The 72,089-nt window shown below is 41.0% G+C and overlaps 1 protein-coding gene across 1 annotated transcript; it reads right to left on the bottom strand.

Annotated features, from left to right (window-relative positions):
• Positions 1–21,609: 21,609 nt before the first annotated feature.
• Positions 21,610–57,719, bottom strand: LOC149384750 (uncharacterized). Its single transcript, XM_089626151.1, has 7 exons — positions 57,423–57,719; positions 55,941–56,783; positions 55,573–55,817; positions 54,455–55,360; positions 43,512–44,137; positions 21,825–22,122; positions 21,610–21,709 (listed from the first exon to the last, which is right to left on the bottom strand). The coding sequence occupies exons 1-7, from the start codon at positions 57,717–57,719 to the stop codon at positions 21,610–21,612; spliced, it is 3,315 nt and encodes a 1,104-aa protein (XP_089482277.1).
• Between the last annotated feature and the right edge of the window lie 14,370 nt (positions 57,720–72,089).

Here is a 72,089-nt window from a genome sequence, read left to right as displayed (position 1 = left end):
AGTTACGTACTAGTCATTAAATAAGATGAATTAATTACGTACTAGTCACAAACAAAACCATGATTTTTTTATAAAAAAATTAAATTTCGTTTTTCAGATGTCAAGCTTTATAACAAGATTTTATAAATGTATTTTTCAGATAAAACATATGTACAACAGTAGAAAAGAAGGAAATAGTAAAAAAAAAATACTATAAAAAGAAAGAAAAGATTAAAGTATATAAGAAAAAAAAAGTAAATAAGAATAGATAAAAAAAATGGAGAAAGAGAGAAATAAAAGGGATGAAGAAGAGAATTTACATGGGAAAGAGACATGATGAGAGAGAAAGGTGTTAGGAAAAAGAGAGAAAAAAAGTGGTTGGGTTGAAGAGAGAGAAAAAGATTTTTTTTATGGTTTGTTTTGATTGGTTGAGAATATTTTAAGTATTTAATATTAAGTGGTATGAAGTAATAAATAGATAAAAAAAAAAAACAATGGTACATTAGGTGAGTTTTATTCATCTTTCTTTTGACTATGTTTCTCTATCATTTGAACACTCATAAATGTGCAATTTTTCAAAAAAGAAAGTATATGGTCCAAACCCACTGATTTAGTCCTACTGAAGTCAATCCCCCGTGTGTAATTCCTTTATTAAAAGCCACCATATGATGGTCGTGTTGAGGAAAGGTTGGGCCGAAAGCCCAGCAAGCGACAATTTGTCACAAGGCCTCGTCGCCATGAAGGAAACATTGACCGGGCTCGGCCCTGGTGATCAATGGGCGGTTCAGCCCGCCTCCCTGCAGGTTGGGTCTGCGATGTATCGTGGCCTGGGCCCATATTATTTTGAGCCCAGGTCCAAAAAATAAATTTAATTAGGAATTAATTATGTCTTTCCTATTGATCCAATCGGTTGGGCCTCGCTTTTTGAAGACAGGTAAGAGTAAATGAGTGGTTTATTTGACATTCCTATTTTTTTTTAAATGACAGATTTAGGAGTGTTTAGTGATAAACATGTAACTAATAGTGACAAGTTTATCAATATTAGCTAGAGGTAAAAAAAAAGGCTTATTCCACATTCCTACTAGATTGTCACTATAAGTTACCGGTTTGTCACTAAAAAAAAGTAGAAATATGGAATAAGCCACTTATTTACTCATAGATGTGGATAACTATATATTTTTTTAATGGGCCAATTAGATTGGGCGTTACTCCTTTAATAATAATGTAATAATACTTTTGGGCTATAAAATTATAAAGGTATTTAGATGAGCCTTATATGCTATAAAATTGTTTATTTTGTTTAACCGCAGCCAGACAATATTATGTTCATTTAAATATCATGTAACCATTAATGCCTTATCCATGACTTATTTGTATGATTTATTTATAAAAAAAAAAACCAAATAAGCCACCGAAAGTCTAAGAATTGTTAGATTTTGTAAATAGTCACCTCAACTTATTTACGGCACTAAAAAAGACAAAAATATTCAAAAATATTCCCGCCTGTTTTGGGGGTTTTTTTTTTTTTTTTTTTTTTTTTGTCTTTTTGAGTTACCTAAATAAGTTGAGGTGACTATATACAGAAAATTAACAAAATGTTGGCTATTATACAAAACGCTATAAGTCAATTGGCTATATAGCTAAAAGACCCTTTATTTATTTACTCGTTAAGCATTATGTAAACTTAGAAATTGTTACGTGGGTTATTGCTTTATCGAGGATATTCTATTGAAATCATCTAATAATTGATTAAGATAGATTTTAATGAATGAGTAAAACTGATCAGTAGGCTTTGTCAATGAGTCGATATGAGGCTAAGCAGTCAGGTACCTAAGAGGGCCAAGCGCCCCTCCTGCACTACTGGAAGTCTATTGTGCCTTGGATACTAGTAGGTTTCATAAACACTAGTTGTCACAATGATAACCTAATATAAAACTTAAAAAAGATAGAGTTTTAAGGGTAGCTTAGAATCATTTAAGGATATGTAATCGCATTAGCATTGCCCACAAGTGAACCACCTAATTTAAAAATGTTAAGAACCAGAGAAAATTAAAATACTAAAAGTAAGTGTGGTTTTCGTCTCCAACGTTGTTTTGACATTGTGAGGATGAAAGGGTCATCTCGAGTCAAGAACTCTGCTAACGCATCTACGTACTTCCTCCTTCGGAAAGACTTGTTTTGATTCCAATATTTCGCCGCCATTACTCTAATGATAAGGCAGGACAAGGTCTGTGGGTCGTGACTATCAACAGTAGCAATGCTTACCGCCTTGTCTTATTTCAAAATGTTGAATCAACTCAAAAAGTGAGGAATAAGTTTGTTCATTTGACCAAAGAGCTTCGATAGCTAATAACATAACGACAAAAGTGTTGTCTGTAATAATTGCGTATTAATCTAGAATGGTTCCAGCTTTTAAACTAAGCACATGAGCGATCGTCTTGTAGGCGACCTTATGTGTGAGTAGTTGAAATATCAAAGAAGATAAGCTCAACAATGGTTCTAGCTTTGCACGAGTTATCTTCTTTGTAGGCTCAGCAATCTTCACAATTTCTCAACATGTGTAACCTCTGTTGGGATCAACTGTACCAAAGCCTAGCGATAGCCTCTACTGGTGCATGCTCTAACTAAGCACAATCACCGACATTAGGCTTAGGCACATGGACTGGCTCAGACACACACTCAGGAGAACCATCTTCAACAAAGGGTTTATCCACATTGACTGGCTCTGACTCAGCAACAACATCTTCTCTAGGGCCATCTATTTTACAAAAGGAACCCGAACAACTCTAGCATCTTGTTCAACGACCTTCTTGATAGGAGTCCCCTTCTTCTTCTTCTTCTTCTTCTTCTTCTTTTGATAAATCTTCAGAGGAGGGTCAAATGCTTCAATATGGTTAGAGTTCCGAGTAAGATCCATCATCCCTGAGTTGCATGTGCTTGATCATAAACACCCTCATCAATATTTGGACCCATTACATATTCAGAGATAACATAACTACCATCATTAGGAAAAACACGAGGATTTAGGCTAACCTGGTCGACACTCCCAGCGACATCCTCTACGATGGACGGTGGATTCGGAAGAGTCTTCTTTGCATTCTCCATGGTGGCGGCATCAGCGATAATGCTCAGAGGAGAAGCAAGGGTCGTTGAGGAGGGAATAGAATCGATAGGAACACGACCATGAACAAGAACAAACTTCGACGCTCGAGTGGTGTTGTCAGTCGTTTTCCAAAAGTTGAAAATAATAAACTCGTCGTGACTTGCAATGAATTCCGCATAGAAATCCCTACTGGCCGATCCACAGAAAAATCTAACATAGGTCCAAAAGGAATCAAATGCCCATCCAAAGCAGGCCAAAGTTGAGCCCACGCTCGCACGCGCTGCGGCCGTGCAAAGTCTTACGCGCGCGCCTTAACAAAAAATGTCGCGCGCCTCTTATTGCGAGGTGCGTGTGAGCGTAACACCAAGGGCGCGCCTACACCCAGAAAAGGCGGGCGCACAAAGCCTATTGCGTGCGCCCTGCGATGCTTGCCGCACGCACCATGCACTTGATCAAGAGTGTTTTTTAGCCTTCGCCTCTCTATAAATAGATGCTTCACCCTAAGGAAAAAGGTACAAAATTAATTCTAAACACTATCACTCAATTGCAGAGTCGTGAAACGCTACCGAGGACCCTCTGCTCTTGCTTTCACTCTGAGTGAGCTCAATTCTCTCAAATATTCTCAAAGAAGAACGATGCCCCCACCTAAATCATAATAATCACACTAATGTTAAGCGTCAGAGCTCACAATAGAGGGACCGCCTATGTGGCCTTCTTCTTCTATATCCGGGACAAACGAAGAACGTTTTTGAGCTAGAAAAGACTACTCGTGACTTTCGAGTTCTACAAACCCGGCTTTGGTGCAGCCACTTGGTCCGACTTTGGATCGACCAGTCCGAAGGCTTAAACGTTGTTCAATTTTTAGCGACAACAAGTGGCAACAATTTTTCTGCAAGAATCGGATGATAGCAAAGAGAAATCGCGGAGAATCGCAGAAAGCAAACAAGAGTTTTTAAGAGGTCTTTATTAAATAAGATAGATAAAGTATCAAACAAGGCAAAGAGAAATGAGTAATATTCTCTAGAAATGGGAATGGTTTAATGCCACTTTCCCACTATAGTCATGTGTCATAAAGCTGAGTTGTAATCAAATGAAAGAATAACCCACTTTCTCAGCCAAAAATCATCAATTTGTCTTTAATTATCTTCAAAATAAGCAATTTGACACTCTCCCTTAATTCCACGTCATCCACATAAAAATAAATCTTGCTTTAGAACCTGGTTGACAAAAAAGTAATAAGGAAATTAATTCTCAATAACATAAAGACCCAAATAGGACCCGAGTGTCTAAAATTGCTCACTTTCAAGGGGTTTTGTGAAGATGTCAACTAATTGCTTTTCTGTGGACACATGCTTCAGCTTAATGAACTTCCTATCCACCAATTCTCTGATGAAATGATGCCTAATATCAATATGCTTAGTCCTGGAATGTTGCATATGATTCTTCAATATACTTATTTCACTCATCTTGTCGCAGTAGAGAGACATAACATCTTGTACAACACCATACTTTAACAACACCTATTTCATCCACATCATATGAGCACAACTACTAATAGCTGCTATATATTCTGCCTCTGATATAGATAGAGAAATATTGTTATGCTTCTTACTGAACCAAGAAACAAGATTGTTTCCCAAAAAAAAAACAGCCTCCTGAAGTGCTCTTTCGATGCTCAGCAGTGCCTACCCAATCTGCATCACAAAATCCCACAGACTTGAGCTAGTGTCTTTAGTGTACTAGATACCTTAATTCAATGTGCCATAGACATACGTTCATCTTCACATTAGCCATGTGGCTCTCTCTATAATTAGCCTGATAACGAGCACACAATTCCACTGAATAAGAGATATCAAGCCTGCTTGCAGTCAAGTATAATATTTCAATCATGCTTCTATAGAGTGTCTGAAAATTGGAACACCATTCTAATCCTTGGTGACCTTGATGTGTGTTACTGCAGGAGTTTTCTTGTAACTAGCTTTCTCTAACTCAAACTTCTTCACCAAATTTCTATTTGTTATGTGAGATGAAGATGCCATCGCATTTTGGTTCACTTAAAGGCCAACAAAATAGGACAATTCCCCTACCATGCTCATCTTGAATTCATGTTGCATTTGTTCAATCCACTTCTGGGAATATGAACCAAACACAATATCATCAACATATATCTAAACAATGATAAAGTCTGACCAAATGTGTTTCACAAACAAGGTTTTTTCTATTCCTCCTTGGTCATAGTCATGATCGACTAGAAACATAGTGAGCCTCTTATACCAGGCCTTAGGCGCATGTTTCAAGCCATAAAGAACCTTCTTTAGCTTGTAAACATATTCAGGATGGTGAGGATATTCAAACCCCTTAGGATGGGCAACATAGACTTCGTCAGTAAGAAATCCATTTAAGATAGAACTCTTGACATCCATTTGATGAATGTCAAGTCAAGCAACAATCGGATGGCTTCCCATCGAGAAATTGGGGCAAAGGTTTCTTCAAAATCAACACCTTTCATCTGTGAGGAGTAGCCTTTAGCTACTAAGTGTGCCTTGAACCTAGTGATGTTCCCTTTCTCACCAGATTTTTTTTCTTGAAGATCCCCATATGATGCTTATGACATTGACATAAGTGGGACAAGGAACAAGATCCCACACATCGTTTCTTTCAAATTCACTAAGTTCTTTATGCACAGCCACTACCTAATATTCATAAAAAATGGCTTATCTGATGTTCTTGGACTCAATACTAGAGATAAAATAAGAGTTATTAACCATATCACGATAGTTAGTAGGCTTATCTCCAGTTCTTTTTCCCTCATGTGGATCACCAATAATAAAGGTGATGGGATGATTCTTCTGTATATCCTGGATGAAGGTTGAAAGGTGGGAGTACTATGAACCTCCTAAGGATAGTGTATCTCATTCAAGTCCTAAGAAGATTCATCATCAGATGAGCCATGAAATTTATATTGAATATCTGTAGAATTCTCCCCTTGACCAACTTCTTGAACAACTCGAGTGGAATTAGTTGCTTCAAGAATGGAAGAATCTTCATCTTCCATGTGATCTTCAATGTTTTATATGGGGACATTGATGGACTGCATTAAAGATTGAGTGTACTTGTTGTAGACTCGATAGGCATGGCTGGTGGTGGAGTAGCCAAGAAATGTACATTCATCACTCTTTGGATCTAACTTGTGTATGTATTCTCTATCGTTTAGAATATAGCATACACTTCCAAACAAATATAAGTATTTGATTCAGGCCTTCTTCCCTTTTCACAGTTCATAGCAAGTCTTCTCAAATCCAATGCAAACATATACTCTGTTGATGGTATAGCAAGCTTTGTTGATAGCCTCAACAAAAAATTTCAAAGGAATTTTCTTTACATGAATCATTACTCTGGCCATCTCCTAAATAGTTTGATTCTTGTGTTCAACTACTCAATTTTTCTATGGAGTGATAGGAGGTGAAGATTAATGAACAATCCCTGGCCTTCACACATATTAGTTAAGGGTGTATTCTCGAACTCTCTTCCATGGTCACTACGGATAGATAAGATGCTGATCTCATTATCTCTCTGAGGCTTGAGGCACAATATGATATACACCTTGACAACATCTGATTTCTCCCTGAGGCAATCTACCCAAGACTAGCGTGTGTAATCATCAACAAATGCAAATACATACCTATTTCCACCGATACTTTCCACCTACATAGGACTCATCAAGTCCATGTGGAGAAGCTTAAGAGGTCTTCTAGTGTTGATCTGATAAATGCTTTGGTGAAGGGCCTTTGTCTCCTTCCTAATTTGGCATTCTCCACTCACGATATTGAGTTCTCCCTTAAGTTCATGGACCAGAAGTAACTTTCTTCATGGTCTTAAAATTCAGATGCTCCATTCTTTTGTGCCAAAGATTCATCTCATCAAACTTGCTGATCAAGGATGTTGTGCGAGAAGCTGTCCAACCAACTCCCAATAAGTAAAAGTTATTTGACTTTCTCCCTTCCATGACACACCGATTACTTCCGTTAAATACTTGACAACCTATATGAGTAAATTTCACATTATGATCACATGATGATCTCTGTCACACGGCTGACTGATGCTTATAAAGTTAGCTTTCAAATCATCAACGCAAAGAATCTTCTTAATTTGTGGTAGGCCATTCACATGAAGAGTTCCTTTGACGAAAACCCTCCCTTTTTCACCATCTCCAAAAGTTACAGTATAAGTCTTGCAAGCTTTAAGATTTACGAGGCAGCTCTTATCACCAGTCATATGCCTTGAACATCCATGGTCAAAGTACTAGGTACCATCCTGTATACTTTTCGAAGATGATATTTATACGAGGAAATAAAAACATGTAGTCATATGAAGCAATCAAAACATATAGTTAGCATGATCAATACGTACATATATCATTTAAGTTTAAGATTGGTAATGTTAGGAATTCTTGCCCACGAGAAGATTTATTTGTAATTTTCGCTGAAATAATTAATAAAATAAAGTTTTGACATTTATAATCTATTTGAATTAAAAGTGTTATCTACTATTGCAAATAGTTACAACAAACGTTCATCAATCCTTAGTCTCCGTATTAAACTGAGTCACGTGCTGGGCACTTGAGTTCGGGCGGTGAACTAAAACAAGGTCGGTGACTGATACAAGCCTGGGTAGCTGTATCCGAAGTCACATATGTGGAACACAAGTGAAGGTTGATCACTTAGTGGGAGCATTCTACACTTGTGGTAAGTGTACGATCCGGACAGACTTTGGTTATGGATGTGTCGTGTTAGGACCGTTACGACGCACCAACCAAGGTCACTATGATGGTCACAGTGAGACTTAATCTAAATCCTGAAGTGTTCATGGACTTCTAGATCTTGTTACTTAGTTCTTTGATTCATCACGTTAAAGGCCAATTGAGGCTGCATAAACAGATGTTTTGGGAACTTGGGACTTGATCGGAGAAGGGAAGTGTTTCACAGATACGGAATCCAGCCTTCGTGAAAGAAGGTAAACGTTCTTTCACCTAAGGGTTGATTCCAGAACTATTAGATTGCGCGCACTCTCGAAGTAAGTAACTTTCGAGAGAATGTTTCGCTGGGGAAGCAATAATGCTTAGGGCTCATATGTATTAGAAATGTATAACGGAATAATTGACCTCTTCTCGATACGGGTTGAACCTGGAGGATCTTGATCATTTACTGACTATATCAGTGGACACTCGTCACGATGAGTAATTATAATTCCAGTATTAAAGGAGAGTTCAGTCTTACCTTGCACTGTGGAGTATTGACTAAGATTAGACAAATCGATCGAAAAAGGGAAATGACTATTTCGTCTTTTTGATCGGATTCGTTAAGCTTCAACTACTGGGTCCATAGTCCCCGATTCGGCTTCGATAAAGACGAATAGGAACTTTCTAATAATAATGTTTTTATTATAATCTCACATGTTGTAATATGATTAGCAGCATACATTCAGATATTTGTTTATTTGTCGAATTAACTATTTATAGTGGAATTAATTATTTGTTGTTGGATCAAGTAAATAATTAATTGAATTTTGAATTGGGCCTTATGGGCATTGCAAAATTCGAAATTCCTTCGCCCATGGAGAAGCAATTAATTTGTCCATACCCACAGTGGGTATATTGGGAAAACGTCCAAAAGCGAAATCCTTTGCTCATGGGCACATGAAATTCGAAATACCCATAGTGGGTATATTGGGAAAATGCCCAACTTTTCTCTTTCATGCTTTAAATAACGAGAGAATAATATTTAAAAGGAAATAAGATATTTGTCTTTATTCTCTCTATATTTAAATTCCTAATATATAGGAGAGAATGTTAGATTTGATATTATCTCACTATTTAAAAGGGAATAAGGTATTGCCTTTTTAAATAGATTCCTTATTTAAAGGAAGATATTATGGAATAATATATCCTAGATTATGATCTAAGGGTTAAGAGAGAAAGTATGAATTTAAATAAAGATCTAACGGTTCCTAAAACCTCTCAATTCCACTACTATAAATAGGGGTTCAAGGGAAGAGAAAATAATGTACCTAATTGCTCTAGAATTTTCGTCCATTCCCTCTTAGTGGTGGACAAAAATTTCTCTCTCTCCCTTGCCCTCGGAACTCCGTGATTCCAATCCCATAAACACGGTGCGACCTGAATTCATTGTTCGAGGTCATAGTGAGATAAAGATTGTGCCCACTCATATTTCTTATTCGTCTCGGAGATTACGTTTCGGAAAACTGCGGTGTCGTCAACGACGACTTGAAGCTGATCCTGAAGTTTTAGAAACAACACGAAGGAGTAGTCTTATAAAGACTGAAGACGGATTTGTCAAAGTTTAAAGATTCAGTTCGTGAGCCCAACGAGTAAGTGTCACTAGAACTTAATCAAATTTTTTATCGGTTGCTTGCTCGCTCTCATACTTTTATAGTACACAAAAGTAAATCTAGATTCTTGTTTAATAACCACCTTAATAAGCTTTCGAGTAGCGTAATTATTTTTCGGCACGATTATTAAGGTGAACTAATCACCAACAAGTGGAATCAGAGCTAGTTGGTTTACTTGTTTGTTTGATCCGTTCATGCTTTTATATAATGGTTTGAATGAAATTATATTTGATTATGTTTTTCATTCAATTCGATAATTGTATATGTGAATTGTTTTCGGGTTTGATATGAGAATATTTGATTATCGCTTTCTAGATTTTATGTACACCCAAAATTTTGGTGGGTATAGGTTTTATGTAATTTATTTTTACCTGTATATTATTCTTGTTGTAATCCCGACGTGATCACGACGATCGACGAGACGCCGCGACTACAACCGACCGAAGAAGCCGCTGCACCCATGCAGCGCGTCTCCATGCGGCTGAGCCGCAGCCAAGCAGTCCAGCGGGGGAGCTGCCTTGCAGCCCCGCTCCAGCGCCGGAACCACCCAGTCACGGCCATCCTGGCCGTGGTCTTCAGTCCCGCGGCCTGCCTCTAGGGCAGGCCTTGCCGTGCAAGGCTCGACCCAGCTTGGCAGGCTGGGCCGAGTGGATTATGTCCGGTCCCGAGACCCGGATGCCCAGTGGGCCCACGTGGCCCACTGAATTAAAAAAAAATAAAAAAATTTCAAGCTAAAAGGAACATAAATAATTTGAATAATTGATTTATTTTTCCTTGGGACATAGATATGGGCCCAAATAAGAAACCATGGGCCAATAGTATTGGGCTCATCTTGTTTTTACTTTATAGGGTCAAATAGAAAATGATCAAAACCGAAACAAACTATGCTTGCTTGATTATGCTTGTTTATTTAATTGCTTTGCCTATGTATGCTTGCTTGCTTGGATATTGTATTGTGGTTTGCTTGCTTGTGGGTTTTTCCATTCATATGTAAAACATCTAATCGAATAAGGATAGTTTTAATGAATGAGTTGAACGGATCGGAGAGGTTTGTCACCAAGCCGATAAGAGGTTAAGCGGGGAGGTTATTAAAAGACAATGTCTTCCCTCCCTACTGGAAGCTCATCCGTTAAGGGTTGCTATTAGGTTAAACGAGACTAGTTGTCACGAAAACCTAATCACTAATCTATATCGGAACTTAATTGTTTTTGAAGGGTACTTTAGTAACACTCTTGAGTTTTTAATATGACTTAGTAAACTCGAGTGGGTCACCTAGATTATAGAATGTTAGGATAATTAAAATACTAAAAGTATATTGAGTCTTAGGTCTCCAACATTGGCACAACACCGTGAGGATGATGGATCCCTACTTGATCGGCGGTCTTATTGAGATAAAGATTGTGCCCACTCATATTTCTTATTCGTCTCGGAGATTACGTTTCGGAAGACTGCGGTGTCGTAAACGACGACTTGAAGCTGATCCCGAAGTTTCAGAAACAACACGAAGGAGTAGTCTTATAAAGACTGAAGACGGATTTGTCAAAGCTTGAAGATTCAGTTCGTGAGCCCAACGAGTAAGTGTCACTAGAACTTAATCTAATTTTTTATCGGTCGCTTACTCGCTCTGATACTATTATAGTACACACAAGTAAATCTAAATTATTGTTTAATAATCACCTTAATTAGCTTTCGAATAGCTTAATTATTTTTTCGCACGATTATTATGGTGAACTAATCACCAACAGGCAAGTCCATGCATGATGCACGATCATCCTTGGTATATAAATTAGATATGATGGTAACTATTCTTATATATTTACATCATTTATCTACTTGGTCAACAATGTGGATAAAGTCTCATACCAAATTGTGTAAGCAGACTCTTATGTAAATTCTTGAATCAAAGAAAACCATATACCAATTCTATTTAGTATGATAACTTTTTTTTGAAGATATTATTATAGCAATAATCTCTTTAGTCATGCAATTATTCCTCAAGGATATTGTTCTTGGACCTTTTCATTCATGTAAATTTATAATACCCGGAGTACACGACAAGCTAGAACACCTGAATTCAACCATGGCCTCAATTAGTTGTCATACAGTTTTTTTAGCAATAAAATGTCATTTGGTCATGTGTTATAGAGATTCGTAAAGTCAATTAATACTCCTGTGGCCTTGGGATAGTGCACACTAAGGCGTCAATTGATATCCAATTTGGAGAAGATACTTTTATCTTCGACTTGTACTTCATTTGTTATTGCTTTATTGACTTGAAAGTTAGCCCTTGTGATCTACTCCTGCAATTTTGTCGTGACACGTGGAAAATACATCTTTTTTATTTTAGAAACTCCACCAATTCGACAATCAATTGATTAGTCAAGAGGTTACCCATAAGAATTGTTGTAGAAACGTTGTCTTTGGGTCAACATTTAGAATCGTCCGTGGTTTGATATAGGCCCAGACTCTATGACCGTACATAGATTAGGATATGGTGAAGTATTCTCTCTTTTGTCGTCGTTATCTTGTATATATATATATATATATATATATATATATGCTTCGTGAAATTCATGTTTGTCATTTTCGTTGTGTTCTTTGTATTCTTAGTGTTCTTCGCGTTCAGTTAGACCTTCAAGTATTAGAACCTTTGGGTGCTCACATTCTTTGGGTTTTCACGCTCTTCGTCGAATCCTTGAGTCTTCGCTGCCCCGAATCTTCAACCTTTCTTTGTTGATTCCTTGAACCTTCGCGTCTCCAAGTCTTCAATCCTTTAAACTTTTCTCCGAGCCTTCATATTCTTCGTCTTTAACCCTTTGAATCTCTCTCCGAGCTGTGCCGATTGTATTGATCGGGTCATGTAGGAGCAAAGTTCAAGTCTACCGGTCTTGTAGGATGCATCGAATGCATACATCACTGCACACTATGTATGAGCAGGTTTTAATGTTTGATCGAAAACAGGTATCAATGGGAGATGCTCATTAAATGTAGGTGATGAATAATGATGTTTAATGGCCTTCACGTTCCTCGCTTTCAACCCGTTGAATTTCCCTTTGAGCTCTTTGGGTCTTCCTTGGGTCTTCGAGTCCTTCGTGTTACGAATTCTTGCCAATGAGAAGATGCTTTTGTAAATTCTCGTTGAAATATTAATATAATAAATTTTTGACATTTATAAGTTATTCGAATCGAAAGAGTTATTTCTTATATATTAAGATTTATCAAACATTCATCAACCCATAGTCTTCGTAACGAACTGAGTCACATGCACGACATCTGAGCTCGGGCGGTGAACTAAAACTATCGATGATTGGTTCATTCTTGGGTAGCTGAATCTGAAATCATATATGTGGAACACAAATGAAGGTTGATCACTTAGGGGAAGCATTCTACACTTATGGTAAGTGTACGACCCAACCAGATCTTGCTTGTAGATGTGCCGTTTAAGGACCGTTATGACACACTAACCGAGATCACAAATGATGGTCACAGTGAGACTTGATCTAAATCCTGAAGTGAACATGGACACTGGATTATGTTATCGCACTCTTTGACTCATTTACTAAAAGTCCACTATCGTGCTAATTACAGCTTATGTCTAGGGAGCATTGCGGAACATGGTTCGAGTGGGAAATGATTTACAGATATGGAATCCAGCCTTCCTGAAAGAAGGTAAATGTTCTCTTACCTAAGGGTTGATTCCAGAACAGATAGATTGCGTGCACTCCCGAATTTTGTACGTTCGGAAGAATCTTTCGCTAAGGAAGCAACAACGCTTAGGGCTTATAGGTGTCAAGAAAAGTATAACAGAATAATTGACTTTTCTCGACAGGGGTTGAACTTGGAGGATCTTGATCACGAACTGACTACATCAGTGGACACTCGTCACGATGAGTAAATATAATTCTAGTACCAAGGAGGATTCACTCTTGGTTTGCAAGGTGGAGTCTGACCAAGATTAGACAAATCGATGTAGAAAAGAGAAATGACTTTTTTGTCTTTTCATCGGATGGCTCTGATAAAGGCGGATAAGAACTTTCAAATAATAATGTTTTCATTATTATGATCTCACTAGCTGTAATTGTGATTGACAGCATCGATTCTGGAATATGGGAATTTGCATAATTAAATAATTATTTATGGTAGTATTAATTATTTATGGTTTGATCAAGTAAATAATTAATCAATTACTTATTTGTTTATTGTTGGGCCAAGTAAATAAATAATTAATTGGGTTTTAAGCAATTGAGCCTTGCACAAAATGAGGTGCACGAATTTTAGGAGATTTTGGCACATGATCGATTTGCGCAAATCCTCCTTGGCCGAGAGGTAGAAATTCGTTCATGCCATTATTGGTACTTACCAATATTTTCTCTTTAGTTGTTTAAATAAATGAGAGAAAAATATTTAAAAGAAAATAAGATATTGTCATTTATTCTCTCTCATGAATATTATGAGACAATAATATTTAAAAGAAAATAAGATATTGTCATTTAGTCTCTCTCATGAATATTAGTAGAAAATAATATTTAAAATGAAATAAGATATTATCATTTATTCTCTCTCATGAATATTAGGAGAGAATAATATTTAAAAGGAAATAAGATATTGTCATTTATTCTCTCACATGAATATTAATGAGAGAATAATATTTAAAAGGAAATAAGATATTTCCTTTATTCTCTCATTAATAAATATTCTCTATTTAAAACGGAAATAAAATCTCATAGATATTGATCGGATGACTAAGAGAGAAAGTAGGATTCATGACATAAGATCCAATGGCCAACCTTAGATTCAATACTGTGAACATAATAAAGGGAAACAATATATTTTGGAAACTACCATGAATATATCATTTCCACTACTATTAATAGGGGTTCATGAGAAGGCAACAAACACACTTCTGTGATTCAGAAAATTCGACCAAGAGTCTCTCTCTCTCTCTCTCTCTCTCTCTCTCTCTCTTGGCCGACTTCTCCTTCCCCCTCTTGGAATTCCGTGATTCCAATCTCATAAACATGGTGCGATCTAAACACCTCGTTGTAGATCATAGTGAGATAAAGATTGTGCTCACTCATCTTTTTTATTCGTCTCGGAGATTACGTTTCGGAAGATTACGGTGTCATCACTGACGAATTCAGAGTATCGAGGAGCTAAAGCTTGAAGAAGGAGCTAAAAGCTTGAAGATAGTCTTTTAAGACTGAAGAGAAGGAGTCAAAGGTTGAAGATTCAATAGCTGATCCAAAATATGTAAGTATTACTAAATCTCTGAACCTAGCTCTTATTGGTTGCTTGACATTGCTTTCATGAATAATTAATAAGTAAATCTAGATCTTGTTAGATAACTATAATAGTAATTAGCTCTTGTTAGTGTAGTTAATCTTTTTCGCACTTAATATGGTTATCAAGGTGCATTAATCACCAACACTTCGTGCTCCTCCTCAAGTCTTCTCGTGTCTTGCCTTCACCCTTAAATATTCTCTTTGAATCTTCATGTTCCTCGCCTTCAATCCCTTGAATTCCTCTTTGAGCCTTTGTGTTCTCATGCTCTTCAAGTTTGAGTCTCCGTACCTCTCGTGTTCTTCAAGTCTTTAAGCCTTGGAATCATCCTTGAATTTTTTAGTCATTCATGTTCCTTGCCGAGCCTTCGAATCCTCGCACATTCACCTAGAACATGAAAAACGTGAATCTAGAGGGATAAGAAGGGTTTTCCTGTTGTCGCACGAAAATGAACAACTATTAAATACCTCGGGCGGTTCGATCCAAGGCCGGACCAAGTGATCGCACCCGGCCTGACCATTGGCCCCTTGAGCGGCGCGTCTTCTCGGTGTTCCGGGTTTTCCGAAAATGACCGACAACATTTCCCTTGGTCCGCGCTCCGATGCTCAACATTAGTCGGGTTCTATTGTGTTTTTGTGAGTGAATTTGTGTTAGTCTCTTTTTTTTTTCTAGAGAGAGAAAGTTGTGATGAGAATCGAGTAGAGTTTTCTGAAGTCAAGAAGAACCTACTTTGTAATGAGAGTGAGATGGGTATTTAAAGTGTTTAATTCAGTGCACATGAGGGCTTTGTTTATGTCTTGGAGACACATGGACCTAGACATGACCGAGATTTGAGGTTAAAGGTACCTAAGTAGAGTTGACGTAAGCCACAGAGGATTGTGGCTTTATGTGATGGAAGTAGGCAGAGTTGGTGGCCAAGGAGAGGGTTGGAGGCATCCATGGGTTGAAAAAAGAGGTAGTTTACGGAAAAGGTGGATTGGAGGAAAGAAGAAAAAAGGAGTTGGCGGTAAGGGTGAACTAACTGGAGGCTATTTTGGAGTTGGCGGCATGCACTTCTATGGGAGTTGGCGATACCTGGCTATGGATGACGTTTTGGGTTGGCGGTAATGCCAACTATGGCGGGAAAGTAAGGTCAAAACAGAGCTTTGACGGCCCTTTGGAGGGTTAGAGGCAAGAAAGTCTTTCACGCCTTTGAGGAGCTTCAAGGGTCCTCATTTTTTAGCTTGTTTTGAGTATTTTGTTTGTGACTTTGTCATGATAATTTTTCCAAGACTTGAGCTCAAGAACTTCATTCGAGATTCTCTTTTGAGAGCTTGTTCAAGAGATCATTTCATGAGTCTTTATTTTGAAGCTTGACACAAGAGTTCATTTCATGAGCCTTGATTTCAAAGCTTAACTCGAGAGTTTGTGAACTTCCAAGCTTGACTTCTGGTATTGAGATGTGTCTTTTTAGATGTGGTCTTAAGTGGTTGTGTTGACTCGAGAACCGTCTTGTGGACTAGAGGATCATCTCGTTGATGTTGTCTTGAGATGTGACTCACGGACTTAGCCTCGAATATGACTCGTGTTCTTGAGTGATCGTTTTGCGCCTTTTTCTTTAGTTGCCTTGTGAGCTTTTTTGGTGACTCCTAAGACTCGGTCTCGAGTCGTTTCGCGAATCTTGTTTTGAGAGTTTGACTCGAGGTTGACTCAAGCACTTAACTTGTGGGCTTAAGCCCCGTGGATGGGCTTGACATGTCTTTTTCTTCCCTCGAGGTGTCATTTTTGCCTTGCAAAAATGGCGGCGTAACAATAAGTGTGAATGAATCAAACTTATCAACAAGAAACAATCTCTTCATCAAATTTTAACAATATTGTATACTTCTATACTGTGTATAGATATATAGAAAATTTGTGAGTCACTCTTAGATATTTTGTCAAATCGGGATGAGGGGTGCCATTATTTTCCTTTCTATCACGTTATATGAACTGCTCTATGAATATGTCAGTTAGGTTTAAATAGAATACAGATATGGAATTTGACTTATGTTGGTGAAAAAACCATGTTGAAGCCATTCCCTTTTGTAAGAGAATAGATTGTATATCATGGTGTGTTGTCTCTATCTAAGATTACAGATATATAGATAAGAACAATAGCGGATCTATCTTTCTCTCATAGGAACAAATAACGGTGTCTACAATCTTTTCGACTTTGTCAAAATGGATTTAGAAAACGAGGATAATGATAAGACTCTTGCTTTGGCGATGGTCCGATTTAAAGGTCTTATGTTCTATTTTTTTAATTGATGCAAGATATGTTATCAACCGCCCTGCTCCCTCTTCTTCGTGCCTTCTTTCTTAGGGTGAAGCGGTGATTCTATATGGCGCTCTTCATGCTTCATGACAATAGCAATTAATGACTATGGATTCGATCAGAAAAAAAGACGAGCCATGAAACGACGAGGTAGAGAACCTCGATGAACATGATTCGCCTTGTATTGAAATGACGATTCAAATTTAGTTAGACGGAGCAGATCCAAAGAAATGCCATGGGACTTATGCTGAACTCAACGGGAGCCTTCAGCGAGAATTGATATGTCTCTTAAAAAGGAACAAATCTACTTTTTCCTGGACTACAAAAGACTTGTCAGTGATTCGTATCGACGTTCCATCACATCAACTTAAAGTTGGTCCTAGTCTCAAACCCGTAAAAAAAGCACAAGCTCGATCTCGAGCAAGCCAAAGTAATCAACGATGAAGTCACAAGAATTCTTGGTGCTGGTTCCATATACACGAGGTGAAATACCTCGATTGGTTGGCCAACACCGACCATAATAAATCTTTCCCAAAGGATAGCTTCCCCTTGCCTCACATCGACTAGCTCATCGAGGAAACATCGGGAGATAAGATCCTATCGTTCATGGATACCATTTTACGATATAACCAAATCTTGATGCATCCAGACGATCAAGAAAAGACCACGTTTATAACAGACCGATGGATGTGCTACTATAAAATGATGCCCTTCGGACTGAAGAATCCTTGAGCAACCTGCCAACGATTGATGAACGAGATGTTGTCGAAAAAGATAGAAAAACAATGGAGGTTTATATTGATGATATTTTGGTAAAATCTGTACGTGAGAATGTTTTGGAAGAATGTTTTGAGATACTTAACAAGTATCGAATGAAGCTGAATCTAGCGAAGTTCTCGTTTGGGGTGTCCTCTGAGAAATTTCTCGGGTACTTGGTAACCCATAAAGGAATTGAAGCGTACCTAAATCAATTACACACCTTACATGAAATTCCATCCCCAAGAAATAGATAGGAAGTACAACGATTAACTTGCAAAATATCGCTTAATTGATTTCTCCCGCTCGACGAACAAATGCATTATGTTCTACCAACTTCTTAAGGTAAATAAGAAGTCCGAATGGAATGAATATGTGAAAAAGCATTCCAGGAACTAAAAAAATTACCTAGTAACACCGCTAATACTTATGGAACAAGTTGGGGGAAAGACAATTTTCCTCTACGTAGCCGTATTTCACGCGGCAGTAAGTGGGATGCTAGTCAGAGAAGAACACGAGACCACTGACTTGTATTCTACGTAAGCCGATAGCTCATGAATGCGGAAACACGCTATCCCCCTATGGAAAAGTTGGCATTGGCAATGGTGAAGGCAGCTCGCAAGCTGCGACCTTACTTCCAATCCCATACCATAGTCGAGATGACAACACAACCACTCAGAATATTTCTGCACAGTCTGAATAACTTGGGAAGGTTGACGAAATGGGATTTCAAACTTGGTGAGTACGATATCGAACATCGGACGAAAACCTGAGCCAAATCCCAAATTTTGGCCGATTTCCTTATTGAACTCCCTAAGGAAGATCCCGAAGTCACAACAGCCGACGAGACTCGGATTATGAAAGTAGATGGAGCATCATCAAAACAAGGTCCCGGGGTGGGAATAAATCTGACTTACCCCGATGGCAAAGTAATCAAAGAATCCTTCAAACTCGACTTCGTTGCCTCGAACAATAAAAACGAGTATGAAGCACTTATTGCTGGGCTACAGTTGTCGAAGGCCGTCGGTGCGAGGCGAGTGCACACTTTCTGTAGCGAGTACAAAGCAAGAGATGACCGAATGGAAGCCTACCTAAAGCTCCTCAAAAGTATAACATAGTAATTTGACCAGTTCGAACTCACACACATTCTCATAGGTGAAAATACTTTTGTGGATGTCCTTGCCGCACTAACATCCACTTCGGATACCGAACTCAAAAGAATCATACCAGCGAGACAATCAAGCAATCTTCTACAACCCTTGCTATTAACGTAATAATGACTATAGAAAGGGGGAGTTGTAGAGAGAAAATCTTCAACTACATCACTACCGGTACAACTTCAGCTGACAAACAAAAAAGAAGCAAACTTAAGCTCAAAAACGTAAGATTTTGTACAATTTTTGAAGTCCTGTTCAAAAGAAGCTTCTCATGTCCATACCTCAGATGCATTGAAGTAGCAAAATGTCAGCAACTACTCGTCGACGTGCACGAGAGGGAGTACAGAAGTCATGCAAGAGGATGATTCCTTGCAATCAAGATCAAAAGGCAAGGTTATTTCTGGCCCACGATGCTCGCTGACTGCGAAAAGCATTTAAAGAATTGTGATCAGTACCAGTGACATGCCTCGAACATCTGACAGCCCGCCGAAGAGCTGTCCTTGATCACAGCCCCACACCCTTTTATGAAGTGGTCAATGGACATCGTCAGACCTATGTCGTCACGAAGCATCAGGAGAAATCGTAGCAGAGAACGGGGCACAGTTAATATGCAAATTTAAGTAATTATGCTTTGAGCATGGGATCAAATTAAGGATGTCAACAGACACGCCAAAACATCAAACAAGACCATAGTTAGTTCAATTAAAAAGAGGCTTATGGCCTAGAATGGACGATAGGCGGAAGAACTAACCTGAAAAACCCTTTTTTCATTGGTACATGGCGTCGAGTCCATAATTCTGATTGAACACACAATGTGGACTCTAAGGACAATGCGGGCTCACGAAAATGAAAGTGAGAATTGTCAGTCACATTGCGACTCAATTGACTTCATAGAAGAAAAGTGAGAACATGCGATGATTAGGCTGTCATAATACTGACAGTCCCTCGCAAAATTCTATAATAAAAAAGGTAAAACTCGCGGAAGTTCTACGTCCGGTACTGTTATGAAAAGTCTTTCATAACACTATTGAAACAAATGCAGGAAAGCTCATCACGAATTAGAAAGCCCATACTAGGTGACTAGGTCGTCCATCCCGGAGTCTAAGAGCTCGAGATACTTGATGGCACACTTGTTTTAAGATCGTGGAACATAATCAACTTAAAAAAGTAATACTGCAAATTCTAGTAGAAAATCAAACTACGACTAGCTTGATCCTTGCATAAGGGTAAGTACGCAGCTAAGACCTTAGGCTTATCCCCCACTCAAATTAAAATACATATATGGTGTCGGCGCCGAATTTTGGACCATTTTGAGCTACGAAGCTCGCATTCTGTCAATCACCCAAAAAAACAAATATCGAACTGATACAATCTGCAAATATCTAACGGTGATATAGGGAAAATCAAACTCCTTATACACCTATAACTCGATCGACTTTCCTTTCCATGAAGCATAAGGGTGAATCGATCTACACTCCAGATCATGTCAGAGTCTGAAATCGAAATCACCTTGATAAAGATCCTTACTTCGGTAATTTAGGGACGACCTAAAAATGCTAACTTTACAATTCAAAAATTTCTTACATATTTGCGAAGTCTTAAGTAAGCAGCTCGAAAAAAGACTTTGTCTCTCCCAAATCATATGGAAGAACAAAGTTAAGGCAAATACATCCATTCACGCATTCATAGAGCATAAATGATTTATGGATGTTGAGAAAGATAGTGAAAATCAAGCATGCATAAATAATGAACCACCACGGCTCACAAAAAAAAAAAATAAAGGCTTCCAAGCCTTGAGTAGTTCCAAAAGCGTAAGTAAAATGCCCAAAACAAGCGGCCCCAAATATATTATGCTAAAAATTTAATAAGCGTCTTAAAATTATAATGAAAAGACTTAAAAACTAATACTTCAAACAAAACAAAAAAAACTTGAGCAATCCATGATCCTTCGGCTGGCTGGCGTCTCATGCGACCTTGATATCTTGCGGTGGTGTCAGAGCTTTAACTGCATTTTCCTCTTCCCTCACAGAAATGCCCTCAAGCACTTTAGCTGTATGGCCAAGCATCGATCCATGCTCGTCGATCAGCATAACATATTTGTTCTCGGGGATGACGATCGTGTTAAGCTTGTCTGGTACATGTCCTCCTACATTTCGGCAAGCTCGAAAGCCCAGTCGGAAATTCGGTTCTTGAGGATCTCTCCTATGAACTACTAGTTGCCCTGATAGTGTTCCAGCTTGCGAAGGATCATGGTGGCCTCATCCGTCTTCTCCTCACGAGCCCAGTACTATGAAATGATTTCTCGGTACTTCAAGGAAGATGCATTTTTTGTCGCCCGCACTGCATTCTCATTTTCTGGCTTCGCCATCCTCTTGAGACGCGCGATCTCGGCCTTCGAGTCGTCGACCTCTTTTCGCTTCGCCAACATCGACGAGGAGAGTTTGGCATTCTCCACGGCCGGCTCTTCCTTCATCTTTGTCTCGGCGTAATACACCTTCGACCAGCTAGTGATCTTCGGTTTGGAGACGGCCATTATCATGCTTGACATCTTTCATCTACTTTATGATCTTCTTGGCGTACTCATCCTTCTTCGACTTTTTTGCCTCAAGGACCATCAGCTTCTCCTTCATCTGCTAGAGCTCGGCCTTGAGGGAGTCCGTACCAGCTTGCACTTTGGTGACCTTCTCGATCTTCTCTTCAGACTTGTTAACATGAGCCTCATACAATGTACGTCTGGGTTAAGCTCGCTGGTCATCTAAATATAACAAAAGGAAAAAAAAATCTTAAGTATGAAAATTAACTCACGAAAAACAAAAGTTCAATCCGAAATACTAATCCCGTGATGTACCCTACCATGAGCGTGTACCAGGCGGGTTCCTTGAGAACTGGGACTTTGGGTAGTGACAGCTCAGGATCGACAATCTGTCTGAGTATGCCAGTCGAGGAGAAAAGATCGTCTATTAGCATGTAATCTTGATTGTAGTGAAAGGTAACCCGATTTGCCATGTGTGCCTTTGAGGTGACTGAGATAGAGCCAGATTGACTGTCACCTCGAACGTACGAAGTGGTGCCGCCCTTTTTTTTCCTGGTGAGCTTGTCATTCTTGTCCTCTACTTCTTCTTCCTTATAATCTTCTTCCTTCTCTTCTTCAATATAGAATGATTTTGTGATAAATAAATATAATTATATATAATATATTAAAATGTTATAAGTTTTGGGGTCGTTTTTTATTTAGTTAAATTATTTTGATATTATTAAAATCCCACTCTGAAATGGAGTGAAATGGATAGTGAAATTCTATATTTGAAATTTCATTATTTCTCCACTGGGAAATGAAGATGCATTGAAGCAAGCACAATTTTATTTTGTAACTCATCGCTTTATTTTGGAGTGAATTGAAGATGTTATTAGAGTTCTTATTTTTTTAACAAATGCTCTTAAAGATCACTAGAAGCTTCAGTTGGTAGCACAGCAAGTATATTTATTTCTGCTTTTGGGCAATTATATTGTTCTCCGTCATATCACTTATATAATGCTCCGTTACTTTTGTATTGTATTTTCTCTTTTTCCATTTTCGGGTTTCCTACGAGGATAAATTGAAGGCACGTAATTGATGTTTTCTTTATCGAGGGGCGATAAAATTCTTGCAGACAATGTAAAGGAAATATGTATGGATTCTGCTCTCAATAATGTGTACAAAAGAGGAAGAGAATTGATGCTCTGATAGACGAAGATTGAGAATATGTGTGTAAAGTTCACTAATTGAAAAGCAAAACCTTAAAGCTAACTTCTCTACGTGATTGCATCAATGCCCTCAATGTTTAAATTATTCGCCGGAGAACATTTCTCTGATTGGACGGAATTATAAAGGTGTAGAAACTACACATATATCATTACCCACTCTTTTTTTATATAGAGTAATCACTTTTTTTTGCTACAGTAATATAAAAGTATTTTGCTTTCACATCACCACGTTAGTTGTCGGGTTAGAATTATTTCATTATTATTTTTTTTTTTGGCTTGAGAGATTAGATTTATGTTGGTGTTTATTCGAAGTTGATGTCAATCACATGACACATCTAAACGGTTTACGTTAAAATTTTAGCCGATATTTTTTAAAATTAAGAAAATAGTTCTAACTTAACACAAGGAGACGCATATGTCTTATTATGAAGACATAGACATAAATTGTAATGTTTTTTTTTTTAATATTTACATAATTAAACTATAATTTAATGAAAATAGTTGTTTCACTGATTCATATAGTATTAAGTTATATAGCCACACGGTTATAGTGAATTGGGATATAACTCACCTTTGGTTAATTTCTTGTAAATAGTCAAGTTAACTTATTAACAGATTAATAAAAGATTTATTTAACTCAGCCAAACATGTAAAAAAAAAGGTAGTTAAGAGGCTGCCACGTATGCAAGTTGGCTATTTATAAAGTATTTACCAAAGGTTGGCTAATTTACAATTCCTATCATTTAGCTGGCTTACGTAGCCAATTTTTTATTTTTTTATTCAATGTATATATAAGTTTTTAGGCTCTCTCTCGGTAATATCTTAAATACACAATTTTTTTTTCTTGGTGTGTAGCACTGCGATTTTTCTAAAAAAACTATGGATAAAAGTTATATCAACTTCTTAAAAAGTTGAAATTCTTAAATTACAAAAAATAAATGCAAACACAAACTGCTTCAAAAAGAAAATAAAAATAAGTGACAAACACAACTACTATAAAAGTTATTATATAAACTTTTTGGAGGATCTCAACTTTTCGAAATGAGTAGAAATATGAAGTTAAAAACCTTGAAATCACAAAAAAAAAAAAATGAAAGTAAAATCTTCAAAGTTATAAAAATGAAGACAAAAACTTTGAAAATAGATTATTCTGACATTAGTGATTTCGAAGTTTTTTGTCTTGATCTTTTTAATCGTTTCGAAGGTTCTGACTTCATATTTTTATTGATTTCAAAGATTTTACTTTCTTTTTTCTAGTGATTTTGAAGTTTTTTAAAAAATATTTTAGATGTTTTAACTACCTAAAAACTTAGTTTTTTTAAAGTGTTTAACATAAAACTTGATTTTCAAATATAAGGTAACATTAAACTTGATTTCTCAAGTTTCCTTTTAAGAAAACGTTCATTGTTGAACCGTATTATATATTTAAAAGAGCCTAAAATAAATAGCGGCAACGAGGATACACATATCTCGTTTTTTTTTTTTTTTTTTTTTTTTTTTTTTTTTATAGCAAAAACATTCGATCCTTTGATGACTAATAAATTTAAGTTTTGATGCTTATCACAATCGTAACATTACGATCTTGGAGACAACTTATAGTTTTGATATTATAAATATATAGTTCCTAGAAATGATAAATAAATATTCTATATACGCGTTGTCGTGGAACCTTATTTTACGTGTATGTGTTTTTATGCTAGTGGAAAGACAAGTTCAATTTATCCCATTTTGTTCCTAATCCCCATCATTCATGTCAAGCTAAACAGTTCATACACTGTAGGAATATATAGTAAACTCGTCATTATATATATTATACAAAGAGAGTAGCCCTAAATTACCTTTATTCATGTAAAATCCAAACTACTTTAGAATCTAATGAAACTAATTTGTGCGGCCTACAACGAGCGCGGACATTAAAATATTAAGTTTCTTTAAAATTATTTGCGAAACATTTATTATGCATATATTCATTGATTATGACCCCTGAAACATATATTAACAGTAACACTGGGGATTTATTTATACTTCCCTAGATAATTAGTAGTCTGTTTAAAAAACAAGTAGTAACCAGAAGAGCATGGTCTAACTGTAGTTGGTTTATTAGTGTGGTATCTGCCAAAAGATTAGGCAGAGATTGAAGGACAAATATATGGTAGACCGTATACATCAATAATCATCAAAAGTATTGTAATGTTTGTAACGGCTCAAGGAAAAAAGAATTTATGATATAATTAAGTACTTATAATATGAAAGTTATTAAGTACACCGTGAATAATCCAGTTTATCTAGGATGAAGGGAACATTATAATGTTTTAGATCCGATTTTTTATCAATGTGAAAAAATATAATCTTGACTAGAAAAATACAATAAAAGCTCAGAAGCAGCGGGCCAAATCTACGAACACTAGTACAAGAAGTGGAAAGTCGCCATGAAGTACATAAAATAAAATAAAAAGGACTCGTTCAACAACGGGACTCATTCCCGCCTTCAACGTTACTTTCTACGATGGAACTCAAACTCCGTCGTGAAAAGTAAAGAAAAAACATAACTATGGAAATAATTTCCTTCATGGAAAGGGACATGTCAGGACATTCCACAACGGGAAAAAAATTTCGTCGTGGAAAGTCCGCGCGTAAGTGACTTTTTATAGTAGTCGAAATCATTGCCCATGCCCAAAGCAAAAACCACAAACCGGGCCCACAAACTTCACAAACTGCCGTGGACACACCTTACGCTGAGCACACCTCATACCTTGAAGCCCCTGCCGCAAACTATAGTGGACCTCCTTCCACGCAGACCTCTCCCACTCCAAGACGCTCGAGTGCATTACCTACCACGGAAGTCCTCGGGCCAAGCCAGGAACTTCCTTTGCGCCACACAACTGATCAGGTGTTGGGGACCTCCTCGGGGCACTCAAGGCACAGAGAATTCTCCTATCGTGGATTCTAAGTGGGAGAGGACCCTAATTTCCTATTTGGCTCAAGCTGCTTCCAAGGTCTTACAAGCCTCTAAGCTCTTAGAATAAATACCTCATTTTTTACTTGCTTGAGATAAGTTATTTCAACTTAAAGAAACTCTGCATCACTCCCACCTTATTTTCTCTATAAAGGTTTTAGACTTCTCTCTTTATTCAGGTGACGAAGAGTCGAAAACCACTTTTGACAGAAAAAAGGCAACATGTTAGAGAATTTCACCATCACTCGATTCACATGCGGTCATAGGGTCTAACATTAGACCGAACTATGTGGTTTCCATTTTCAGCATTAACAACGAAATCTCATTGCAATTTTAGAGTTAATTGGTAATATTTCCTACGAATTCCGTTATAATTTATAAATGTGTGTGTTTATTGGAAACGCTTTCAAAGTTGGTGTTTTTTTTTTCTCCTAATAGATATAGAGGAAGGCTTTCATTCAGATCACATGTAAAATAGAAATACAGATACTGTTGTCTCTCGTTTTCGGACAACTATTTAGGAGCCCAAAGTGGTTAGACCCAAGGCCAGACCAAGTGGTCTCACTTCGGCTCGAGGGTTCCAGACTTGGTATCCCAAGTCGTCCCTTAGCTGTCGGTGATGTCTATCTCGTCCAAGCACCTGAAAAGATAAGAGAAGAGGTGTGAACTACAAAGGGGAAACAGAGGGGTTGCCTCTGTTGACCTCTCCGACGCTCAACATTAGTAGGATTGACGTGGATATAGAGGGTTTGAGTGTTTAGAGGCCGAGACTTAAGAGAAACGAGTGAGTTAAGAGTTCGACAACGTTTCAGTACTCACATTCGGATTACCTTTGGGAGATGGTGGACCTCTCTATTTATAGGCGACCAAGGGGTCATTGAGGCACCCCTTGGCCGAGAAGGATTTTGGGTTGGCCATTGGCCGAGGCAAGCTAGGGTCGGCCATTGGCCGAGGCAAGCCTAGGGTCGACCATTGGCCGAGGCAAGCCTTGGGTAGGCCAATGGCCGAGGCAAGCCTTGAGCCGACCATTGGCCGGGGCAAACCTTGGCCGGCCGGGAGACTGCCAGCCGGGAGTCGACCGGGCGGGCCTTGGCCGGCCGGCAGCAGGCCGGACGGGACTTGTCCGACCGGGAGTCGACCGGACGGGACTTGGCAGGCCGGGAGTTGGCCGGACGGGCCTTGGTAGGCCGAGGCAAGCCTTGGGCCGGCCAATGGCCGAGGCAAGCCGTTGGGCCGGCCATTGGCCGATGCAAGCCTTTGAGTCGGCCATTGGCCGAGGCAAGACTTGGGCCGGGAAATGGCCGAGGCAAGCCCTGAGCCGGCCATTGGCCGAGGCAAACCTTGGTCGGCCGGGAGGCTGCCGGCCGGGAGTCGACCGGGTAGGCCTTGGCCGACCGGGAGCTGGCCGGACGGGACTTGACCGGCCGGGAGTCGACCAGACGGGACTTGGCCGGACGGGAGTCGGCCGGACAGGCCTTGGTTGGCCGAGGCAAGCCTTGGGCTGGCCAGTGGCCGAGGCAAGCCTTTGGGCCGGCCATTCGCCAAGGCAAGCCTTAGGCCGGCCAATGGCCGAGGCAAGCCTTTGAGCTGGCCATTGACCGAGGCAACCCTTGGGCCGGCCAATGGCCGAGGCAAGCCTTGAGCCAGCCATTGGCCGAGGTAAACCTTGGCCGGCCGGGAGGCTGCCGGCCAGGAGTCGATCGGGCAGGCCTTGGCCGGCGGGGAGCTGGCTGGACTGGACTTGACCGGCCGGGAGTCGACCGGACGGGACTTGGCCGGCCGGGATGTTGGAATTGATCTAGGGTTTAAGAAAACGTTTAACGCTTCGTTAAGCGGCGGAATTTTAAAAAATTTCTTTTACAAGTAAAACAGTTTTTACTAACCTAGACAAAGAGCAAGCACATGTAAATAAAAACTAATATGAGCATAGAAGTTTACTAACCTTTTTAGACGCTTGAACATTGAGAAGCTTTTGGAAAAAGGTTGCAACGTTCGTCTCCCCTCGCAGCACGTCTCTCTTCCTTCCTCGGCAACTCGAGCAACCACGAAAGTTTCTATCACTAAATCACTCGAGAGAAAATGAATTAGTGTTTGGGCACTTTTAAACACTACGACTTAAGAACGAGTCTTGAAATCGCAGAGCTAAACACTAGGTCAAATGAGGACCTAGGTTCCAAAACAATAAAACGAAATTGACTAGAGAGAGAGAGAGAGGAGTTCGGCCAAGTTCTAGAGAGAGAGTCTCTCAAATCTCTTAAACTTGGATGAATGAAATGTGAGGAATGAGGCTCCTATTTATAGGAGAGGTCTCACCTTCAATAAGGTAGTTTCCTCTTCTATAGAATATCACATATTCATGAGCCAATTTCCCATTTTTCCTTCATAGAGTCACACAGCCAAGAAGGCATTCTAGAAGCCTTGATTTGTTTCCTATTTTGTTCCATGCCTTGCCTTTGACTCTCTCTTGGCCGAATATCCTCATGCATGCATGGGAAATTTGTTTCCTCTTTTTCTTTTGGCAAATATCTTGATACATTTATGCACAAAATATTATCTCTTTCTCTTGGGTATTTGGGCGCCCATTTCAGCTCTAGAAGGAGCTTCTAGAAGCTTCTTCATTTGTTCATGACAACATGAAAAAGGCCCATTAAGAATTTTCAATAAAATTCTTATGAAATGAAATTAATCCACAAGGACCAATGATCAAGTCATGGCCGAGTGTTATTGAGTCATCAAATGACATTGTCAAAAAAATTTATTGACATTCATTTCACCATATGTCTCAAAAGACAAAAATACCCTTTTGACTATTTTCGTTCTTGTTTTGACTTAGCTTCCAGTTTAACTCTTCCTAATCGATGTGATTCGTGACAGTGACCTCATGGATCCAAATGAACAAAGCTTGAGCTAAAATACTTGGATTCAAAAGTTCACAAACCTTTTCCAAGTTTAGCTTAATGTCAACTGACTCCACTAAAGAGTTGACACTGAAAATCTCTCGGTTCAAATGAATTTATTTTCTACTCAAGAATTCAACCTAATTGTAATGAGTGGATCCACAGAATATTATCAGTGTTTACCCTTCATGAATATCATTAGCTAGTCGGGATTTACAAAATTACCATTTTACCCTTCTAGTTATTTCCTCAACTCCTTTGTAGCTTGTGAATAAGTTAGAAACAATGTATTGACGAGGAGCTAACAAGTCACATTGTTTCATCCAAAAGAATCAAGACTCAATTTGGACACTGGCCAGTTCATTTATTCACACTCCAAGGAACAAAGCATGAGGTGATATACATTGCATTTCAGCAATCTTGTACATGAATTCCATATCTATGAGAACTTCACAAAGTTACTCATGACATTCTCACAACTTAGTACTTCACCAATAGGCCTTAATCGAAATCACACAGTGAGTCCGAACTCTGACTTTCTCAAATGAGAATACGTAATGTGTGAAATGGCATGTCTCATTTCACGATTAAGGTAAGCACGATGCAATTCATACGTAGTGACTTCGAGACATAAGATGTTAAATGGTTTGTTCTTATCTTGTCTCTAGAAGTGCACTGGTCAATTCAGTACCTTCGGAAGATACCTAGAAGAACTATAGAGTCTCCAACTCTCAATGCCTCATAACCAGACATCATAGATTCTTCTAACAATCATACTGAGGTCAATAGTCCTTTGACCCTTAGATTTCGAATGTATCGTTTTAAGAAAACTACGAAGAGTTTGTTCATGCGAATCTACATTTGTCTCTTCGTAAGTTGTTTAGTTTGTTTATGGACTAAAAGACTAAGGTTTTATCATAAAAGTTCACGATCTCTCGAATCAAATGGTATTTCCTCTCAATATGCTTAGAGCGCTTATGGCTTCAAGGTTCCTTTGAGTTAGCGACAGCCCCACTATTATCACAATAAAGGGTCATGGGCTCGTCGACGTTTGGAACAACTTCCAAATACTTAAGGAATTTTCTAAGCCATACAGCCTCTTTGGATGCTTCACAAGCAGCCACATATTCTGCTTCCATTGTGGAGTCAGCAATGCAAGATTGCTTAATACTCAGCTCCACCATTAAGGATGAACACAGATTCCGAAGTGGATTTCCTGGAATCCTTATCCGCTTGAAAATCGGAGTCGGTATATCCCGTCATAGTCAGGTCAGTACCTGAGTATTTAAGCATCAAGTTCCTAGTTCTTCGAAGATACTTAAGAACATGCTTAACAGCAATCCAGTGTTCGGGTCCAGGGTTGGATTGGAAACGGCTAACTACGCCCACGGCGAAACAGATGTCAGGTCTAGTGCAAAGCATAGCATACATGAGGCTTCCTTCGGCAGAGGCGTAAGGAATTTTCCTCATGTCTTCAATCTCTTGTGCAGTCTTGGGAGACTGGTCCTTAGAGAGTGAAACTCCATGCCTAAAGGGTGTTTGGCCCTTCTTGGAGTTTTGCATCGAGAAGCGATCCATCACCTTATCAATATAAGATGCTTGAGAGAGCGACAGGGTCCAGTTTTTCCTATCTCGAAAGATTTGGATTCCCAGAATGTACGCGGCTTCTCGTAGATCCTTCATATCGAATTGCTTTGCCAGCCAGACCTTAACCTCAGATAACTTACCCACGTCATTACCAATGAGTAGTATATCATCGACATATAGTACTAGAAACACAACTTTGCCTTCGTGTATTAACTTGTAAACACAAGGCTCATCTATTGACTGTTCAAAGCCGAAGCCTTTTACAGTTTCATCGAATCTAATATTCCATGACCTAGATGCTTGCTTTAGTCCATAAATGGACTTAAGTAACTCACAAACTTTGGTCTCTTGACCTTTATCCACGAAACCGTCTGGTTGAGCCATGTAAATGCGCTCGTCAAAATTACGATTCATGAAGGCTGTCTTGATATCCATTTGCCAGATCTCATAGTCGAGAGCTGCAGCTATGGATAGGAGTATGCGGATGGATTTAAGCATCGCTACTGGCGAGAAGGTTTCTTCATAGTCAATCCCTTCTTGTTGGGTATAACCATTCGCCACAAGTCGTGCTTTGAACGTCTCGACGTTCCCATCAGGACCCATTTTCTTCGTGTATATCCCCTTACACCCTACGGGTTTAATCCCTTCAGGAAGGTCTAAAAGTTTCCAGACTTTGTTGACATACATCGAGTGCATTTCAACATTCATGGCGTCAAGCCAATGGTTTGATTCAGAACAAGCCATCGCTTGGCTATAGGAAACAGGATCATCCATGTCAGAGACGGCTACGAGAGAGTCTCCATAAGACATGTACCTGCCAGGCTTTTGAGTAGCCCTCTCACTACGTCGAAGTACTACTTGACGAGATTCTGATGAGTTAGGTTGTGTTTCAGTTGGGGTAAGAACAGTTCTTACAGATGAGGTAGAAGCTTCCTCACCCAACTTTTCTTCAAGCACAATTTTGCTTCCAGGTTTTGCATCCTTCATAAAGTCCTCCTCAAGGAAACGAGCATTCGTGCTAACGAAAGTCTTATCGTCCTCGGGACTATAGAAAATGAAACCTTTGGTTTCCTTTGGATATCCCACAAACAGGCACAATTCTGACCTACTAGCCAACTTGCTAGTCTTTTGCCTTAGCACATGTGCAGGGCAACCCCAAATTCGGATGTGGCCCAAACTTACTTTACGGCCAGTCCATCTTTCATAAGGAGTACTAGGAATCGTTTTAGACGGAACTTGGTTCAGAATGTAAGCGGCTGTTTCGAGGGCATATCCCCAAAAGGAAAGAGGGAGTGATGAGTAACTCATCATTGATCCAACCATCTCCATAAGAGTTCGGTTTCTTCTCTCTGACACTCCGTTTTGTTGAGGTGTGCTAGGTGTGGTAAGCTGATAAGTGATACCTTCTTCTTTAAGAAAGTCATCAAACTCTCCAGACATATACTCACCACCTCGATCAGATCGAAGGGTTTTGATCACTTTGCCAGTTTGCTTTTCCACTAAAGCCCTAAAGACCTTAAATACGTTAAAGGTCTCGGATTTGTGTTTTAGCAAATAGACAAAACTATATCGAAAGTAATCATCAGTGAATGTAACGAAGTATTCGTATCCACCACGTGCCTGTTGACTGAGCGGACCACATACATCAGAATGTACTAGTTCCAGCAGCTCAGTGGCTCTTCGACCCTTATCAGAGAAAGGTCTCTTGGTCATTTTTCCTTCTATGAAGGATTCACAAGTAGGTAGTGAACCTATTGCAGAGGCTTGGAGTGGACCATCCCTCACAAGTCTCTTAATCCTATCTAGACTGATATGACCAAGTCTTAAGTGCCAGAGGTATGTTGATTTTGCTAGATCGGAGGATTCAAAAAGTTTGATCCTCTTTGGCTCCCTAACTAGATCGTTATCTATTTCGGTGTCTAAAAGAGAAGGTTGAGTGGGATAGATGTAGAAAAAAGCATTCTTCATACACGCATCAGTGACAAAAGAATTATCAGGAAACGAAATACGAATTCCATTCTTAATGAACTTTAAACAATAATCTTGCTCACGAAGACGAGCAACAGATATTAAGTTCTTTCCAAAGGAAGGACTGAAATAAACATTATTCAAGTTTAAAGTACGGTCTTCAAAAGACAGCGTCACAGATTCCACAGCCTTCGCAGACACCAGGCTCCCATCACCCCATTTGAAGCAGAACTCGCCTTCCTCTAAGCTTTTGGTTTTCTTAAAACCATTCAAGGAACAACAAATATGGTTTGTAGCAGCGGAGTCAAGAATCCACGTTGATACATTATCAGCTACTAAGCATGCTTCAGTAACTAGTACAATACTATGTTCCTTTGCTTTGAGATAGGCATGACAGTTCTTTTTATCGGCCTTGTGAGGTCTCTTCTCAGTTCCAGAGGCGGAGGCTTCATGCTCCGTAGCATGTGCCTCTCCTTTATTCCTCCTTCTCTTAGTGAGACCTACAGCAGTGTGAAGTTCCATCATAAGCTTGGTAACAGTGTACTCTAGCTTTTTTATGGAGTAGTTCATCTTGGAGGTATCAAGAGATGCGGGGAGAGTTTCTAAGATCATATCTATGACATTCTTCCCATCAATCTCAGATCCTAGGATTTCCATTTTACTCAGATGACTAATGATCAATATCATAAAGTCTCCAACAGGAGTCCTAGCCTTCATGCGACAGTTCATAAACTGTCGGACTGCTTTTTGCCTTGCTTGACGCCTTTGCCCTCCAAACATCTCATGGAGATTGGTGAGCATGTCGGCGGAAGTCTCGATGTCACGATGTTGTCGTTGCAACACATTGTTCATTGACGCTAAGATATAGCATCTCACAATCTCATCGGAGCAGAGCCAGGCCGCCAAGGCGTCTTTGTCCTCTTGAGTTGAATCATTATTCGTCAGAGGAGGACACGGGGTGGTGAGTACCCATTTGTGCTTGGTAAGGATTATGTCGAGGTTATGTTTCGAATCTACGCAGTTTTTGTTTTCGAGTTTGTTCGAGGAAAGGATTAACGAGAGAAGGTTGAGACACATATTGCCTATATAAGTTGAAACAAGTTTATGATTAGTCTTTGGTTTAGGATTTAAGTTTGTTTAAGACTTTATAAAATCCAAAGGTGTTATAAACCAAACGATAATTTACTCCTTCGAGGGAAGGCCGCAAAAAATCTCCATTTATAAGTAAATGACACATCATTAATGCTTAGCCAAGATGTCAATACACCATTTTTGACTAGCCACCTTGTAAATTGATTTGATCACTCACATCCTTTCGCAGGGCCTCGAGGGAGGATTACTAGGGATTGAGTCTAAGTGTGTAACTAACCACTTAGTCCAAAAGATTGACTTTGAAAAACAATCCGCCGAGGGGAGGTCTTGTCTCATTGTCTTACTTTCGGATTTAGCTCATAGAGCAATGATCAGTGCAAAGCGCCCTTGAGTACTCTCATTTAAGAGAGGGCCACGAGGGTGACTCTTAGTCTAGCGACAATTGCACTTTTCATTAGTGTTGGGGATCGTGGGTTACAAACAACAAGTATAACCCTCCCACTTAGTTTTTGGAGTTGGTTCATCGACTCTTGTAAGTTCGGAAACGGATTTCCTAGTTAGAGAGCGACAGAGCGGACAACTAGAAGAGAATCCTAGATCATCATGTTCAGAGCAGTGTTAGTGCATAAATGCACAAGGTACATACTCGATCTTTTCCTATTTTCTATTTCGGGAAAGTGCGTGAGGGAAGTGTGATCTTCAACTCACTCGAACACTTGAAAGTTTGAGATTACACATCTTTTTTATTTTTCGGCTTGTCTACAAGGAGACCTCCCACTCAAATTTTCAAGAGCATATAGATTTTGAACATATGTGATATAGATATAGTTTTGAAAACATTTTGAAAAATTATTTGATTTGGATGACAAAATATTTTTTCAAGTTTGAAAGTGAAAACGGTTTTTCAAAATTCAAACTAGTTTTGTAAAAATTCAATTTCAATTAAACTTTCAAAAATGAAAACATTTTAATCTTACACATCATGTTTATAATCTTATGGAAAACATTTTTGCTCAAGAAATTTTTCTCATTAGAGTTCTATAACTCATGGTAGTGGGGTTGAAAATCCGGAATTCTAAAAAACTGGAGTTTCGGAACAGCCGCGCACCTCGGAGTAAAATCGCCATAACTTGCGGCTCCGATGTCCATTTGACCTGAAACCGGTGGCATTGGACAGAGGACAGACAGAGCTTTAATTTGATTAAAGAATCATTAAATTTAGATTTCGGAGCAGAGATTTATGCCACTTTTACTTCGGGTTTTAGTCCAGCTCGAAGAAAAAAAAAATTAAAGCTTGGTCCTTTTTAGATGCGAAAAAGAATCGAGTGTAACGGAACGTTTTATGAAGGTTGTTAAAGCTTTTATTTGTGTTTTATTAGAAAGGTAACAACAAGGTATAAAATAAATAAAACAAGCATAAAACGATTCAAGTAAAAATAAGAAACTAGTAAGACAAGAAAACTAGTCACAAATTTTTACTCGAAATTTCTCAAACCCTTAAAATACGTTTTTCAATATAAAAAATTAAAAACTTTTAGAACTGATTCTAATGTGTTTTAAAAACATCCCAAACTCATAGAAAAACAACATGATATTTAATTTAAAGGCAAGAGCAATAAATTAAAAAAAATCTAAGAAAACAATTCTAACTTGTCACAAAATTAGTAAACTTTCAAAAACGATTTTCAAGCTCATATTTTTAAATACATGTACATGCTAATCTTTGACCATAGCTCTGATACCATTTTTTGGAATTGATCTAGGGTTTAAGAAAAAATTTAACGCTTCGCAAAGCGGCGGAATTTTAAAAAATTTCTTTTCAAGTAAAAACAGTTTTTTACTAACCTAGACAAAGAGCAAGTACATATAAATAAAAACTATTATGAGCTAAGAAGTTTACTAACCTTTCTTGAAGCTTGAACTTTGAGAAGCTTTTGGAAAGTTGCAACGCTCGTCTCCTCGCAGCACGTCTCTCTTTCTTTCCTCGGCAACTCGAGCAACCACGATAGTTTCTATCATTAAATCACTCGAAATAAAAGGAATCAGTGAGTGGACACTTTTAAACACTACGACTTAAGAACGAGTCTTGAAGTCGCAGAGCTAAACTCTAGGTCAAATGAGGACCTAGGTGCCAAAACAATAAAACGAAATTGACTAGAGAGAGAGAGGAGAGGGGCGGCCAAGGTTCTAGAGAGAGAGAGTCTCTCAAATCTCTAAAACTTTGGAATGAATAAAATGAAGGGAATGAGGCCTCTATTTATAGGGGAGGGATCACCTTCAATAAGGTAGTTTCCTTTTCTCTATTGAATATCACATATTCATGAGAAAATCCCTTGTTTCCTCTTTCTCACTTGGGCGTCCATGACCTTCTAGAAAGGCTTGGATTTGTTTCCTCTTTTGTTCCCTTCCTTACTAGGCCGAAATTCCTTGTTCCTCTTAGAGGAAATTTGTTTCCTCTTTTTCTTTTGGCAAGTATCTTGATACATTTATGCACAAAATATTCTCTCTTTCTCTTGGGTATTTGGGCGCCCATTATGTCTCTAGAAGGAGCTTCTAGAAGCTTCTTCATTTGTTCATGACAACATGAGAAAAGCCCATTAAGAATTTTCAATAAAATTCTTATGAAATGAAATTAATTCACAAGGCCCAATGATCAAGTCATGGCCGAGTGACATTAAGTCATCAAATGAACTTGTCAAAAAATTTATTGACATTCATTTCATCATTTGTCTCAAAAGACAAAAATACCCTTTTGACTATTTTCGTTCTTGTTTTGACTTAGCTTCCAGTTTAACTCTTCCTAATCGATGTGATTCGTGACAGTGACCTCATGGATCCAAATGAACAAAGCTTGAGCTAAAATACTTGGATTCAAAAGTTCACAAACCTTTTCCAAGTTTAGCTTAATGTCAACTGACTCCACTAAAGAGTTGACACTGAAAATCTCTCGGTTCAAATGAATTTATTTTCTACTCAAGAATTCAACCTAATTGTAATGAGTGGATCCACAGAATATTATCAGTGTTTACCCTTCATGAATATCATTAGCTAGTCGGGATTTACAAAATTACCATTTTACCCTTCTAGTTATTTCCTCAACTCCTTTGTAGCTTGTGAATAAGTTAGAAACAATGTATTGACGAGGAGCTAACAAGTCACATTGTTTCATCCAAAAGAATCAAGACTCAATTTGGACACTGGCCAGTTCATTTATTCACACTCCAAGGAACAAAGCATGAGGTGATATACATTGCATTTCAGCAATCTTGTACATGAATTCCATATCTATGAGAACTTCACAAAGTTACTCATGACATTCTCACAGCTTAGTACTTCACCAATAGGCCTTGTTCGGAATCACATAGTGAGTCCGAACTCTGACTTTCTCAAATGAGAATACTAAGGTGTGAAATGACATGTCTCATTTCAGGATTAAGGTAAGCACGATGCAATTCATACGTAGTGACTTCGAGACATAAGAGGTTAAATGGTTTGTTCTTATTTTGTCTCTAGAAGTGCACTGATCAATTCAGTACCTTCGGAAGATACCTAGAAGAACTATAGAGTCTCCAACTCTCAATGCCTCATAACCAAACATCATAGATTCTTCTAACAATCATACTAAGGTCAATAGTCCTTTGACCCTTAGATTGCGAATATATCATTTTAAGCAAACTACGAAGAGTTTGTTCATGCAAATCTACATTTGTCTCTTCGTAAGTTGTTTAGTTTGTTTATGGACTAAAGAAGCTTCAAACAAGGAAGATTGAATGAACATTTCAACTTTTTATTAATGAATAAGCAATTACAAGCAAGAGTCTTCATGAGACTTTATTACATCAAATGTAGAATATAAAGATTACAACTCTTCTTGTGGGCACCATTGACAACAAGCTTACCGCTGACTGGTGAATCAGGAAGTTGTGTATTTTCGACACGAGGACTTTCAAGTCGATTCATGGGTTTTGCGACTCAACTCGAGGAATAGACTCGACTCGAGGAGTTACACGTAAGGTCGACACGAGGGCTAGTCATGTGTAGAGTTGGCACGAAGACTTATCAGTCGACTCGTGGACTCGAAACTCAACTCGAGGAGTGATCTCAACTCGAGGAGTCGTGAAGAGTTGGCACGAAGGCTTATCAGCCAACTCGTGGACTCGGTATTTGACTCGAGGAGTGAACTCAACTCGAGGAGTCATGTAGAGTCAGCACGAGGAGTAGTTAGTCGACTCGTGGACTCGGGACTCAACCCGAGGAGTGAACTCAACTCGAGGAGTGAACTCAACTCGAGGAGTCATGTAGAGTCGGCACAAGGAGTAGTTAGTCGACTCGTAGATTCGGTACTCGACTCGAGGAGTGAACTCAACTCGAGGAACCATGTAGAGTTGGCACGAGGAGTAGTTAGTCGACTCGTGGACTCGGTATTCGACTCGAGGAGTGAACTCAACTCGAGGAGTCGTGTAGAGTTGGCACGAGGAGTAGTTAGTCGACTCGTGGACTCAGTATTCGACTCGAGGAGTGAACTCAACTCGAGGAGTCATGTAGAGTCGGCACGAGTAGTAGTTAGTCGAGTCGTGGACTCGGTATTCGAATCGAGGAGTGAACTCAACTCGAGGAGTCATGTAGAGTCGGCACGAGGAGTAGTTATTCGCCTCGTGGACTCGGGACTCAACCCAAGGAGTGAACTCAACTCGAGGAGTAAACTCAACTCGAGGAGTCATGTAGAGTCGGCACGAGGAGTAGTTAGTCGACTCGTGGACTCGGGACTCAACCCGAGGAGTGAACTCAACTCGAGGAGTGAAATCAACTCGGGGAGTCATGTAGAGTTGGCACGAGGAGTAGTTAGTCGACTCGTGGACTCGGGACCCAACCCGAGGAGTGAGCTCAACTCGAGGAGTCATGTAGAGTCAGCACGAGGAGTAGTTAGTCGACTCGTGGACTCGGTACTCGACTCAAGGAGTGAACTCAACTCGAGTAGTCGTGTGAAGAGTTAGCACGAGGACTTAGCAGTCGACTCGTGGACTCGAAGCTCAACTCGAGGAGTAAACTCAACTCGAGGAGTCGTGTGAAGAGTCAGCACGAGGACTTAGCAGTTGACTCGTGGACTCGAAGCTCAACTCGAGGAGTCGTGTGAATAGGCAGCACGAGGACTTAGCAGTCGACTCGTGGACTCGAAGCTCAACTCGAGGAGTGAACTTATCTCGAGGAGTCGTGTGAAGAGTCAGCACGAGGACTTAGCAGTCGACTCGTGGACTCGAAGCTCAACTCGAGGAGTAAACTCAACTCGAGGAGTCGTGTGAAGAGTCAGCACGAGGACTTAGCAGTTGACTCGTGGACTCGAAGCTCAACTCGAGGAGTCGTGTGAATAGGCAGCACGAGGACTTAGCAGTCGACTCGTGGACTCGAAGCTCAACTCGAGGAGTGAACTTATCTCGAGGAGTCGTGTGAAGAGTCAGCACGAGGACTTAGCAGTCGACTCGTGGACTCGAAGCTCAACTTGAGGAGTGAACTTATCTCGAGGAGTCGTGTGAAGAGTTAGCACGAGGACTTAGCAGTCGACTCGTGGACTCAAAGCTCAACTCGAGGAGTGAACTCAACTCGAGGAGTCGTGTGAAGAGTTTGCACGAGGACTTAGCAGTCGACTCGTGAACTCGAAGCTCAACTCGAGGAGTGAACTCAACTCGAGGAATCGCGTGCAGATTGTTTCTCTTCGGGACCTCCGGCCTAACCATCGGCCCCTTGAGACTTTGTAATACTTTTATTTTTTTGTTTTTGAGTTGCTTTGATTGAGTGTTGTTCCCTATTAGCCCCCCGAGTTTCTTGCGTTTGTGAGACGAAAAGCAGGAAACTCTCGTGCAGGGGATATACAATAATATGTCACAATAGGTAGCGCAATTTTTATTGTAATAAGGAGGTCGTTACAGCTTGCCATGGCACATGGCCTTCTTAGGAAAAAGAAAACAACATGCTTGAAATAAAGCGATTACAAGTTCAGGCATGAATTTAATGGCAAAAACTGTGTCGGTCGCAGCGGCACATTGTGCGAGCTTGTTCTTTAGTAGACGTCTCATTCCCTTTGACGAGTCGGGCGCTAAGTCAAGGAATCAATTTGCTTCCTAAGCTGGTAACATTCGGTCGTCGCGTGTCCGTGGTCTCGGTGACACTCACATTCTTTGCTCCTATCCCGCGTTGCGGGGTCCTTCTTCATTGGAGGCGGAGATCCCAGCTTCTCTCTGTGTAAGCTCAGGATCTTGTCGGGTGTTGCGCTGAGAGGGACGAAGGATTGCTTCGAGGCTGGAGAAGGATGGTCATTAGGGACTTGACCATTTCTACGCCTTTCCCTTCGCGAGTCGAGACCGGTGGCCGGTGCCATGAGTGTGGCGACTCGTTTCTTGTTGGATGCTTGATTAACAGCATTGGGTGGTTGGTGTCCCGAGATGACTTCTCTTGTGATCTCGCGTCGGGTGTTGAGTTTATCCCTCAAGTCACTCCCATGAGATTCCCTTCGAGAATTGAGACGGTCTCTCAAGTCTCCACTGGCCGAATTGAGGCGGTCTCGGAGGTCTCCGTTGGCCGTTCCTATCACCCTTGGCAAGGGTATGTCATTCAGGCGACACCCCCGACAGATGCCGCGATCATCGACGTCGTCGTCTCTACAAGGGTTTTGGACGCAAATGGTGAGCTTGGAGCGTCCCCTTCGGGACCTTGAGATTGAGCGTCCTCGAATATTGCTCGATCTTTGTCTTGATGTGGTCTCTCGAGGGTGTCCCCTCGAGGGTGCACATGTTTGTTCACTCGACGGTTGATGTTTCGACGTGGTTGCCTGAGAGAGTCTCCTCGAAGGCGTGCGTGCGCGTTCACTTTCGTGAATAGCGGGGTCGAGGTTGGCGTCGTCGATTTTTTATCTTGCCACGTTGTTGGGGTCTCTCTGGTCGTGGTTGACGTGGTCCTTGATGCCGTAGCTAAGGAGGTCAGCGATAAGCGCACCGTCGACGCCGGGGCGGTCTAGGAGCTCGGCAAGCCCTCGAGCTGTGTCCTCTCGGAGCATGGCCTCGAGGTCATTTGCCGGGTCTTGGGGCTGGCTCTCGTTGTCACGAGGTTGCCCTCCTAGACGATGTGCTAGGTTTCTGAGGCCGTACCCCAAGCTAGTCGCTTGGGTGCCCACGGAGGTGGCCAGTTGGTGACTCATCTATCGAGAGTCTTACCGAATGCGAGAAAAGAGGTTGGAAGGGAGAGTGTCGCCAAGGTCAGGAGATCCCCTCCTTCTAGCGCCAAAATGTTGTTACTCATTTTCGGACAACTATTTAGGAGCCCAAAGTGGTTAGACCCAAGGCCGAACCAAGTGGTCTCACTTCGACTCGAGCGTGTCAGACTTGGTATCCTAAGTCGTCCCTTAGCTGTCGGTGATGTCTATCTCATCCAAACACCAGAAAAGATAAGAGAAGAGGTGTGAACTACAAAGGGGAAACCGAGGGGTTGCCTCTGTTTACCTCTCCGACGCTCAACATTAGTAGGATTGAGATGGATATAGAGGGTTTGAGTGTTTAGAGGCCGAGACTTGAGAGAAACGAGTGAGTTACGAGTTCGACAACGTTTCAGTACTCAAATTCGGATTACCTTTGGGAGAGGGCGGACCTCTCTATTTATAGGCGACCAAGGGGTCACAGAGGCACCCCTTGGCCGAGAAGGATTTTGGGTCGGCCATTGGCAGGGGCAAGCTAGGGTCGGCCATTGGCCGAGGCAAGCCTAGGGTCGGCCATTGGCCGAGGAAAGCCTAGGGTCGGCCATTGGCCGAGGCAAGCCTTGGGCAGGCCAATGGCCGAGGCAAGCCTTGAGCCGGCCATTGGATGAGGCAAACCTTGGCCGGCCTGGAGACTGTCGGCCGGGAGTCGACCGGGCGGGCATTGGCCGGCCGGCAGCAGGCCGGACGGGACTTGTCCGGCTGGGAGTCGACCGGACGGGACTTGGCTGGCCGGGAGCCGGCCGGACGGGCCTTGGTTGGCCGAGGTAAGCCTTGGGCCGGCCAATGGCCGAGGCAAGCCGTTTGGCCGGCCATTGGCCGAGGCAAGCCTTTGAGCCGGCCATTGGCCGAGGCAAGCCTTGAGCCGGCCATTGGCCGAGGCAAACCTTGGTCGGCCGGGAGGCTGCCGGCCGGGAGTTGACTGGGCAGGCCTTGCCCGGCTGGGAGCTGGCCAGACGGGACTTGACCGGCCGGGAGTCGACCGGACAGGACTTGGCCGGATGGGAGTCAGCCGAACGGGCCTTGGTTGGCCGAGGCAAGCCTTGGGCCGGCCAGTGGCCGAGGTAAGCCTTTGGGCCGGCCATTTGCCGAGGCAAGCCTTAGACCGGCCAATGGCCGAGGCAAACCTTGGGCCGGCCAATGGCCGAGGCAAGCCCTGAGCCGGCCATTGGCCGAGGCAAGCCCTGAGCCGGCCATTGGCCAAGGCAAACCTTGGCCGGCCGGGAGGCTACCGGCCGGGAGTCGACCGGGCGGGCCTTGGCCGGCCGGGAGTCGGCCGGACGGGCCTTGGCCGGCCGGGAGGTGGCGTTGTGATTTTGCCCTTGTCGATCGTTGACGGGCCGACAACAAATACCATAAATTATTAAATAGTGATCACATATAAAATCTCAACTTTAAAAGGATTCAAAATTAGAATCAAACGATAACACATTTTAAACATCATAGGTAAGTTTCCCACGAACAAAAGAGAGCATATCAATGGATTTTTCATAGTATCCTCAAAATATGGATGAATCAGAATACCTGAGTACCACCTACTAAGAAAAAAATTGTTCAATTACTTATACAGCCAAAAACTCCCGTGCGGCGGGAAGCCACTAGCTCTACTTCTATACTCCCACAAGGCAAGCCTACACTTCGTCTCTATTAAAAAACACACGCATGATATTATTAAATTTTATTCATTATTTTGACATGATACCTTATTTTAAAGTTTTCTTCAAATTATGGATTTTAGGTTTTTATATTTTTTAACATATTTTAGTAGACTCATTTTTAAATTTCAAGAATTTATCTTGAGATTTTTTTACTCCACAAAATATTTTAAATGGATAGAAAAAAAAATACTCATAAGTATACCCTAGACCCTATATCCTCTAGGATTTATGACCTTTTAAACATAGTAAGTATGCTCGTAGAGTATATATTTTCGAGAGTGTTATATTTCATGCAAATAAAAGGCTCCGCTCCGAAGTCTATTTGGGATATTTTTCTAAATCTCCGAATTCTATATGTTCTTTGGATACTTTTTTATTTTTCCGCTAAATCTTCCGAATTCTACATGTTCTTTCGATACTTTTTTATATTTTTCCGCTAATGTAAAATATGGAAAGAGTATTATTCACTACTTTTTTTAATTCGTTTAGTTTACATAGTGTTATATAATCTGCCGAATCCGAGCATGAGCGCCGAGAACATAAGAAATATGGTACCGAGCTCGAGTTAAATAGGCTCGAGGGTTTACTAAGGATAATAAGGAACGATCCGTTCATAAGCTAAAAGCGAGCCATATCAAGCAGAACTTTGGAGAAAAGAGAAAATGATAGGTCAAAGACTAGTCAAACCAAATACAAAACACGTGTAAACAAATTCAAACATAAGTAAAATGCTCACCTCGACGATTATGCCGAGCCAAAAAGGAAGTAACCACCCACTACACACGTTATGGGAACGGTTACCTGATAATCGCGCGAGACGTGGGATTTCATCCCAAGGCCTATAAATACAAAAAGAGGTGGCTGAAAGGAGAGATATTTTTTTACGCACATAAATACACGCCAGAAACTTCACCTATTAATCAGCACCTTCATTTACTTTATCTATTTTACTAAATTCGTCTGTACTTAGGAATACTCGGAGTTCTCGGAACTGCGTACTTGAAATCAAGAGTTCTTCGTGAGATAATTGTTGTACTAATTTTGTCATTCAATACATAGAAAAAGTTTCTTATAACCGCCCTTGAAGAAGAAATTTATTTCTATAGTTACGTCTAGATCCGTACAACTCAATGCTTTAAACCTCAGACTGCATTACGAGCTTAAAATAACCAATGTTTTTTTTAAGACAAACCCAATTTTATTGATTACTGAGAAATCGCGGCGGATTCCGCCAAAATAATATTCGCAATGCAACTCGGGGGTATCAAAGACCAGGTAGCAATAGAGTTGAAATTAAAAGAAACTTGCGCTAGAGTATGAGCTACTTTGTTGCCTTCCCTCTTGACAAAACTAAGCAACGAGCCTGACTCACGAAGCAGTCTGGAAATGTCACCTATGAGAAATCCACACTCATCCTGGACCACGGACTTACCGAGGATCAGCGATGTCGCAGCTTTGGCGTCAGTCTCCACCTCACACGGCCACAACCCCCAGTTCGACGCGAAGACCAGCCCAGTCCTGATCGCCTCCAGTTCCGCCTGGAGGACCGTCCTCTCTTTTGGCTTGACTCTCGTGAATCCAGCTACAAACTTGCCCGTCGTGTCGCGGCCACAACCTCCCAGACCCATGACCGACCCAGAGTAAGGAAAAGAAGCATCAACATTCATCTTCCACCGGAACTGACGAGGCGGGGCCCAAACATCACATACCACCGGTTTTTCTCTCGCTGTCGTAGAAACACTGTAGCGCCGAAAATCTTCCAGTAGGTTCACTACCCGCGGGAACGCAGATCTGAAATCCCCACGTCCCTCATGGAGAAGCCTGTTGTGCTGGTTCCACACCTCCCAGAGAAACATCTCGAGGAGAGAGAAGGACGGCTTCCCAATAGCCTCCATCAAGACATCTTTCAGCCCTTGTTGAGGATTTCTGTCCCGGAGATGGTCAAATGGAGTGTTTGACCACGCCTCATCTAGCGAGGGACAGAAGATAAGAGCGTGGCTGGAAGTCTCATTTTTACAGCTACAGAGGGGGCAGTCCGGTTGGACCGGTATATGTCTTCGCTCGAGGTTCGCTCTAGTCAGGATAATATCCTTGCTATGTTGTCAATGGTGCCCACAAGAAGAGTAGTAGTGTCTATTTATGTACATTTGATGTCATATAGTCTTACGAAGACTCTTGCTTGTAATTGCTTATTCATTAATAAAAAGTTGAAACGTTCATTCAATCTTCCTTGTCTGAAGCTTTATGATAAAACCATAGTCTTTTAGTCCATAAACAAACTAAACAACTTACGAAGAGACAAATGTAGATTTGCATGAACAAACTCTTCGTAGTTTGCTTAAAACGATATATTCGCAATCTTAAGGTCAAAGGACTATTGACCTCAGTATGATTGTTAGAAGAATCTATGATGTCTGGTTATGAGGCATTGAGAGTTGGAGACTCTATAGTTCTTCTAGGTATCTTCCGAAGGTACTGAATTGACCAGTGCACTTCTAGAGACAATATAAGAACAAACCATTTAACCTCTTATGTCTCGAAGTCACTATGTATGAATTGCATCATGCTTACCTTAATCCTGAAATGAGACATGCCATTTCACACCTTAGTATTCTCATTTGAGAAAGTCAAATTTCGGACTCACTATGTGATTCCGAACAAGGCCTATTGGTGAGGTACTAAGTTGTGAGTCTGTCATGAGTAACTTTGTGAAGTTCTCATAGATATGGAATTCATGTACAAGATTGCTGAAATGCAATGTATGTCACCTCATGCTTTGTTCCTTGGAGTGTGAATAAATGAACTGGCCAGTGTCCAAATCGAGTCCTGACTCTTTTGGATGAAACAATGTGACTTGTTAGCTCCTCGTCAATACATTGTTTCTAACTTATTCACAAGCGACAAAGGAGTTGAGGAAATAACAGCTAGAAGGGTAAAATGGTAATTTAGTAAATCCCGACTAGCTGATGACATTCATGAAGGGTAGCATAGATAATATTCAGTGGATCCGCTCATCATAATTAGGTCGAATTCTTGAGTAGAAAATAAATTCATTTGAACCGAGAGATTTTCAGTGTCAGCTCTTTAGTGGAGTCAGTTGGCATTAAGCTAAACTTGGAAAAGGTTTGTGAACTTTTGAGTCCAAGTGTTTAGCTCAAGCTTTGTTCATTTGGGTCCATGAGGTCACTGTCACGAATCACATCGATAGGAATAGTTAAACTGGAAGCTAAGTCAAAACAAGAACGAAAATCGTCGAAAGGGTATTTTTGTCTTTTGAGACATAAGGATGAAATGGATGTCAATAAATTTTGACAAGTTCATTTGATGACTTAATGTCACTCGGCCATAATATGATTAATTGGGCCTTGTGAATTAATTTCGTTTCATAAGAATTTTATTGAAAATTCTTAATGGGCTTTTCTCATGTTGTTATGAACAAATGAAGAAGCTTCTAGAAGCTCCTTCTAGAGACATGTTGGGCGCCCATAATACCCAAAGAAAGAGAGTTTATTTTGTGCATAAATGTATATAGATACTTGCCAAAAGAAAAAGAGGAAACAAATTTGCATAAGGATGCTTAAGAATTTCGGCCAAGTAAGAAAAAGGCAAGGCAAGGCACATAAAAGGAAACAAATCCAAGCCTTCTAGAAGGCTGCCTTGGCCGTGTGGAATAAGAGGGAAATGGGCAATATTTGCTCATGAATATGTGATATTCTATAGAAGAGGAAACTACCTTATTGAAGGTGAGACCTCTCCTATAAATAGGAGCCTCATTCCACACATTTCATTCATTCAAAGTTTTAGAGATTGAGAGCTTCTCTCTCTAGACTTGGCCGCCCCTTCCTCTCTCTCTCTCTCTAGTTTATATTTTCGATTTTTCTTGTCTTGGCACCTAGGTCCTCACTCGACCTAGTGTTTAGCTCTACGACTTCGAGACTTGTTCTTAAGTCGTAGTGTTTAAAAGTGCCCACTCACTGATTCCTTCTTTTCGAGTGATTTAGTGATAGAAACTTTCGTGGTTGCTCGAGGTGCCGAGGAAAGAAAGAGAGACGTGCTGCGAGGGGAGACGAGCGTTGCAACTTTCCAAAAGCTTCTACAAGGTTCAAGCTTCAAGAAAGGTTAGTAACTTTAATAGCTCATATTAGTTTTTATTTACATGTACATGCTCTTGTCTAGGTTAGTAAAAACTAGTTTTACTTAAAAAGAAAATTTTTAAAATTCCGCCGCTTAACGAAGCGTTAAACTTTTTCTTAAACCCTAGATCGATTCCAACAAATGGTATCAGAGCTATGGTCAAAGGAATGCATGTGCATGTTTTTAAATTATGAGCTTGAAAATCGTTTTCGAAAGTTTACTATTTTTGTGACAAGTTAGAATTGTAATCTTAGATTTTTTTTAATTTATTGCTCATGCCTTTAAATTAAAAACCATGTTGATTTTCTATGAGTTTGGGATGATGTTAAAACACATTAGAATCAGTTCTAAAAGTTTTTAATTTTTTATATTGAAAAACGTGTTTTTAAAGGTTTGAGAATTTTCGAGTAAAATTTTGTGACTAGTTTTGTTACCTTGCTAGTTTCTTATTTTTACTTGAATCGTTTTATGCTTGTTGTTATTTCTTTTATGCCTTGTTATTACCTTGCTAATAAAACACAAATAAAAGTTTTAAACAACATCTTAAAACGTTCCGTTACACTTGATTCTTTTTCGCATCTAAGTAGGACAAAGTTTTAATTTATTTCTTTTTCTTTGAGCTGGAGTAAACCCGCATTAAAAGTGGCATAACTCTCTGCTCAGAAATCGAAATTTAATGATTCTTAAATCAAATTAAAGCTCTGTCTGTCCTCTGTCCAATGCCACCGGTTTCGGCTCAAAAGGACATCGGAGCCGCCAGATATGGCGATTTTACTCCGAGGTGCGCGGCTGTCTGAAACTCTAGTTTTTTTAGAAATCCGGATTTTCAAACCCCACTACCATGAGTTATAGAACTCTAATGAGAAAACTTTCTTGAACAAAAATGTTTTTCATATGATTATAAACATGATGTGTAAGATTAAAATGTTTTGATTTTTGAAAGTTTAATTGAAATTGAATTTTTACAAAACTAGTTTGAATTTTGAAAAACCGTTTTCACTTTCAAACTTGAAAATTTTTGTCATCCAAATCAAATAAGTTTTCAAAATGTTTTCAAAACTATATCTATATCACATATGTTCAAAATCTATATGCTCTTGAAATTTTGAGTGGGAGGTCTCCTTGTAGACAAGCCGAAAAATAAAAAGATGTGTAATCTCAAACTTTCAAGTGTTCGAGTGAGTTGAAGTTCACACTTCCCTCACGCACTTTCCCGAAATAGAAAATAGGAAAAGATCGAGTATGTACCTTGTGCCTTTATGCACTAATACTGCTCTGAACATGTCGATCTAGGATTCTCTTCTAGTTGTCCGCTCTGTCGCTCTCTAACTAGGAAATTTGTTTCCGAACTTATAAGAGTCGATGAACCAACTCCAAAAACTAAGTGGGAGGGTTATATTCGTTGTTTGTAACCCGCGATCCCCAACACTAGTGAAAGATGCAATAACGTGGGACTAAGAGCCGCTCTTGCGACCCTCACTTAAATGTGAGTACTCCAAGGCGTTATTGCTTCGATCATTGCTCAATGAGCTACGTCCGAGAGTGATGCAATGATGGCAAGGCCTCCCCTTGGGGGATTGTTTTTCAAAGCTGATCTTTTGGACTAAGTGGTTGGTTGCACGCTTAGGCTCAATCCCTAGTATCCTCCCTTGAGGCTCTGCGAAAGGATGTGAGTGATCAAACCAATTTACAAGGTGGCTAGTCAAAATAGATGTATTGACATCTTGGCTTAGCATTAATGATGTGACATTTACTTATAAATGGAAATTTTTTGCGGCCTTCTCTTGAGGGAGTAAATTATCGTTTGGTTTATAACACCTTTGGATTTTACAAAAGTCTTAATGAAACTTAAATCCTAAACCAAAGACTAATCATAAACTTGTTTCAACTTATATAGGCAATATGTCTCTCAACCATCTCTCTATCTTTCTTTCCTCGATCAAACTCAAAAACGAAAACTACATAGACTCGAAACGTAACCTCGACATAATACCTACCGTTAACAAACACAAATGGGTACTCACCACCCCATGTCCTCCTCTGACGAATGATGATTCAACTCAAGAGGACAATGACGCCTTAGCGGCCTGGCTTCGATCCGATGAGATTGTGAGGTGCTATATCTTGGCATCTATGAACAATATGCTGAAAGAGCAACATCGTGACTTCGAGACTGCCGCTGACATGCTCTACAATCTCCTTGAGATGTTTGGTGGGCAAAGGCGTCAAACAAGGCTACAAGCAGTCCGACAGTTTATGAACTGTCATATGCAGGCTAGGACTCCTATTGGAGACTTTATGATATTGATCATTAGTCATCTGAGTAAAATGGAAATCCTAGGATCTGAGATTGATGGGAAGAATGTCATAGATGTGATCTTAGAAACTCTCCCCGCATCTCTTGATACCTTCAAGATGAACTACTCCATTAACAAGCTAGAGTACACTGTTACCAAGCTTATGGAGGAACTTCACACTGCTGTAGGTTTCACTAAGAGAAAGAGGAATCAAGGAGAGGCACATGCTACTGAGCAAAAAGCCTCCGCCTCTGGAACTGTGAAGAGACCTTACAAGGCCGATAAAAGGAACTGTCCCGCCTATCTCAAAGCCAAGGAACATAGTATTGTACTAGTTACCGAAGCATGCTTAGTAGCTGATAATGTATCAACGTGGATTTTTTACTCCGCTGCTACTAACCATATTTGTTGTTCCTTGAATGGTTTCAAGAAAACCAAAAGCTTAGAGGAAGGCGAGTTCTGTTTCAAATGGGGTGATGGGAGCCTGGTGTCTGCAAAGGCTGTGGGATCCGTGACGCTGTCTTTTTAAGACCGCACTTTAAAACTTGAATAATGTTTATTTTGTTCCTACCTTTGGGAAGAACTTAATATCCGTTGCTCGTCTTCGTGAGCAAGATTATTGTTTAAAGTTCATTAAGAATGGAATTCGTATTTCGTTTCCTGATAATTCTTTTGTCACTGATGCATGTATGAAGAATGCTCTTTTCTACATCTATCCCACTCAACCTTCTCTTTTAGACACCGAAATAGATAACGATCTAATTAGGGAGCCAAAGAGGATCAAACTTTCTGAATCCTCCGATCTAACAAAATCAACATACCTCTGGCACTTAAGACTTGGTCATATCAGTCTAGATAGGATTAAGAGACTTGTGAGGGATGGTCCACTCCAAGCCTCTGCAATAGGTTCACTACCTACTTGTGAATCCTGCATAGAAGGAAAAATGACTAAGCGACCTTTCTCCGATAAGGGTCGAAGAGCCACTGAGTTGCTGGAACTAATACATTCTGATGTATGTGGTCCGCTCAACCAACAGGCACGTGGAGGATACGAATACTTCGTTACCTTCACTGATGATTACTCAAGATATGGGTTTGTCTATTTGCTTAAACACAAATCCGAGACCTTTAACGTATTTAAGGTCTTTAGGGCTTTAGTGGAAAAGCAAACTAGCAAAGTGATCAAAACCCTTCGATCTGATCGAGGTGGTGAGTATATGTCTGGAGAGTTCGATGACTTTCTTAAAGAAGAAGGTATCGCTTCTCAGCTTACCGCACCTGGCACACCTCAACAAAACGGAGTGTCAGAGAGAAGAAACCGAACTCTTATGTAGATGGTTAGATCAATGATGAGTTACTCATCACTCCCGCTTTCCTTTTGGGGCTATGCCCTCGAAACAGCCGCCTACATTCTGAACCAAGTTCCGTCCAAAACGGTTCCTGGTACTCCTTATGAACGATGGACTGGCCGTAAAGTGAATCTTGGCCGCATCCGAATTTGGGGTTGCCCTGCACACGTGCTGAGGCAAAAGACTAGCAAGTTGGCTAGTAGGTCAGAATTGTGCCTGTTTGTAGGATATCCGAAGGAAACCAAAGGTTTTACTTTCTATAGTCCCGAGGACGATAAGACTTTCGTTAGCACGAATGCTCGTTTCCTTGAGGAGGACTTTATGAAGGATGCGAAACCTAGAAGCAAAATTGTGCTTGAAGAAAAGTTGGGTGAGGAAGCTTCTACCTCATCTGTAAGAACTGTTCTTACCCCAACTGAAACACAACCTAACTCATCAGAATCTCGTCAAGTAGTACTTAGACGTAGTGGGAGGGCTACTCAAAAGCCTGACAGGTACATGTCTTATGGAGACTCTCTTGTAGCCGTCTCCGACATGGATGACCCTGTTTCCTATAGCCAAGCGATGGCTTGTTCTGAATCAAACCTTTGGCTTGACGCCATGAAAGTTGAAATGCACTCGATGTATGTAAACAAAGTCTGGAAACTTGTAGACCTTCCTGAAGGGATTAAACCCGTAGGGTGTAAGTGGATATACAAGAAGAAAAGGGGTCCTGATGGGAACGTCGAGACGTTCAAAGCACGACTTGTGGCGAATGGTTATACCCAACAAGAAGGGATTGACTATGAAGAAACCTTCTCGCCAGTCGCGATGCTTAAATCCATCCGCATACTCCTATCCATAGCTGCAGCTCTCGACTATGAGATCTGGCAAATGGATGTCAAGACAGCCTTTCTGAATGGCAATCTTGACGAGCGCATTTACATGGCTCAACCAGACGGTTTCGTGGATAAAGGTCAAGAGACCAAGGTTTGTGAGTTGCTTAAATCCATTTATGGACTAAAGCAAGCATCTAGATCATGGAATATTAGATTCGATGAAACTGTAAAGAGCTTCGGCTTTGAACAGTCAATAGATGAGCCTTGTGTTTACAAGTTAATACACGAAGGCAAAGTTGTGTTTCTGGTACTATATGTCGATGATATACTTCTCATTGGTAATGACGTGGGTAAGTTATCTGAGGTTAAGGTCTGGCTAGCAAAGCAATTCGATATGAAGGATCTAGGAGAAGCCGCGTACATTCTGGGGATCCAAATCTTTCGAGATAGGAAAAACCGGACCCTGTCGCTCTCTCAAGCATCTTATATTGATAAGGTGATGGATCGCTTCTCGATGCAAGACTGCAAGAGGGGTCAAACACCCTTTAGGCATGGAGTTTCACTCTCTAAGGACCAGTCTCCCAAGACTGCACAAGAGATTGAAGACATGAGGAAAATTCCTTACGCCTCTGCCGTAGGAAGCCTTATGTGTGCTATGCTTTGCACTAGACCTGACATCTGTTTCGCCGTTGGCGTAGTTAGCCGTTTCCAATCCAACCCTGGACCCGAGCACTGGATTGCTGTTAAGCATGTTCTTAAGTATCTTCGAAGAACTAGGAACTTGATGCTTACATACTCAGGTACTGACCTGACTATGACGGGATATACCGACTCTGATTTTCAAGCGGATAAGGATTCCAGGAAATCCACTTCGGGATCTGTGTTCATCCTTAATGGTGGAGCTGTTGTGTGGAGAAGTATTAAGCAATCTTGCATTGCTGACTCCACAATAGAAGCAGAATATGTGGCTGCTTGTGAAGCATCCAAAGAGGCTGTATGGCTTAGAAAGTTCCTTAAGTATTTGGAAATTGTTCCAAACGTCGACGAGCCCATGACCCTTTATTATGATAATAGTGGGGCTGTCGCTAACTCAAAGGAACCTAGAAGCCATAAGCACTCTAAACATATTGAGAGGAAATACCATTTGATTCGAGAGATCGCGCAACGCGGAGACGTGGAGTGAAGTAGATCTCTGGAAGATCCATTCACCAAGGCCCTAGCGAACATGGTCTTCGACCAACTTCGAGAGGGATTAGGCATGTAGGACTACTCACATCTTCTTTGATTCAAGTGGGAGTTTGTTGTCAATGGTGCCCACAAGAAGAGTAGTAGTGTCTATTTATGTACATTTGATGTCATATAGTCTTACGAAGACTCTTGCTTGTAATTGCTTATTCATTAATAAAAAGTTGAAACGTTCATTCAATCTTCCTTGTCTGAAGCTTTATGATAAAACCATAGTCTTTTAGTCCATAAACAAACTAAACAACTTACGAAGAGACAAATGTAGATTTGCATGAACAAACTCTTCGTAGTTTGCTTAAAACGATATATTCGCAATCTTAGGGTCAAAGGACTATTGACCTCAGTATGATTGTTAGAAGAATCTATGATGTCTGGTTATGAGGCATTGAGAGTTGGAGACTCTATAGTTCTTCTAGGTATCTTCCGAAGGTACTGAATTGACCAGTGCACTTCTAGAGACAATATAAGAACAAACCATTTAACCTCTTATGTCTCGAAGTCACTATGTATGAATTGCATCATGCTTACCTTAATCCTGAAATGAGACATGCCATTTCACACCTTAGTATTCTCATTTGAGAAAGTCAAATTTCGGACTCACTATGTGATTCCGAACAAGGCCTATTGGTGAGGTACTAAGTTGTGAGTCTGTCATGAGTAACTTTGTGAAGTTCTCATAGATATGGAATTCATGTACAAGATTGCTGAAATGCAATGTATGTCACCTCATGCTTTGTTCCTTGGAGTGTGAATAAATGAACTGGCCAGTGTCCAAATCGAGTCCTGACTCTTTTGGATGAAACAATGTGACTTGTTAGCTCCTCGTCAATACATTGTTTCTAACTTATTCACAAGCGACAAAGGAGTTGAGGAAATAACAGCTAGAAGGGTAAAATGGTAATTTAGTAAATCCCGACTAGCTGATGACATTCATGAAGGGTAGCATAGATAATATTCAGTGGATCCGCTCATCATAATTAGGTCGAATTCTTGAGTAGAAAATAAATTCATTTGAACCGAGAGATTTTCAGTGTCAGCTCTTTAGTGGAGTCAGTTGGCATTAAGCTAAACTTGGAAAAGGTTTGTGAACTTTTGAGTCCAAGTGTTTAGCTCAAGCTTTGTTCATTTGGGTCCATGAGGTCACTGTCACGAATCACATCGATAGGAATAGTTAAACTGGAAGCTAAGTCAAAACAAGAACGAAAATCGTCGAAAGGGTATTTTTGTCTTTTGAGACATAAGGATGAAATGGATGTCAATAAATTTTGACAAGTTCATTTGATGACTTAATGTCACTCGGCCATAATATGATTAATTGGGCCTTGTGAATTAATTTCGTTTCATAAGAATTTTATTGAAAATTCTTAATGGGCTTTTCTCATGTTGTTATGAACAAATGAAGAAGCTTCTAGAAGCTCCTTCTAGAGACATGTTGGGCGCCCATAATACCCAAAGAAAGAGAGTTTATTTTGTGCATAAATGTATATAGATACTTGCCAAAAGAAAAAGAGGAAACAAATTTGCATAAGGATGCTTAAGAATTTCGGCCAAGTAAGAAAAAGGCAAGGCAAGGCACATAAAAGGAAACAAATCCAAGCCTTCTAGAAGGCTGCCTTGGCCGTGTGGAATAAGAGGGAAATGGGCAATATTTGCTCATGAATATGTGATATTCTATAGAAGAGGAAACTACCTTATTGAAGGTGAGACCTCTCCTATAAATAGGAGCCTCATTCCACACATTTCATTCATTCAAAGTTTTAGAGATTGAGAGCTTCTCTCTCTAGACTTGGCCGCCCCTTCCTCTCTCTCTCTCTCTAGTTTATATTTTCGATTTTTCTTGTCTTGGCACCTAGGTCCTCACTCGACCTAGTGTTTAGCTCTACGACTTCGAGACTTGTTCTTAAGTCGTAGTGTTTAAAAGTGCCCACTCACTGATTCCTTCTTTTCGAGTGATTTAGTGATAGAAACTTTCGTGGTTGCTCGAGGTGCCGAGGAAAGAAAGAGAGACGTGCTGCGAGGGGAGACGAGCGTTGCAACTTTCCAAAAGCTTCTACAAGGTTCAAGCTTCAAGAAAGGTTAGTAACTTTAATAGCTCATATTAGTTTTTATTTACATGTACATGCTCTTGTCTAGGTTAGTAAAAACTAGTTTTACTTAAAAAGAAATTTTTTAAAATTCCGCCGCTTAACGAAGCGTTAAACTTTTTCTTAAACCCTAGATCGATTCCAACATGCTAGCCCGCCACAAAAAGACCTTGACTTTAGGGGGAAGCTCAAGATTCCACACTTTGCCCCACAACTCGTCGGGTGAGGTGTTAGACGGATCAGCCTCCACCTTGTCTTCACCAGTTGTTCTCGCAAAGTGATAACCGCTGCGAACTGTGTAGACTCCATGAGGCCCGGGGTGCCACACTAATCTGTCTCCCTGCTAAATATTAGGTCGTGCCATAGCTAGAATAGCCTCTGCTTCGAAAGGTAAGAAAGCTTCTCTAACCATTTGAGCATTCCACTCTCCTGAATCGAGAAGTAACTCACTGACTTTGGCATCCGGGCTAAGTATCCTCGGGGACTGCACGACAATGAAGACGGCGTCGGTAACCATTTGTCTCCATAAATTCGCAGGGAACTGCCATCTCCGACTCTCCATCTACACCCCGTTTTGAGCAGCTCCGCTCCCCACACGAGGCTTCTCCACACATAGGAACAACCCGTCTTTAACTTCGCGTCTAAAATCGAGGAGTTGAAGAAATACTTGCCCGCCATGACCTTTGCCGCCAGAGTTTGAGGCTCACACGCTAGTCTCCACACTTGTTTGGCGAGAAGAGCTCGATTGAAGTCGGCGAGCTTTCGGAAACCCATCCCCCCTTGACTCTTTGGCCGACACAGCTGGTCCCAACCCTGCCAGTGGAGTTTATTCTTCGATCCCTCTGATCCCCACCAATAGTTAGCGCATTCCTTCTCAATTTCTTCGCAAACTCCTATGGGGATTTTGAACGAGCTCATGGCATACGTCGGAATGGATTGAATGACAGATTTGATTAGCGTCTCGCGCCCCCCCATCGAAATCAGCTTCTGGCTCCACCCCCCAATCTTTCGAAGAGCTCTTGTCCTAAGATAGCCAAACTGGAGGTTCTTGGATCGGAGTGTGAAAGTGGGAAGACCTAGGTAGAGATTGAGTCCCTCGGCTACACGCACCCCGAGCATCTCTTTGATTTGTCCGATGTGGTACGAAGAGGTATTGGGCGAGAAAGAGATCGTCGATTTTTCGAAGTTCACCACCTGCCCTGACGCCTTTTCATAGATGGAGATGCAATGGTGAAGGGCTCGGCACTCATTAACGTCCGCCCGGAAGAAAACAAGACTGTCATCGGCGAAGAACAAGTGCGACACCTCCGGGCTTCTTCTCGATATACGTATGCCAGGATAGCCTCATTTTGGACCTGTTGGGGAATCAAGGAGGAGAAACCTTGGGCACAAAGTATAAAAAGGTATGGAGACAGGGGATCACCTTGGCGGAGACCTCGGGAAGCGGTAAAGGGTTCGGAGGGCTGTCCATTAACTAGGAGCGAGAATTTAGTCGTGGATACACAGTCCAATACCCGGCCGACCAACTTCGGCCCAAACCCCATAGCCTTCATCATTCTTTTGACGTAGACCCACTCGATCCTGTCATAGGCCTTACTCATATCGAGTTTGAGGGTAGCATACCCAACACGACCTCGCTTGCGTGCCCGAAGCCAATGGTTACACTCGAAACCCACCATTATATTATCACCAATATTCCGCCCAGTGATAAAAGCACTCTGGTTGTCGTCGATGACAAAACCGATAGTCTCCCGAAGGCGGTTAGCTAGAGCCTTTGCCACAATTTTATAAAGAATGTTACACAGAGAGATAGGACGGTAGTCTTTGACGTTCTTGGCCTTCTCTTTCTTTGGGGTGAGTGATATCTAAGTATCATTCTAAACTGCAACACTCACCCCGTCGTTAAGAATCCGAAGGCAGCTCTGGACGACTCTTTCCCCCACCAAGTCCCAGCAAGTCAGAAAAAACCCCGCAGTCCATCCGTCCGGGCCCGGTGCTTTCGTTGGGTGCATGTCGAACAAAGCCTTTACAGCCTCTTCCGGAGTGAATGGGCTCTCCAACGTCTCCCTTGTCTCCTCGGGCAGCTTCGGGACCGAGTCAGATATCCCCTCGTCAAGATCGTCCTCCCCCGGAGTGGTCGACGTGAAAAAATCGCTGTAGTGGCTCGAAAACACCCGCAGAATATCAGAGTTTCTTGAGAGGTTTGCTCCATCCGTATCCATTATCGACGTAATGGTGTTCGTTCTGCGTCTTTGATTGGCTTGGGCATGGAAGAGCTTAGTGTTGTGATCTCCATGAGCAAGCCAATTAACCCGGGCCCATTGTTTCCAATGAATCTCCTCCGCCGAGAGAAGCTTTTCAAGCTTTACATTGAGGGAAGTGATTAGGGGAACATTCGAAGCGTGCACCCGATCCATCTTCAAACCCGCAATCCGTCTTCGCAACGCTCCAATTTTATGGGGTAGGTTCTTGAACTTTTCCCGATCCCACTCTGTTAGGGCGTGCCTCGTGCGAAGATGATCAGCCGATACCTCCCCCGGCCAACCGCCGCCTTCTGTAATCCGCGTTTCCCGAATCTTGTCTTTGAAATCTTCCTCGAACCTCCATTTTTCCTCAAAGTGGAATCGGGGCCCGGGACGTCTCTTGGCTCTCTCCTTCCCCCTTCCAAGCCTGAGGCGAATCGGGCGGTGATCCGATCCGTTGAAGTCCAGGTTGAAGGCTTCAAAGTCCGGGAAAGTCTGCAACCACTCTTCGTTGGCACAAATAAAATCAAGTCGTTCTTGGATGAATCCCGGGGGGGCCACCCGTTGGCCCACGTGAATTTCTCTCCTCTATACCCCAAGTCCTCCAGCCCCGCTTCGTTAAGGGCCTCATGGAACTCACTCATAAGACTCCAACTCCTCCGCGCTCCCCCCTCATTCTCTCCGTCGTACAAAATTTCGTTCCAGCCTCCTCCTACGAGCCACGGTAGTTTCCTGTTTCCATGGGCCCCAGCCAATCTCTTCAGCAGTTCCCACGAGAAACGTCATTCGTCTGATTTTGGGTTCCCGTAAAACGCCATTCTTTCTCCTCTTTCCTAATGATAGTATCAATGTGCCCTATGGATGAAGAATGGACCGTAACCGAGACTCCCTCCGCCCATAGAAGCACCAAACCTCCGCTTCTTCCCCGACTATCAACAACAAATAAGCCATCCTTTCCAAGGGCTGCCTTCTATCGCTTACACTGTGCGGATCTCAACCTCGTCTCAGACAGGATAAGTACATCGGGAAACTCATCACGGACGAGCCTCCCAAGGTCGCGGAATGCACCGGGGTTGCCCAGTCCCCGGGCATTCCAGCAGAGGAGATTCATAATGACCGTCGGGTCTGGCTCACCTCGCCAGTCCCCGCCGATCCCGAAGAGACACCGCCCTCCGATTCTTTTCTCACCAGTCTATCCTCTTCCCTCCCCGTCTGACTTTCTTCTGACATAGTTGCCCCCTCCTCCAGAACTCCCAGGCCGTGGAGGAGGCATGTAGTTGGTTTATTCTCAGTCGTGCTTTCAGTTTTTGTCGCCGGAGTTGACCTCTTTGTGAAGCTGCGCCGCGCCGCCTTTTTAATCGACGTTTTCCTCCGGCTCTGAGGGTGTTCCCGGGTCCCTTCTTCTTCTGCGACCTCGGGCTGAGCCCCCATTCGTCTCTTCTTGGCTCCAACGCCGTCATAGCTCTTCGACGAACAGATCTGATTCCCCCCCCCCAGATGGTTGCAGAGCCGCGGGATTACTCAGCTTCTCACAGTTTCTTTTTTCAGAAATAGGCTTTACTGGGTCTGTAGGGAGGGTCGGCCCATTTTTGTTTTTAGAACCATTGTCTTTGGGCTTATGGGGGCTGTGAGGCCGAAGCCCAATAAACCCAAGTTTCTCGAGAGCAGGATCCGAAAATTTGGGGCCCGCCACGTTGCCAGATGGCGCAATAAATACTGGGATATTAACTCTTTTTTCGGGACTTTTAAAACCAGCCTTCTCTCTCTCCAACTCCCTAGAAAGCTCATCATTGTTTCTCTTGGAGTTCTCGGGAACTTCCACAACTCCTGCAGTTCCCGATCTAATCTCGTTCCCGAAGCCGCCGGCTTGCTTAGGGTTCTGGTTTGAGGCCTCCTCCTCGAAACATGAGCGCCGTCCCACCTCTGCTCTCAGCCATGGTCCCAGCGGAGCATAGATATTCCCCGACGAGTCCTTGATTCTCACCACTGGCAGGTTGCAGGATTCTGTTCCGTGGCTTAGTCGGCCGCATCTGAGGCACACCATCGGGAGTTTCTCGTATTTGAAAGATATCCAAACAGGTTTACCTCCCACATGAATGAAACGGCCTGGGTTTATGGGGTGGTCCAACTTCACCTGAACTCGACAGCGAAAGAACTCGCTGAGGACCGACCGGTAGATGTTGTCCCATTTGAGGTCTACCACTTCCCCTGCAGACGCCGCCAACCTTCGGAGATTAGCCTCACTCCTGGCCTGAATTGGGACCCCGAAAATTCTGATCCAAAGTTTTACCGATGAGAACTGGCAATCCTTTCTAGCAGGAGGACCCCCCATTAAAGACCCATGGGCCCTTATCTATCATCTTATTGCAGGCTTCCACCGACATGAATTCCAGTCCTACCATCATGTTTCCTTCAGTCTTCGCTAGCAATTTAATGCGCCAATCCTTCTCATTCCACCAAAGACGTTTAAGGATTGAGGATAGGAGTTTAATGGATCCAATCTTGGACGCCATTACCTTCCCTACCGCCGCATTCTCGCAGAGGGAAGAGAGCTCCTTCCCGTCCGTCCCCTCTGCATCCATCCCCCAGTCTTCTTCGTCTATGTTGAGCCCCTCTGCAAGGTTCACCAAAAGATCAACCTCCTCATTGCTCATCTTACTAACTCCCGCCGGCTGCCCTCTCCCTTGTCCGTTAATACCGCCGTCAGAATCTATCTGTCCAGTACTCTTCCACGAAAAGCAACAAAGGACAAGATAGATATGACAGAGATAGAACGTCCAGGAAAGTAGGCGTAAGAAAGTGTCTGAATAGACAGGTCCACTAAGGAAAGGCTCCACTAGAAACTAGAGAGCATTTTTTTGTTGTTATAATGTTATCCTTGCTTTGCCTTGGTGTTTTTTTTTTTTATGGTCATATAATTAAAAAAATAAAATAACCAATGTTAAATAGCTATTTAATACTATTTTTATATCAAGTAGTATTTTTACTAACTGTTAAGCCGTTTTTTGGGTTTAACATTCGAGGACACGTGGCATGCCTGGAATAGTCACGTGCCTAATATGGGGTCGGCCCAAATTATTTTTCGAGAGTCCAGTGGGCTCAAGGAAGTTCGGGACAAAGCCCAAAGCGTCCAAGAGCTTCAGAGGATCTCAGAATCGTAAAGAGGGAAACGATGCTTTGTCTTCTTTTTCGTCGGGAACGCGTTCTTCGTCTTAGATTCCTGGCCTGGAGGTCGAGCTCGCCTGGGGGGTCGAGCTCGTCTGGAGGGTCGAGCTCGTCTGGAGGTTGAGCTCGGCTGGAGGTTGAGCTTGCCTGGGGGTCGAACTCGGCTGGAGGTCGAGCTCGCCTGGAGATCGCCCCTACTGGGAGAGTGAGCTCGCCTGGAAGGTTGAGCTCGCCTGGGGGTCGAGCTCGCCTGGGAGTCGATCCTAGCTGGAGGTCGAGCTCGTCTGGAGAGTCGAGCTCGCCTAGTGATCGCCCCTGCCTGGAGAGTGAGCTCGCCTGAGATCACCCCTGCCTGGAGGGTGAGCTCGCCTGGAGGTTGCCCTGCTGGAGAGTGAGCTCGCCTGGGGGGTCAAGCTCGGCTGGAGGTCGAGCTCGCCTTGAGATCGCCCCTGCCTGGAGGGTGAGCTCGCCTTGAGGTCGCCCTGCCTGGGGGATGAGCTCGCATGGGGGGTCGAGCTCGGCAGGAGGTCGAGATCGCCTGGAGATCGCCCTTCCTGGAGGTTGAGCTCGCCTGGGGGTCGAACTCGGCTGGAGGTCGAGCTCGCCTGGAGATCGCCCCTGCTGGGAGAGTGAGCTCGCCTGGGGGTCGATCCTGGCTGGAGGTCGAGCTCGTCTGGAGAGTCGAGCTCGCCTAGTGATCGCCCCTGCCTGGAGAGTGAGCTCGCCTGGGGGGTCGAGCTCGGCTGGAGGTCGAGCTCGCCTTGAAATCGCCCCTGCCTGGGGGTGAGCTCGCCTGGAGGTCGCCCTGCCTGGAGGGAGCTCGCCTGGGGGGTCGAGCTCGCCTGGAGGTCGCCCCTGCCTGGGGGTTGAGCTCGCCTGGAAGGTTGAGCTCGGCTGAAGGTCGAGCTCGTCTGGAGATCGCCCCTGCTGGGGGTCGAGCTCGCCTGGGGGGCGTGACCGTGCTCCTCGTGAGCTGCCTACGTACCCGCCTTGCGGGATCAGGTCATGACGTAGTTCATGGGATTCTTGGTTCAGGCTCTATTCCAGAGTGGGGAGTGGAATCTTTTTGAGGTTTAGAGAGTTCTTGAGTTCGGAGTGAATCCTGGACCTTTTCCCCCTTTAGCTCGGCTGGAGTACTGAGTTTGGAGTCCTCTCGAGTTGGGAGAGTATTTGGCTGAGTGAATTATGGGATTGAGAGTCTCTGGGGTTTTTGAGAGCTTTTGAGTTCGGGGGATTCTTTTTTTCGTTCTCCCTTTGAGTTGAGATTGAGTGGATTATTTATAGGAAAAGAAACCGGTGCTTGATGCTTGGTTGATGCTTGATTGAAGCTTGGTTGGCGCTTGGTTTTTGCTTGGTCGGTGCTTGATTGAAGCTTGGTTGGCGCTTGGTTTTTGCTTGATTGAAGCTTGGTTGAAGCTTGGTTTTTGCTTGGTTTGAAGCTTGGTTTTTGCTTGGTTGAAGCTTGGTTGGCGGCTTTGGTTGAAGCTTGGTTTTTGGCTTTGTTGAAGCTTGGTTTCTGGCTTTGGTTGAAGCTTGGTTGGCGGCTTTGGTTGAAGCTTGGTTTTTGGCTTTGTTGAAGCTTGGTTTCTAGCTTTGGTTGAAGCTCGGTTTTTGGCTTTGGTCATGCGTGTTTGACTTAAACTGTCCTTTTATATCGTAACGTCGTTTTTGCGATTGTGGTGTCGTTTTTTACCATAAGAAAAAGACGGCATAACACTAACTTTAATTCTTTTCACGCTACTATTTATTTATGATTCCGGGAGCATATTTTAGCATGTTCGACTACATTAGAATAAGAAAAAATAAATAAATACAAATTACAAAAAATATATCTTAGCTCATGTAGATATTGTTCACCATCTTAATGCACAAGAACTGTTGGCAGAATCGTGCTAATAAATTATTGTTGGAATATGGAAAATCATTGTTTCTCATCCGAACGTGCAAGATCCTTTATAAGCAAATAATATACACAGACACACACACACACACACACGTGCAAGTATATATATATTATTCTGATATACTAAACTGAAATCGCAATACACCGTAACTTCTACGGTTTTGAGTGGGTCCCACAACTTTTATTTTCATTAATTGTTAATTAATATATTCTATAGATTATTTTATTTGTTAACTTAATATCTCTATTACACATTATACTAATGGATCTTACAATCTAAACTTTTTCTCACTAACATATTTCTTTGTTTATTTGCTATTTCTAAACTTCTGTTCTGTTTTAAATTTTATTTTATTAGGCTTATAACGGTTTTATTTTTTATTCAACCGCACCTTCTATTCGTTTGCTACACGAGGATTAATGGGACTCTCTATTTATTTTCCCTCTCTGCATATACAAACCCACAGGTTTTGCCTAAATTTAATTCCAGTCTCTCTCAACCCCAAAAAATTAATCTAACCATAATCTATTTCCTTGAAACTTATAATAATTTAGTCACACACACATTAAAATCTAAAGTATATAGACACCATAACTCATACACAAAATGATACCATAAATTATTAAATGATTTTGCTCTAATCATTACACCTCTAACCAAAAAAAAAGGAAGAAGAAAAAGGAAGAGAAAAGGCAAACATTGTAACACATCCAAATTGTATAAGTCTATCAAAATAATCTCTCAAATATTTAAATAAATACTTAAATTTTACTCACGAACAAGAATGATTTTACTTATTATGTTATGTAATTTATTTATTCATGAATATAAGACAAAGTTTGCGAAGCAACAAAAATCAAAACACATATACATATTTTTGAAAAAGGAAGGAAATATGTTTTTTAAATGGCTAACTTTAGTAATTATTTTTTGGATAAATTACAAGAATACCCCCTGAATTCAAGAGTCGTTAACGAACTGCCCCATGAACCCGAAATTTCCACAAAAACTATCTTGAACTATTGTTTTGCTGCGACGTTGCCCCTTCCGTCAAATTTATTGTAACTCTGTTAAAAATTTGGTGACGTGGATATCAAATGTGATTTAAAACATGTTTAATTATCAAGTTACTCTCAGTTATTATTATTAAAATCCATTGCTCCTCTTTCTCGATCGTGAGGACTTGGAACCCTTTGCTCGAGGACGAAATCGCCGGCCAGACCCGATACTAGCAAACGAGCGATTGTGACAGGGCGAGAATCTGCAGAGTCGCCGGGTTCTTCACGAAGTACTTGTCCCATATCCTCTGGACGACCAACCCGTCGAAGACTCCTATTATTTCGTACCCAAAAGCCCTTCGAGTTGAGAACAAAATTTACCTGGCAAAGAGAAATAGTTGAATTCTTGAACACATTGTCGCCGACCAAAACATACATCCAAGAACACCAACCCAATTTCAGAAACGCCAAACCATGTCCAAAAAGAATAATAAACCCCTAATTTCAAATCAAATTTTTGGCTAAAACACGAAGAGATTTCAGAAATCAAACCTAACACACGAATTCACAAAAAAACGAGCCAAACCCGAAGCCAAACACCACATAACCACGAAATCAAGCAATCAGAACCAAAATCCCTAAATCAATTTTTGAAAACCGAAACCCTAGAGGATGCAATTCAATTCATTTAGCTCATAAACCACCACCATGAAGAATCGGAGGAAGAGAACGAAGGTACATGGCTTACCGGCGAAGTTTTCCGACGAGAATCTCTTTCTGTCGGCTGACCCACGACGCGCGCAACCACAGAGAGCGGGAGTCATCAACTCCTCGTCGGTCTCTTCTTCTTTATCCCTCTCTCTCTCTCTCTCTCCGTTGCTCATTTCTCAGCGTGTCTCTTCTCCTTGTTGGACACTGTCGAACACCCGCGAAGAACCTCCGGCGAAGCTCTTCTTCCTCGCGTGCGGCTCCAACGAGACCACAAGGGTGAGCTTTCACACCTTTGCTCTGTTTCTTATCAATCTCTTTTTTTCACGATCTCTCACTCACGTTTCTCTCTTTCTCTCTTCTTTTCTTTTTCTCGGTCTTTCTCTCTTTCCTTCTCTTTTGTTTTCTCGGTCGATTTCCTCAAGAGCTCGGGCTGTTTTAAATCACAGTTGATATCCACTTGCCAAGCCTATGATTCCATGACCTTCACTTCTTCTTTAATAATAATAATAATAATAATAATAAGTAACTTGATAATTAAACATGTTTTAAATTACATTTGATATCCACGTCACCAAATTTTTAACAGAGTTAGAATAAATTTGACGGAAGGGGCAACATCGCAGCAAAACAATAGTTCAAGATAGTTTTTGTGGAAATTTCGAGTTAAGGGGGCAGTTCGTTAACGACCCTTGAATTCAGGGGGTATTCTTGTAATTTATCCTTATTTTTTACTCAACACAAGCACACATGTGTTTTTGTTTAAAGCACACATATGACTTAAGTAATTATTTTTACGTACCAGTCATTTGTTTGCTTAGCATATTATTTAACTATTTAAATAACTAACTTTTACATTAATTTGTACATAAAACATGAAATTATTTGATATCACCAGTTTTTTTTTTAAGATTTAGTGTTTAATTTCTGTAAGGGTTATTAATGTAAATAAAATAAATTAGAAAAACATGTTTATATTTTTAAATAAACTAATGGTAAAAATACAAAATATAAAAGTGAAGTTGAGGAGACGCCTTAATAATATATATATATATATATATATACTTTATAGATTTTTTTTCAATTCCTCATGGTATAATTTTATTTGATATAAAGGTGCATAGAACTAATAAAAAACAATAATAAATTATATAATTAAACATAATTTAAAATTAACCACCCAACCAAAAGGATTTTGCATATATTTATAAATACACATTACATATACTATCCCCAAAAGAGAAAGATGGCATACGTATAATATATATGAAAATACGAGTTTTTCTATATGTTTATTGATGCATGTATTAACTCAAATATATTAACTATACTATTTTAATTATGTGTATAAAGTATTGTAAAATTCAATCTTATTATCTTTATAAAAGTTTAAAGATTCATTTAACTCCCAACAATACGTGCGGATTAAATAACTCGTATTTAGCTAATATAGAGATTGTTCACCATCTTAATCCACAAGAAATGTTGGCAGAATCGTGCTAATAAATTATTGTTGGATTATGGAAATCATTGTTTCTAATCCGAACGTGCAAGATCCTTATAAGCAATATATATATATATATATATATATATATATATATATATATATATGTATATATATATATACATATATGCATATATATATATATATAGAGTAGCTAAAGGGATCATGATAAAGGAGCAGCATCACATAATCGATGCATGCATTCCCAACAAAAACAATTATCAAAATGTTATTCTGATCCCACTTCTCCCACTTAATTAGTTCTCCTCATCAACTTTATTATCTCTCTTTTTCGAGTCATTTCACAAATAAGGAGGAGATGTGACCATACACATTTGTAGAAGAAAATTTCTGAGAATTTTCTAGAATAAGAAAGGAAGAGAAAAATAAAACATCTCTGTCCTATATACTTCACTTGGTCATGTGGCAGGCGAATAATGAAGAGAGAATCTTTCCAAAAACACTAATTTAGTGAGTTCCTTTTATCACATTCCGGAATATTGCAGGCAAGGAGGGTGAAATGGTGAGAAAGACATGTTACGAGAACAACTCCCTCGTCTATTGGTCTAATGAATTTTCAATTTATAAAAACAATAAACATCAAGCAAAAAAAGTTATAGCCTTCGATATTTGTAGTTATGTTTGTTATTTTGTTTTTAATATTTTCAATCTTATATTATGAAATGCAATAGGGCAATATCAACTATATTAGACACTTGAACACAAATTATAAGAAATTATATTAATATTTTCAACATAACAACTTTGTACATTTCATAAGAACTGAACCATCGTTCTCATACATATGATCATCAAATTGGTCCGAATTCTTGCCACCTAGACTCAATAATTATATGTCTCATTTACTAATAAACTCATTATCACTTTTACGACACTAGTTATAGGCGTGCCATTTTGTTATCTAAACATGTAAGCACGGTTGATTTGTTTCCATGACAAATGTGGAATTTATTATGATTCTGTAGAAAGAAAGAGGAAAAATGTCGGAAATGAAAGAGAGTGTTCCGAGACTTTGAATGTTATTTCTTATGTTTGATATGAACTTGTATCACCTATTTATACATATGGTGGATACTCTAGCATAGACTAGATACATGAGAGTGTAATAAATGCGTGTAATAATTATGCTTAGGAAATAGAGAATAATAAATATTACACAGAGAACAAGACATAGAAAATATGATGACAAATAAATGCAGCACTTTTCCCATGTGAGATGGGTTCCAAGACGAGAAGGTTCCCGAGACACGCTTGTCAGGAGGAAAGGCGAAGTGACGAGGTTAAGCCCAGCTTAGGCGAAGTGGTGAGGTGAAGCTTAGGCGAGGTGACGAAGTGACAAGGGAGGGCGAGCTGACGAGCTAGATTTCAACACTCTCCCTCAAGCTTGACTGTATATGTTGAGGAGGTCAAGCTTGCTACATAGCTCGGAGAATTTTGCTCGAGGAATGGCTTTGGTGAGAATGTCGGCGAGCTGATGACCTGACGGAATGTATTCCATGTCGATAATCTTTGCTTCAATCTTTTCACTGATGAAGTATCGATCGATCTCGATATGTTTCGTTCTGTCATGGTGGACTGGATTTTTGGCTATGCTGAGAGCGGGTTGATTATCACAAAAAATCTTGATTGGACCTTCGATGATGATCTTGAGGTCTTCGAGAACTCTCTTCAGCCAAATGCCTTCACATACTCCGCTTGCTAAAGACCTGAGCTCGACTTCAGCACTACTTCTTGAGACAACGGACTGTTTCTTGCTTCGCCATGTGACAAGATTTCCCCAGACATATATGCACATGCCTGATGTTGATCGTCTGTCTGGAACATATCCGGGCCAGTCCGCATATGTGAACAGTTCGACACCACGACTTCGTCTTTTCTTGAAGGAGAGACCAGTCCCTGGGGCAGCTTTGAGATATTGGAGAATCCTCATAACTGTGTCCATGTGAGTTTTCAAAGGATTACTCATGAATCGACTTACCATACTTACTGCGAATCCAATATATGGTCTCGTGTGAGTGAGGTAGATGAATTTTTCTACGAGCTGCTGAAATATTTCTTTGTTGATTGCGGCCTCGGTGGTGCGAGCTAGAAGTTTCACATTGGCATCCATCGGAGTGTCAACTGGTTTACAGCCAAGCATGCCAGTTTCTTTGAGCAAATCCAAAGTGTACTTGCGCTGGGAAACAGAGATGCCCTTTTCAGATCGAGCTACCTCCATGCCGAGGAAGTATCGTAGGCTACCGAGGTCCTTGACTTCGAACTCAGATGACAAAGTTTGCTTCAGTCTCCTGATCTCTTCTAGATCGTCTCCTGTGATGACTATGTCGTCCACATACACACTAAGGATGGTGTGCTTGCCTTGTGTTGTGATCTTTGAGAAGAGTGTCGGATCTGCTTGACTCTGCTCGTAGTCGCAACACTTGAGCACATTGGTGAATTTTCCGAACCACACTCGAGGGGACTGTTTTAGTCCATATAGAAACTTTTTGAGTTTGCAGACTTTGTTGGCACCTTGATCATTGTCGAATCCCGGTGGGAGCTGCATGTAGACTTCCTCTTCCAGTTCACCATTTAGAAAAGCATTCTTTACATCGAGCTGGATGAGAGGCCAATCTAAGCTGGCTGCTAGTAAAAGAATGATCCTGACAGTATTGAACTTCGCGACTGGAGCGAACGTCTCTTGATAGTCGATGCCATATGCCTAAGTGTACCCTTTTGCGACAAGGCGAGCTTTGAATCTCTCCACTGTGCCATCTGGGTTGTGTTTGATGGTGAAGAGCCATCTGCATCCAATAGTTCGCTTACCTGGTGGCAGCTCGATGATATCCCACGTATCATTTTGTTCGAAGGCTTGGATCTCGGCATGACTAGCATCTCGCCACTCTGGAATCTGAAGGGCTTCCTCGATGGATTGTGGCACTTTTCCTTCATCTAACTTCGCCACATAGGCTTGGTAGCCCATAGATAGGCTCCCATAGTACACATAATCCTCCATCCTATATTGACCACACGACCGAGCAGGTTTTCTCAACACAATTGGTAAGTCCGGAGATTAGGTGTTACCTTGTTCAGTAGTGTCGCGGTTCAGGTTCGGAGAGACGGACTGGGCGAGGTGATCGTGTTTTGGATAGGTGATGTCGAACTTGGGGGCGAGGTGATCGTGTTTTGGACAGGTGAGGTCGAACTTGGGGGCGAGGTGATCGTGTTTTAGATAGGTGAGGTCGGACTTGAGGGAGAACTAGATGGACTAAGAGGCGAGGTGAATTTTGGGTTTATGATGAGCCAATTTGGGAAGTCATTTCCATTATTCTCCCCCCTAACGAGCTGAATTGGCGAAGTAAGGACTGAACTCATGAAACGTTATATCCATGGAGACTTTGAATTTTCGTGACCGGGGTTCATAGCATTTGTAGCCTTTCTGAGTTGCTGAATAGCCAAGGAAGATGCACTTGAGCGATTTTGGTTCTAGTTTATCTTGGTCATAAGAATGGGTGAAGACTGAACAGCCGAATACTTTTCAGGTAGTGTTGAGATGAGACGAGAATGAGGGTATGTCTCTAGAAGGACTTGGGCTGGGATTTTGTAACCAAGGACACGAGATGGCATTCTGTTTATGAGGTAAGTGGTTGTGATGGCTGCTTCTCCCCAAAAATGATATGGAACGTTTGAGGAGAACATGATGGCTCGGGCGACCTCGAGAAATTGTCGATTTTTCCGCTCGGCTACCCCATTTTGTTGCGGGGTGTGAACGCACAAGCAGGAGTGAATTATGCCATGTGTTTTGAAGAAATCGCCGAGCTCGGAATTAAAGTAATCTCGAGCGTTGTCGGTGTGGACAATTTGAATAGAGGTGTCGAACTGTGTTTGAACCATTTTGTGAAAGGTTTTGAATAGGTTGGATGTTTCGGATTTTTGTTTCATCATGTATATCCAACTGAGTCTAGTGTGGTCGTCAACAAAGAGAAGAAACCATCGAACTCCAGTGATATTGAGAACTTTTGAGGGCCCCCATATATCACTGTGAATTGTGGAAAATGGGCGAGATGGTTTGTATGAAGTGGGGTGATATGAACTTCGAGTATGTTTAGCGAGCTCACTGTCACACTGAATGGAATTGATATTTTTATTGATAAACAAAGAAGGAAACAGTCTTTTGATATACATGAAATTTGAATGTCCTAGTCTAAGGTGATTGAGCATGATCTCTTTATACTGGGGTGAATGTTGGGCTAGTTGACACATGGCGGACTGATCTGGCTTGATGACATAGAGTGCGGTACTCAGCTCGACATTACCTATCTGTCTCTCCGTGACTTGTTCCTAAAACACACATGAACTTTCATCAAAAATAGTTCGGCGCTTAGAGTCTTTGTTGAGCTTATGCACATATAAGAGATTGCACTGTAGTTGAGGAACAAAGAACACCGAGTCTAGCCTCATGGACTTCATCAAGATCACGGTGCGAATACCAGTGACTTGAGTTTTGGCTCCGTTAGCGATGGTGACTGATATGCTTCTATTACAAACGGATTAAGTTGTGAATAGACTTCGATTACCAGTCATGTGATCAGAGGCACTAGAGTCGACAATCCATGTTGTGGGATTCTCTGAGCTTACATCAAGGGCTCTAGGAGAGTTACCTAGAGGACCAATCCCCGAGTGTTCTCCACTGAGTTGGACTTCTTGGATAAACTTCTGGAGAACAGCGAGTTGGTCGTTGCTGAAGGGAGAGGAGTCCGAGGTCAAGGTCGAGGTCGAGGCAGCGGACGAGGTGGATACTAAGTTTCCGCTGAGTTCGGATCCTTAGTGTCTCGGGTTGACTTCGAGCTCGGTGGTTTCCCACGTAGCTTCCAGCAGGTTTCTCGGAGGTGTCCAAGTCGTCTGCAATGATTGCAGTAGGGGCGAGGTTTACGAGGTCTCTCTGTTGAGACGCAAGCTGCAAGTGCTTCGTTTCCATGCGTGGTGAGGGCGGACGAATCTGAGGATGAGCCCGGAATTGAGCTCGATTGGATAACTCCAAGCATGAGTTTCATCTTGCTTTCAAGAAGAGATGGTAGTGGTTTTATATTGAGTATCCTACCTCTGACCTCATCGAGGTCTTGGTTGAGCCTGAATAATAGTTTAAACACACGTTTGGTCTCCATTATCCTGCGGTAGAGTTTTGAGTTTTCGGAGCAGGTCCACTAGTGATGTTCGTAGAGGTCGATCTTCTGCCATAGATGCGTGAGCGAGCTGAAGAACTGAGTAACAGACATCTCTCCTTGACGTAGGTCGTGGAGAGTGTTCTTAGTCTCAAACAGCTCGGACACATCTTCGGAGTTGGAGATGATTTCTCTAGCTGCTTGCCAGATTTCCGGTGTCGTTGGGTAAAGGAGGAAGGTTTCCCCGATTTTGGAATGCATAGAGTTTATGAGCCAGGACATCACCATGTTGTTTTCTGCCTTCCAACTCTTAAATTCCGGATCTTCGATCTTCGGAGATGTAGCCATGCCTGTGAGGTAATCATCTTTACCTCGTCCCGATATGAACATGACCACAGATTGGGACCACTGTAGGAAGTTGTGGCCATTGAGTTTGTGGCTCGTGATATGTTGGGAGAAGGATTCAGATTGACACTGAGTGGGCGAGGTCTGCAAGGTGGTCGAAGTGGTGTTGAGGGCGGATGAGTTTTCGAAGGAATTCATGATTATTGAATTTCTGGGCTCTGATACCATGTAGAAATAAAGAGAAAAAAGGTCGGAAATGAAAGAGAGTGTTTCGAGACTTTGAATGTTATTTCTTATCTTTGATATGAACTTGTATCACCTATTTATAAATATGTTGGATACATTAGTATAGACTAGATACATGAGAGTGTAATAAATGCGTGTCATAATTATGCCTAGGAAATAAACAATAATAAATATTACACAGAGAACAAGACATAGAAAATAGGGTCAAGCGGCTATATAGCCAAATAGAACTTAAGCTTTTGCAAAATAGTCATAGTTTGTCAACTATAAGTAAACTAGCCCAAGTAAGATTAATCTAGGTTGGATTAAATTTAATGCCAACGAACTATAAAGATAGAATGTAAGCTTTATGAAGACTGGATTAAAATTAATCGAGACATGATTAAAAGTCATAGTACTCTCAATTGGCTATTTTGCTATACCTAATGAAACTATGTCTATTTTGCAAAAATCATAGTTTGAATTGGCTACTTCATACCATTTTTATAACAAATAAATACAACACTTTTCCCATGTGAGATGGGTTCTAAGACGTGAGGGTTCCCGAGACTTGCCTGTCAGGAGGAAAGGCGAAGTCACGAGGTGAAGCCCAGCTTAGGCGAAGTGGTGAGGTGAAGCTCAGGCGAGGTGACGAAGTGACAAGGGAGGGCGAGTTGACGAGCTAGATTTCAACAGATTCTTTTGGTTCCCCAGACTATTATTTTTGAAGTGTTGAATTTTTTTATGAAATATATATGCAGATGCACGATTACTTTTAAATTTCTTCCGGGAGTTGCATGCAGGTTAATTTTCATGTAAAAAAATGGATAAAAGCATGGATTCAGGCTTTAATGTGATAAAGAGTTCTAATGCTTACAGATAACTACTTTGACATAATTTAAGTGTAAGTAGTATGCATAACGTAATTATTTTCTCATTATAATTTGGATTTAACAACTATATAAGTTAAGTATTACAATCGAGAATACGATTTCGCTTTGTTTATTTATAGGAAAATTAGCGATTCTCAAGTTAGATTTTACCATATGCTAATTTCGTTCATCGAGGTCATGACTGAATCTCTCGGCCCTCCTAATGACCTTAAGTACTCAGTCGAAACACCTCAAAGAAAATTAAGATCAAGAAGAAGAATACCACGACACTGATGCATCCTGATGTTTCTTGGTTGCATTTCATTGTATTCTTGCTATATTTTATGTTTTGACGGGTTGTAATAATAGCTAGCTAAAACAATTGTTATCACATCTCACTTTGAACTTGAATTGCTTAGTTACTTTGGTTTTAATTATTCTAATACTGGAGGCAAAAAAAAAAAAAAGGTGACCATTGTGGATTCGTTTGTTGCATGGTATACTTAGTTTGAAAAACATCTATGTTGATCAAGACTATGAGCAATTACTTGTTCAAGACTATTGGGTCACATTTTCTTTTCCCCACGAATCGAACTAATTTTTTTTAATCAATCGAACTAATTAAATATAATATTTTTTTATGTATTTATGAGACTTTTGGAGATACTGTTTGATTTGGTTTTTCGATATACTGATTCGTAAAAGATTCTGTTATTAATTATAACAATACTCGTCTAGGGTTTTTGTTCTTTAATAAATTGCCTTTTATTCATGCACAACTGACTTATCTCACTCTTGCTCATTAGCTTTTGAGTTCTCATTGACAACCTAGAGCGAGAATTACTTTCAATCCTTGTGCGTACCATATTGGGAGAGACTTGATCATAACAATTATTTGTGCTTATTTTGTTGAAACGA

This window comes from Urtica dioica, chromosome 9 (genome assembly GCF_054948205.1).
Source record: "Urtica dioica subsp. dioica isolate 48M chromosome 9, U.dioica_male_clone48M_v1_H2, whole genome shotgun sequence".
NCBI lineage: Eukaryota > Viridiplantae > Streptophyta > Magnoliopsida > Rosales > Urticaceae > Urtica > Urtica dioica.
Note: the sequence above shows the minus strand (reverse complement) of the source record. Positions and strands in the feature narration are given on the sequence as shown.

What these genes read in the sequence shown, in the direction of transcription:
- LOC149384750 (XM_089626151.1), bottom strand. Translation starts at nt 57,719, where the DNA reads ATGGGGGCTCAGCCCGAGGTCGCAGAAGAAGAAGGGACCCGGGAACAC. An exon ending in TTCGGATTCTTAACGACGGG is followed by an intron (nt 55,818 to 55,940) that starts GTGAGTGTTGCA and finishes ATTGTGGCAAAG; the next exon opens with GCTCTAGCTAACCGCCTTCG. An exon ending in GAGAGTGGAATGCTCAAATG is followed by an intron (nt 44,138 to 54,454) that starts GTTAGAGAAGCT and finishes CCCCCTCTGTAG; the next exon opens with CTGTAAAAATGAGACTTCCA.